The sequence below is a fragment of the Haliotis rubra genome, unplaced genomic scaffold (genome assembly GCF_003918875.1).
Source record: "Haliotis rubra isolate DU_JTF1 unplaced genomic scaffold, ASM391887v1 Scf788, whole genome shotgun sequence".
NCBI classification, from domain to species: Eukaryota; Metazoa; Mollusca; class Gastropoda; order Lepetellida; family Haliotidae; genus Haliotis; species Haliotis rubra.
In genome coordinates this window covers 260,793-332,881 of record NW_025767510.1, presented here as the reverse complement: position 1 = coordinate 332,881, position 72,089 = coordinate 260,793, and the positions used below count along the sequence as shown (strand labels likewise).

Here is a 72,089-nt window from a genome sequence, read left to right as displayed (position 1 = left end):
GCGGTGGGGTAGTCTAGTGGTTAGAGCGTTCGCTCGTCACGCCGAAGGCCCGGGTTCGATTTCCCACATGGGTACAATTTGTGAAGCCTATTTCTGGTGTCCCCAGACGTGATATTGCTGGAATATTGCTAAAAGCGGCGTAAAACCATACTCAGTCAGTCAGTCAGTCAGCCAAAGACAAGGAAACATTTAGTCTAAGAAACAAATTTAGGACCGTCCTAGTGCTACCCCTAATGATTATTAGATGTCCACTCCTGGGCAGGTTTCGAGTGAGCGAGAGAGTGTGAGTGAGTCAGTCTGGACCAGACAATCCAGTGACCAACAGCATGAGCATCGGTCAACGCAACTGGGATACCAGGTCGGCGAGCCTGACCACCCGATCCCGTCAGTCGCCTCTTACGACAAGCACGGGTTGCTGAAGACAATTCTAACCCGGACCTTCTCGTATCCTATTTTTGGAAACTAACTCATCAACAAATCAGTTTTTTTGTTAAAAAGTAAAAGGTTGTCTGACCTATCTTTAATAAATTAACTTTAATGGCAATGTGTCAAATTTTCACTTAAAATGAACAAAGGTTGTATATTTTCAAATGTAATTTATAATTATTCAAATGAAAACATGTAAGAAGATCGGCAAGGAAGTTGGGTGTGGCTATTAAACATTGTAAACCAAAAGTCACTGTGTTCTTTAACCTGATTGGTTTAAAAACGTGATCAAATGGTATTCGATTCCCGGAAATTCGCTGCGTATTAATACATTCAAACATCGCTCACATCATTGTATTGTTACGTCCTCAGCTGTGATGACGTCATTCAAATCATATTGTGACGTAAAGTAGGAATGACGTCACAAATGAGCAGTTCCAGATGGTACCATGGGAGACAGCCGAAACGGCCGGCTGATAACATTTCACTGCTGTACCCGTACTCGATGTCAATGAGTGCAGACACAAAAACGTGTGTAGACCTTTCGGTTTACTTCTGTGTTTACAATGTCGATAAACATAATGTGTTGGCCAATTTCCGGGTGTTATTGAGTATTTGAAGCACGGGAATATTTCATTTGAAACCTCTTCTGACGCCGTCGGTTCCAAATGAATCCCCGTGCTTCAAATACTCAATAACACCCGGAAATTGGCCAACACATGATGTTTATCTCCTAATTGTAAACCAAAAGTCACTGTGTTCTTTAATCTGATTGGTTGAAAAATATGATCAAATGGTATTCGATTCCCGGAAATTCGCTGCGTATTAATACATTCAAACATCGCTCACATCATTGTATTGTTACGTCCTCAGCTGTGATTGGACAACGGTTTCAAGCAGTTCAATCACGTCCTTGGTCAGTTTATATCCGTTCTGAACTAGACCTATGTCGTTCTTTATAGGCATAACCCCGTTCTAACTCGCTCTCAACACGACCAACTCGTTTTCAGGCAGTTCTTCCCGTTCGCATTACTTTCTCACTCCGTTCCTAGTGCGTGCAATCGTAATAGCAATCACTCCTGTCCCGGTTTCTATACGTACCCAGCACGTTCTTGTCCGTTCTCAATCCCGTTCTCAGTGTCAAGGTGGTAACATCGACATCACCATGAAGAAGAAGGGTGGACTCATGATCATCCCCCAACAGTTGATGGCAATGTCCCACAGCTATTCGCCTCTCAGGTTTAAGCCAGTTCCTCAACCAACAAGTTCTTGTTTTTCCTCCTTTTTTGCTCTACCAAATCATTGTACTCTTGGTCTGCTTCCAACACAAATTGCAGGAAACCAGCATTCAACACGTTGACATCTGCAAACTTGTTCAGGTTTCACCAGTAGAAATGTCTATCCGAAATGACGAACGTGTTAAAAACGCATGTAGTTATACCCTACCTTGTCATATCGTACTGCACACGGTGTTGACGTAGTAAAACTGCGTGAGAACTATATAAACGAGTAGAACGTAATGAGAACCCATTGCGAACTTTTAGAACCGTGTAGATACGTACTACGAACTTTTTCTATGTTCATTTTGTTTTGAACGTATTTGCACGGAATAGCAACTAGGGACGTAGTGAGGTCGAGTTAGGTCTGTCTGAGAACGGGATGGACGTGGTGGAAACTATGTACAAACGTTTTGCAATTGATGCCCGACTGCACTACGTCCGCACACGTCTCCAGTAAGATTGAAGTACAGCGATTCCATTCGTAGTACGGCAGTTCCGTTTGTAGTACGAAAATTCGTTTTACGTACGTTGTCACTCCGTCCCATTTTAGAACGGGTAGAACGTCGGACATGTTCTGGAGCACCCTTCCGTCCCTAGTCCACCCGAGCCCGTCCATAAAGTTCTTAAACAGACTGTAAGTAGGTGCCACTACGTCCCGTCCGTTCTCACACAGTTCGAGCCCGATCGGAACATTTTACAAGAACGTACTGATGGGGATATAAGCTAATAAAGAGTATACTGTAGCAGCGGCCGTCTGACAAGACAACTATCAACCATGACGTTAGGTCACGTGATGACAACTGCTGATTAACTTTCCGTAGTTTCCGGAAACCCTCTACGCCCAGAAAGGGCAGAATTTGTATTTTTGTGCTTCTCATCGCCCGACCGACCCTTCTAATTTTATTTTCACCCCCTTCCTTCGGGTTTGGGCAACCTCTAAACGGTAATACAGTTACGGTGCCTCACGTCCAGCGGACGGACAACATGGTGCAAGGTTGGTTGGTTGGTTGGCTGGTTTGTTTGTTTTTGTTTGTTTGTTTGTTTGTTTAACGTCGCACTCAGCAATATTCCAGTTATGTGGCGGTGGTCTGTAAATAATCAAGTCTGGAACAACCGATCCATACAATTGGGATACGATGATTGTGTCAACCAAGTCAGTAAGCCTGACCACCCGATCCCGTTAGTCGACTGTTACTCAAGCATAGGTTGCTGAAGACCAATTCTAACCCGGGTCTTCACTGGTTTGGTTAAATGCATCAGCTTGTCTATATTGTTTATATGGATCTTTGAACCAACAACACGGCACCAAAATACAGAAAGCACACATGTTCAAGTTTTATTTTGTGACTAATACAAGCTTACGAAGAATGGCTTGTCTTGTCTGCTCTCTAGGAACCATTTTCTCAGAATCCTTTAAACTACTTAAAGGCCCCCTGAAATTCCCTTTGCGTTGTCCACGAGTTTGCTGATGTTGTCTGGGTTGACGTCGTCTATTTTGCTGGTTTTCATTTCGTGGGCAAACGTCTGAAACAATTAAGCAATCAAATGAGACAGTCAAGTGAATGAGTGAGTGTGGTTTTACGCCGCTTTAAGGAATATTCCAGCAATACCACGGCGGGGGACACCAGAAATGGACTTCACACATTGTACCCATGTGAAGAATCGAACCCATGTCTTCGGCGTAACGAGCGAACGCTTTAACCACAAAGCTACCCCACCGCTCCTGTTTTGATTGAAAAAATACTGACTGATTTTCCAAATGCGGCACTAAGATATTCCGAGCATAACCCACTGCATTTACTGGTGGGTGCCTTATGCCGTATGCCGTATGCCGTATGCCAGACAGGGCAACAACAAATACCATCTTGTAACGGCTTTTGGAATAACACGGCCAGGGGATCGAACTTCCGCACTTGCGACAAAAATCGACCTTTGAAGATCTGTGTTAGAAGTAATCCATGCCTGTCGTAAAAGGCGACTAACGGGATCGGGTGGCCAGGCTCGATGACTTGGTTGACACATGTCATCGTATTCCAATTGCACAGATCGATTCTCATGCTATTGATCACTGGATTGTCTGGTCCAGACTTCATTATTTACAGACCACTGCCATATAACTGGAATATTGCTGAGTGCGGCGTTAAATAACAAACCAACCAAAGCCTTCATAAACAACGGTTCTTATACTTTGTAGTGTAATGACAGGCAAAGTATGGAAGTGCAAATAGTGAAAAGTATTGAGTAACTAGTGGCCAAGAAAAAAGAGACACTTTCTTCATGTCAACGATTGTGTTCAGTACAGGGCTAATTTTACATGAACAGATATTCTGGTGATAAAAATCTGATAAGTGTTTATCTAGTATAGTGACACAAATATTTTGTGGAGTAGACTCTTTTCTTAAATTGACATGTGCATCACATATAAATATCAGATGATCTACGTCTTCGATATCCACCATACAAACAGGGCAAAATCTTAAATGTTTGGATAGCGACTGTTTACAACTGACATTAATCATTACATCTGTCAAACCATGTCTAAATGTAACAACTGTATTTTCTAAGTTTCTTGCTTGTAATGATTGATAAATATCTCCCAGGTTCAATTGCCTCTGTTCACATAGCAGTGAATGGGTACCCGATGGGATAAGTCCTATGACTGTTAACCTTCTAGCGCCTCACAGGCAACTTGGGTTATCCGGGGTTATAATGCGTTAATAGCGCTTTGAGCATTCATAAATGGTTGGAAACAAGCGCTTTATAAATAGCCATTATTATTATTACGTTATCTATATACATCAAATCTAGAACTTAAACAAGGTCATTCATCCAATTCTTTGACGAAATTCGTTCATAAAGAAAACACTCGTTACCAACACCTTGGAAAAGTCACAAATATAAAACCCCAGAGCAGATACCTTATAATGATGCTCATGTTATATAACTAAGATAATCTAGATTAAACAGCATGTAGGATATGTTTCGGTAGACGCTAAGTGGAATAGAACAGTCAACCCATACCTTTATGATGGACTGTAAAAACGGTTGCATGGCCGTCGCGGCTATTTTGTCTGTGGGTGGTGCTTTTTCTCCTGTCCACAACATGAAGACATATACGCCGTGGTCAAGGCGATAGTAAGCAAATGCTACAACTTCGTCTGAAAAGAAAACAAAATGGCTTCTTTGATGACGTCATGAAATAGATGGCATGAAAGAAACTTTTGATTCAACATCAGTCAAGTTTTAATGAAATGATGTGGTCAGCTCAACTAGTCTAGAAGTGAGTGAGCGTGGTTTTACGCCGCTTTTAGCAATATTCCAGCAATATTACGGCGGGGAACATCAGAAATGGGCTTCACACATTGTACATGTGGGGAATCGAACCCGGGTCGTCAGCATGACGAGCGGACGCTTTAACCACTTGGCTACCTCACCGCCCCTCAATTAGTGTAGCAAATGTCAGTCACGAGAGTTACCCTGCAGTGTCAGTATTCAGTTGGAGTCTCTTTGTGTAGTCATTCCGGGTTTTTAAAATCAAACACTCATTATACAAAACGTAGTTAAAGGGTTCCAGCGGGGTTAGATGCCCCAACCTGTACACGTTATGAAGTCGTTCCTTATTCAGATAGACTGTGAATTTGCTGATAGGTTGCTTAAGGCAACTGTTACTCGCTTGTTCAGCTAGCCTATAAGGCAAGTCTTTTATCAACATGTACCTGTAAACTGAGCTTTAAATGTTTCAAAGTCTTTCCCCGTTAGGCTGGTCTTCATTGTACCGCCGACGAACTTAAACACAGCCCTGTAAGGCAACCAGAAACAATGAGGCAATGGATTTGGGAAAGCTTGAAATCTGTGATTGTTTCTGACACGTAATATAGATATGTGTATAAAATGTAACATTAAAGTTTAACACGTCATATTTGCGTCATATTTGGGATTACACTTCCTCAGTAAAGTAAAGGCCAGCTATTCTCGAAACTTTCGTAGCCTTACTAACTTCTTAAGCTCATTCTTAACACATTGGCTACGATCAAAGTTAAGAATTCTTAAGGCTACGAACGTTTCGAGAATAAGGGCCCAGATTCTTTACTGATCGAACTCACGCCCTCAGACACAGGCACCTAACCTAATCGCCAGTACACGAAGTCAGCCGTCGAACCCACTCAGCCAACGCATGATCTGGCTGATACTACATTCAAACACTGGACACTTTAAAGTGGAGACACGGGTGTTGTCTCACGAACATACACATCAAAGTGTATCGAATTCTTAACAAAGGTTCAGGTCCTTTTCTCAGGGACCGCTTCCGTGGTGTAGTGGTTAGAGTGTCCGCCCGGAGTGCGCAAGGTCGCGGGTTCGATCCCCGACCGCGTCATACCAAAAGACGTTAAAATATGGTACTTGTTGGTCCCTGCCTGGTGCTCGGCATTCATGGGTACAACAAGGACTGGCTCGGAGTCAGTATAATGTGTCTGGGTGGGGTATTCATGCTTCACTGCGGCATGGTATCTCAGTGGGCTAGCACTATAAAACCAGCTTCAGTCTGAGCTAGTACAAGCAGCCGCACATACACATACACATGAATGCACGTCGTCATATGAGCGAAATATTCTCAAGCAAGACGTTAAACCCAATTCCACCACCACCACCACCTTTTCTCAGACCGTTTTTTTAAAGGTGTAACATCAGAGCTACAACAACCTGACTCGGTTTTACAACAAAACACATTCCATTTGCAAAAATGGTGAAAACTATATGAACGGAGTGAGTGAGTGAGTTTAGTTTTATGCTGCACTCATCAATATTCCAGCTATATCGCGACGGTCTGTAAATAATCGAGTCTGGACCAGACAGTCCAGTGATCAACTGCATGAGCATCGATCTACGCAATTGGGATACGATGACATGTGTCAACTAAACCAGCGAGCCTGGCCACCCGATCCCGTTAGTCGCCTCTTACAAGCATGGGTTACTGAAGATCAATTCTAACCCGGATCTTCACGGGTCACTATATGAACGGATCATTGTGAAGTACTGTTGACACCTGGTGTTCACGAAAACGGGAATCATGACACCCATACCACTTCACATCGCTGTCGATGGCTGTCATTTTATCATGTGTTGCCTTGACATCCTCTGTGTCGACGGGATGGGGATTCGCACTGTCCATCATGAAGAAATCCACAGGTTTTGCCCTATTTGTATGAACAGAGACAAAAATAGCATTGTAGAAGCTGTGAAGAGATAACGACCAATTTGGCCCAGCGTAAATGATTATACATGTAATTTATCATTATCACCTGTACGTAACACTTTTCACGTCACTTTGTAAAACGACACTGATGTTCAATGTCCATATTCATGACGTAATGGTTGTTTTCCAGCTGTATTGAACAACCATATTATAGTCGCTATCATAGAATATAAATGTTAACATTTTTCATATATTTATTGAATGATAACATTTCTACACTTAGTGATGTAGCGCGAATTTGATCTTGGTAGAAACTAAGAGAAATAAAATCGTTTCTCATTTAAGCAGCTTGCCATGAAATGAGCTCATGACTTAAACAAGTATGTCACACCCCAATGTAGCATAAATTTAAAAAAGATGAAAATGGCAGCGATTTCCAAATATCTATCAGGTGGTCCTGTACAGTAATAGCCATGATCAAAAGTCGCTCTCGTAAAATGTATTTGTTATCTTTTATATTTGTTTTATTTACTGATGAAAATTTAATTCTATATTCACCTGTTATGTTTTATTATGAAATAAGTTTGAGACATTGAGCGTATATCATACAACAAAGTAAGCATGAAAAAAATACCTGAAACTTTTTTCAGGCGAAATTGAGATTTAGTATACAGTATTTAGGATACATCAGGTATAATGGAATATTTCATAATTATTATGGCTTTGTTTCTAAACCGTTGAAGTAAAAATCGGAAAATAGTGACTCGTGCTTCTTTTTTCTGTTATTTTCTTTCTTGTACGAGACGTAGCAAAGTCTAATCAGTAACCGTATTTGCCTCGTCGATTAAATATGTCGCAGCTGACATTTCCACGATTTGAAAATATACACCATTACGATGAACCTCCTATGTATTAACTTCATCAGGACACTACTTGTATTTGCAGAACTCTGCGGAACCGTGAAACTAGAAGAAATAGCTCGCCAAGCAGTTTATGGCAGGAAAATAATACTTCAGAGTAAGCAGATAAATACATCATGGCAAGCAGGTAAAAGATCATAGTAAACGTTAAACTTCTACCACGAACATCTGAAAGTTGGACAGCGGCTCAAGTACTGTGTGTACTGACGTTTCATCTTCTTCGGTTGAAGGTGAGGTGAAATTGGGTTTAACGTCGTGCTTGAGTATTGCTTTGAATAAGAGGAAAGAGGAAACAGTATTGCTTTAAACATATGAGTGTTTATTAGGCCGCTTTTAGACATATTCCAGCAATATCACGGCGGGGGACACCAGATATGGGCTTCACACATTGTACCCCTGTGGAGAATCGAACCCGGGTCTTCGGAATGACGAGCGAACGTTTTTAACCATCAGGCTTCCCCACCGCCCCGCTATGATAATGAATACTGGAAAAGAGTATACAAGTGTGTGTACACAGAATGTGATTACCGTCACTGTCAGGTTCACCTAGATACGTCCTGCGGTGATTCTGAAAGAGTATCTGTTGGGCAACTGAAGTGAAAAGAGATGGGAAGCAGTATAGCTTTATACCGTTCCATTTCCGAACAGACCAGAAAGGTTAGTGGGTTTATCAAAGAGGCGTGGCCCTTTATGTCAACGTATATCACAGTGTGCATAAATATGGCTTTAACCATGATATTCGTAATCAGCTGGGGCACTGCCGGTACTAAGTAATGAATATGACTTGGTATTTTGTATGCATGTAACATGTTCTGTCTCGGGAAGGAACTCATGACGACTGAACACCCAGTATTTAGGACATTTGTCGTGTATATTGTCTCGATTTGTACTCGCATGTTTACTCATTTCGCGAGCACCTGCAGATGGTGTCATCACATATTTTCATTGGTCCTATATAATGTCCACGGCTATTGTTTGCTGTACAGAAGTACCAAGAACATACTAAATTCGGTATTCGTGATATCCATTATAGTTAATCAATTTGCTGATAAAATATCAATCATAAAAATACCAATATATTATACTGATTAAACATTAACCAATCTGCTGTAGTTTTGCCCAGTAGGCTAAGGCAGCGCATTTCTCAATGTAGAGTTACCTCCCTTAGGCGATCCATGGTACTTTGGTCGTGGGTTCGAGTTCAAGATTTGAACAGATTTTGATCCTTTCAAACCTATACTAGTGTTGGGTAAACATGGCAACGACTTGCACGTCAATCTTGTCCCACACATAACGTTAAGACGCCGATACATATCTCACGCACTTGTCATAATGTACACTTGCAGGTATATTTTGCGTTGAAATATTATCTAGGTTTGATTTAATGTATATTTAGGTTGGTATGAACTGGTTACTGTCTGGCATATGGCTGCGCTTCCTCGGTAACATGTGATAATCAACACTAAATATTGAAATCAGTAGAGACCCTCCTTATTCTTCGTGCTTTGTCCGAATCCAATATCATCTGAATCAGTGCGGTGCGGTAGCCTAGTGGTTAGCGCGTCCGCTCGTCACGCCGAAGACCCGGGTTCGCTTCCCCACATGGGTACAATATGTGAAGCCCATTTCTGCCCTTGCTGTGATATTGCTGGAATATTGCTAAAAGCGGCGTAGAACTACTCACTCGCGTTTAATCAACGCACGTTACATGAACACTTACAACACTGACGTTGTGTAACTTGCATACAATGTCCAACTGCATGTACAAGTTTGTGTAAGGACGACCGCGAGCAAGATGTGCCGCTCAGAGAAACGCTCGGAGCTTGAGCTGGAACACTGTGTATGTCAAAGCTGAAAGTTTCGTTCGCTGATGAGTTTGTGATGTCTGGCAAGTATTCTACGGAAGCCTATTAGGGCCACGGTACACTATTATTCAGCATCTTGTATCTTGAAAATTCAACTTTGTATCTTGAAAATGCTGATTAGTAGCGTAGCGTGGCCCCAACAGGCTTCCGTAGTATTCTGCTTATTGTGTGTTTGTTGTGTTTATTTATTTGTTGGGGATAAAATGTACCGGGACAGTGATGGCGATGTTGTCCTTCACTGGATCCCATCATTTAGCCACTAGTATTGTTTAGAATAGGAAAAACAGCCGTATGTAAACATTGGGAGACTAACATCAGAAAACAATGGTCGTCTCAATTTACACCTTAGAACTATGCAACAATTCTTTGTATTACGTTTACAATGATGTCAATTGTTCTGTTCTTAATATAACTAACCCGTGAAGGTCCCGGTTAGAATATGTATCTTCTGTAACCCATGCTTGTCGTAACGGGATCGGGTGGTCAGGCTTGCTGACTTGGTTGACACATGTCATCGGTTCCCAATTGCGCAGATCGATGCTGATGCTGTTGATCAGTGGATTGTCTGGTCCAGACTCGATTATTTACAGACCGCCGCCATATAGCTGGAATATTGCTGAGTGGGGCGTAAAACTAAACTCACTCACTCTTAATATCCCTACTATATTCTTATACAACACATACAGCAAATCTCCACCTGACATCAGGGCGGTGGGGTAGCCTGATGGTTAAAGCGTTCGCTCTTCACGCCGAAGACCCGGGTTCGATTCCCCACATGGGTACAATGTGTGTCCCCCACCGTGATATTGCTGGAATATTGCTAAAAGCGGCGTTAAACCAAACTCACTCACTCACTCCACCTGACATCATCTGTCTGATGGTGATATAGGTGCGACTGACTTATTCACGTCTTAGTATGACCCATATGAACGTTTGTAGTGTTTGTGAATAAATATTTGATAGTATATGCCGAACTTGATAGAATATGTATACCTAACTCTGGCTACACTCTGGTATTTCTCATAGTGGAGTTAATATCCAAGGTATAAACGACAGCGGTGAACATTTAGGAAAAATTGTACATGTTTCCGCATCGTCAGCATTCGTGATAAATAAGCCATTCTTTATCCATATACCAATAGCAAGAGGAGCATAGTCGAGTCAAACTGAGGCAAAATATTGTGATTTGCTAGCGATCGAATCCATAATTCGATCCACATTATGATCCTTGGCGTATCAGACATAAAACCATGTGTTGGATAGTTTCATAAAAGCAACTTTTATGGTTCTTACATCGTCAGAAAACCTTAAATACTGTCCCAGTATAGTATAACGTATGACGTATGACGTATTGTTTCATCTATGACGTAATGTCAACGAACAGTGTGTGTGTGTGCGCGTACGTGCGTGCGTGTGTGTGTGTGCAATATTCCAGCTTCATGTATATGGTGGTGGTCTGTAAATAATCGAGTTTCGACCAGACAATCCTGAGATCAACAGCATCAACATCGATCTTCGCAAATGGGATACGATGACATGTGTCAACCAAGTCAGCGAGTCTGGCCTGCCGATCCTGTTAGTCACCTCTTAGGACAAGCCTTGATTGCTGTAGACCAATTCTAACCCGGATCTTCGCGGATAGAGATGGAAGTAGTCCTGATAATGTTTCCCATAGGTTTGGAGTTAGCAATAATCAGTGAGAATCGGGATTCGAACCAACGATGAACGGTTTCTGGCATGACTAAGGTACGCAATCCCGCATAGCAAGTCGTGACTAGAAAAGATCTGAATGTATGTCCGTTTTTAGCGATCCTGCACAACAAACAAGGAGACAAAAATTCCCCTTGGCGGGAATTATTTCAAGAAGCGGCGTAAAATCCCTCGGTCGCTCATCGAACACCATGCTCACAACATTATGTTAGCTTTGTCTCAGTGAAGTGTGGCTTCTCACCAAATTTATCACTTTTCCTGGACTGGGCACCAGGAATGGATCCAGTAAGTTGCACCAGTGTGGGAAATCGAAACCAGACCTTCGTTTTTTATTGCAGAACAATCCAAACATTTTCAGCAAACAAATTGTAAAAAATGAGCTCGGTGATTGTGGGCACTAGTCTAGCTGTGCAAGGTGCTTGAGCTTCAACAATGATGACTAAGGTTTTAAACCCCATTCACTCACTCACTCGAACACACTGTTATGTGTGATAGGTGACTTGTTAAATAGATATACAAGGCATAAGACGAGTGGCATGTAAATAACCCCAGCCCAGCGAACCGTGTCGCAATCGGCGTTACAGTGTTTCCTCTGTGGTGGCGGAACTTGACGAGGTACACCGCTGTTATTAATCATATTCACCCACTTTCAATACATGTTAACCTTTGATATTGACGGGGCGGCGTTCTCCACACACCTGTTAAGTATTCATCCATGAAATAGGTTAATGTAGCGTGGCTCAGTCACAAGGTTCACACCTTCTTTCCTCACCAACAGGAATCAGAAATCACAGCCCGTGAGAATGTCCCATTGGTATTGTTACTCGGGCAAGAGCGCGCGTTAAGTGGAAGTCACTCTTTTTATGTTTATATTTTCTGCATGATAATTATTCTCATGAATATCATGCTTTCAAATAAATTTGAAAACTTCAATACCATTCGTAACTGTTTCCAGGCCGACACGTAGGAATACTGATCCCGGTTACAACCTTATGGGGGCGGTGGGGTAGTCTAGTGGTTAAAGCGTTCGCTCGTCACGCCGAAGATCCGGGTTCGATTCCCCACATGGGTACAATGTGTGAAGCCCATTTCTGGTGTCCCCCACCGTGATAGTGCTGGTATATTGCTAAAAGCGGCGTAAAACCACACTCACTCACTCACTTCCCCGTAAGAGGCGACTGACGGGATCGGGTGGTCAGACTCGCTGACTCGATGTCACCCATTAGAATACATAGACTGTTGTCGTGTGGCTAGAATATTGCGGAGTGAGGCTTCACGACTAAACAAACAAACAAAACTAATATTTTCCATTAAAGGGACGGTTGGCAATCATACTCGCGAGCCAAATGCACTACAAATATGTGCCGTGATGGGAAATAGAAAGTACATGACGAGTACATGTTTACAGATAAGGCGAGCGAAATGCCAACACAAGCGCGCCAATGACGAGGGTCGGACGAGCCGGCGTTTGAGTACATGAATTATACAAAATCCCATTCAATAAGTTGCTAAAACATGCCCACAGGTGACCCGTGTTTCGCCTGTGTGGCAGTGGGCTGAATGAATTACAGCAGAGCATACGTGTTGTAGGCAGAAGCACTTACAACCACACAACCCTCCCGCCTGTGGTGACTATACAAGTCGTCAGCTGTGTATTCAGTCAATAAGAAGTTATAGGCAAACATGTACAGCCCTGGGTTTCGGCTTGAGACGTCCTGTAGCTTATTTGTTGTCGCGAGATTTGAAGTAAAATAAATTAGCTCCCAGACTATGGTGTCACGTGGTCTTTCCTATTAGAATTATTATTTAGCAGTGTAGTCTGTGTCATTACTTAATATTTAGCAGCGTCGTGGTCTGTAGTGCAGTGCAGGTATTCAGTTGTGCCGTGGTGTAGTACAAGTATTTAGCATCGTCGTGGTCTGTAGTGCAGTGCAAGTATTTAGCAGCGGTGAGGTCTGTAGTGCAGTACAAGTATTTTTCAGCGTCCTGGTCTGTAGTGCAGTACAAGTATTTAGCAGCGGTGTGGTCTGTAGTGCAGTACAAGTATTTAGCATCGTCGTGGTCTGTAGTCCAAGTCAAGTATTTAGCAGCGGTGTGGTCTGAAGTGAAGTACAAATATGTAGTAGCGTCATAGCCTGTATGGCACTGCGAGTATTTAGCAGCGGCGTGGTCTGTAGTGGAGTGCAAGTATTTAGCAGCGTTGTGGTCTGTAGTGGAGTGCAAGTATTTAGCAGCGTCGTGGTCTGTAGTGCAGTACAAGGATTTAGCATCGTCGTGGTCTGTAGTGCAGTACAAGTATTTAGCAGCGTTGTGGTCTGTAGTCCAAGTCAAGTATTTAGCATCGTCGTGGTCTGTAGTACAGTACAAGTATTTAGCAGCGTTGTGGTCTGTAGTGCAGTACAAGTATTTAGCATCATCGTGGTCTGTAGTACAGTACAAGTATTTAGCAGCGTTGTGGTCTGTACTGCAGTGCAAGTATTTAGCAGCGGTGTGGTCTGTAGTCCAAGTCAAGTATTTAGCATCGTCGTCGTCTGTAGTACAGTACAAGTATTTAGCAGCGTTGTGGTCTGTACTTCAGTGCAAGTATTTAGCAGCGTCGTGGTCTGTAGTCCAAGTCAAGTATTTAGCATCGTCGTGGTCTGTAGTACAGAATAAGTAATTAGCAGCGTTGTGGTCTGTACTGCAGTGCAAGTATTTAGCAGCGTTGTGGTCTGTAGTGCAGTACAAGTATTTAGCATCGTCGTGGTCTGTAGTACAGTGCAAGTATTTAGCAGCGTCATGGTCTGTAGTGCAGTACAAGTATTTAGCAGCGGTGTGGTCTGTAGTGCAGTACAAGTATTTAGCATCGTCGTGGTCTGTAGTACAGTACAAGTATTTAGCAGCGTCGTGGTCTGTAGTGCAGTGCAAGTATTTAGCAGCGTCGTGGTCTGTAGTGCAGTACAAGTATTTAGCAGCGTCGTGGTCTGTAGTCAAGTGTCGTGTCTGTAGTACACAAGTATTTAGCAGTAGTGGTCTAATTTTAGCAGCGTTGTGGTCTGTAGTGCAGTGCAAGTATTTAGCAGCGTCGTGGTCTGTAGTCCAAGTCAAGTATTTAGCATCGTCGTGGTCTGTAGTACAGTACAAGTATTTAGCAGCGTTGTGGTCTGTACTTCAGTGCAAGTATTTAGCAGCGTCGTGGTCTGTAGTCAAGTCAAGTATTTAGCATCGTCGTGGTCTGTAGTACAGTACAAGTATTTAGCAGCGTCGTGGTCTGTAGTGCAGTGCAAGTATTTAGCAGCGTTGTGGTCTGTAGTGCAGTACAAGTATTTAGCATCGTCGTGGTCTGTAGTACAAGTATTTAGCAGCAAGTATTTAGCAGCGTCGTGGTCTGTAGTGCAGTACAGTATTTAGCAGCGTCGTGGTCTGTAGTGCAGTACAAGTATTTAGCAGCGTCGTGGTCTGTAGTGCAGTACAAGTATTTAGCAGCGTTGTGGTCTGTAGTGCAGTACAAGTATTTAGCATCGTCGTGGTCTGTAGTGCAGTGCAAGTATTTAGCAGCGTCGTGGTCTGTAGTGCAGTGCAAGTATTTAGCAGCGTCGTGGTCTGTAGTGCAAGTATACAAGTATTTAGCAGCGTCGTGGTCTGTAGTGCAGTACAAGTTTTGAGCAGCGTCCTGGTCTGTAGTGCAGTACAAGTATTTAGCAGCATCGTGGTCAGTAGTGGAGTACAAGTATTTAGCAGTGTCGTGGTCTGTAGTGCAGTACACATATTTAGCAGCGTTGTGGTCTGTAGTGCAGTACGAGAATTTAGGAGACTCGTGATCTGTAGTGCAGTACAAGAATTTAGGAGACTTGTGGTCTGTAGTGCAGTACAATAATTTAGCAGCGTTGTGGTCTGTAGTGCAGTGCAAGTATTTAGCAGCGTCCTGGTCTGTAGTGCAGTACAAGAATTTAGCATCGTCGTGGTCTGTATTGCAGTACAAGGATTTAGCGTGATCGTCGGGTCTGTAGTGCAGTACAAGTATTTAGCATCGTCGTGGTCTATAGTGCAGTACACGAATTTAGCAGCGTCGTGGTCTGTAGTTCAGTACAAGTATTTAGCATCGTCGTGGTCTGTAGTGCAGTGCAAGTATTTAGCAGCGTCATGGTCTGTAGTGCAGTACAAGTATTTAGCAGCGTTGTGGTCTGTAGTGCAGTGCAGGTATTTAGCAGCGTCGTGGTCTGTAGTGCAGTGGAGGTATTTAGCAGCGTTGTGGTCTGTAGTGCAATACAAGAATTTAGCAGCGTTGTGGTCTGTAGTGAAGTATAAGAATTTAGCAGCGTTGTGGTCTGTAGTGCAGTACAAGTATTTAGCAGCGTCCTGGTCTGTAGTGCAGTACCAGTTTTTAGCAGCATCGTGGTCTGTAGTGCAGTACATGAATTTAGCAGACTCTTTGCATGTAGTGGGTTACCAGTATTTAGCAGTGTCGTGGTCTGTAGTGCAGTACAAGTATTTAGCATCGTCGTGGTCTGTAGTACAGTGCAGGTATTTAGCAGCGTTGTGGTCTGTAGTGCAGTACAAGTATTTAGCATAGTCGTGGTCTGTAGTACAATGCAAGTATTTAGCAGCGTCATGGTCTGTAGTGCAGTGCAAGTATTTAGCAGCGGTGTGGTCTGTAGTGCAGTTTAGCAGCGTCGTAGTAGTGCAGCAAGTATTTAGCAGCGTTGTGGTCTGTAGTGGAGTACAAGTATTTAGCAGCGTTGTGGTCTGTAGTGCAGTACAAGTATTTAGCAAGTAGAGTACACATATTTAGCATCGTCGTGGTCTGTAGTTCAGTACAAGAATTTAGCAGTGCCATGGTCTCTAGTTCAGTATAAGAATTTAGCAGCGTTGTGGTCTGTAGAGCAGTACACGTATTTAGCATCGTCGTGGTCTGTAATGGATTGCAGGTATTTAGTAGCGTCATGATCTGTAGTGCAGTACAAGAATTTAGCAGCGTTGTGGTATGTAGTGCAGTGCAGGTATTTAGCAGCGTTGTTGTCTGTAGTGCAATACAAGAATTTAGCAGCGTCCTGGTCTGTAGTGCAGTACCAGTTTTTAGCAGCATCGTGGTCTGTAGTGCAGTACAAGTATTTAGCAGCGTCGTGGTCTGTAGTGCAGTTCAATGTTTTTAGCAGCGTCGTGGTCTGTAGTGCAGTACAAGTATTTAGCAGCGTCGTGGTCTGTAGTGCAGTACAAGTATTTAGCAGTGTCGTGGTCTGTAGTGCAGTACAAGTATTTAGCAGCGTCGTGGTCTGTAGTGCAGTACAAGAATTTAGCGTTGTGGTCTGTACTTCAGTGATCTGTAGTGTGGTCTGTAGTACAAGAATTTAGCAGACTCGTGGTCTGTAGTGCAGTACAAGAATTTAGCAGCGTTGTGGTCTGTAGTGCAGTGCAAGTATTTAGCAGCGTCACTGGTCTGTAGTGCAGTGCAAGTATTTAGCATCGTCGTGGTCTGTATTGCAGTACAAGTATTTAGCGTGATCGTGGTCTGTAGTGCAGTACAAGTATTTAGCATCGTCGTGGTCTGTAGTGCAGTACAAGTATTTAGCAGCGTCGTGGTCTGTAGTGCAGTACAAGTATTTAGCAGCGTCTGTGGTCTGTAGTCGTGGTCTGTAGTGCAGTAGTATTTAGCAGCGTCGTGGTCTGTAGTGCAGTTACAGGTATTTAGCAGCGTCGTGGTCTGTAGTGCAGTGCAAGTATTTAGCAGCGTCGTGGTCTGTAGTGCAGTACAAGTATTTAGCAGCGTTGTGGTCTGTAGTGCAGTACAAGTATTTAGCAGCGTCGTGGTCTGTAGTGCAGTACAAGTATTTAGCAGCGTCGTGGTCTGTAGTGCAGTACAAGTATTTAGCAGCGTCGTGGTCTGTAGTGCAGTACAAGTATTTAGCAGCGTCGTGGTCTGTAGTGCAGTACAAGTATTTAGCAGCGTCGTGGTCTGTAGTGCAGTACAAGTATTTAGCAGCGTCGTGGTCTGTAGTGCAGTACAAGTATTTAGCAGCGTCGTGGTCTGTAGTGCAGTACAAGTATTTAGCAGCGTCGTGGTCTGTAGTGCAGTACAAGTATTTAGCAGCGTCGTGGTCTGTAGTGCAGTACAAGTATTTAGCAGCGTCGTGGTCTGTAGTGCAGTACAAGTATTTAGCAGCGTCGTGGTCTGTAGTGCAGTACAAGTATTTAGCAGCGTTGTGGTCTGTAGTGCAGTACAAGTATTTAGCAGCGTCGTGGTCTGTAGTGCAGTGCAAGTATTTAGCAGCGTCGTGGTCTGTAGTGCAGTACAAGTATTTAGCAGCGTTGTGGTCTGTAGTGCAGTACAAGTATTTAGCAGCGTTGTGGTCTGTAGTGCAGTACAAATATTTAGTTAGTCAGCGTCATAGGTCTGTAGTGCAGTACAAGTATTTAGCAGCGTTGTGGTCTGTAGTGCAGTTACAAGTATTTAGCAGCGTCGTGGTCTGTAGTGCAGTACAAGTATTTAGCAGCGTCGTCTGTAGGTCTATTTAGTACAGTACAAGTATTTAGCAGCGTCGTGGTCTGTAGTGCAGTGCAAGTATTTAGCAGCGTCATGGTCTGTAGTGCAGTGCAAGTATTTAGCAGCGGTGTGGTCTGTAGTGCAGTACAAGTATTTAGCAGCGTTGTGGTCTGTAGTGCAGTACAAGTATTTAGCAGCGTTGTGGTCTGTAGTGGTACAAGTATGTAGCAGTACAAGTATTTAGCATCGTCGTGGTCTGTAGTTCAGTACAAGAATTTAGCAGTGCCATGGTCTCTAGTTCAGTATAAGAATTTAGCAGCGTTGTGGTCTGTAGTGCAGTACAAGTATTTAGCATCGTCGTGGTCTGTAGTGGAGTGCAAGTATTTAGCAGCGTCATGGTCTGTAGTGCAGTACAAGAATTTAGCAGCGTTGTGGTCTGTAGTGCAGTGCAAGGTATTTAGCAGCGTCGTGGTCTGTAGTGCAATACAAGTATTTAGCAGCGTCCTGGTCTGTAGTGCAGTACCAGTTTTCAGCAGCATCGTGGTCTGTAGTGCAGTACAAGTATTTAGCAGCATCGTGGTCTGTAGTGCAGTTCATGTTTTGAGCAGCGTCCTGGTCTCTAGTGCAGTACAAGTATTTAGCAGCATCGTGGTCAGTAGTGGAGTACAAGTATTTAGCAGTGTCGTGGTCCGTAGTGCAGTACACATATGTAGCAGCGTTGTGGTCTGTAGTGCAGTACGGGAATTTAGGAGACTCGTGATCTGTAGTGCGGTACAAGAATTCAGGAGACTTGTGGTCTGTAGTGCGGTACAAGAATTTAGCAGCGTTTTGGTCTGTAGTGCAGTGCAAGTATTTAGCAGCGTCCTGGTCTGTAGTGCAGTACAAGAATTTAGCATCGTCGTGGTCTGTATTGCAGTACAAGGATTTAGCGTGATCGTGGTCTGTAGTGCAGTACAAGTATTTAGCATCGTCGTGGTCTATAGTGCAGTACACGAATTTAGCAGCGTCGTGGCCCGTAGTTCAGTACAAGTATTTAGCATCGTCGTGGTCTGTAGTGCATTGCAGGTATTTAGTAGCGTCATGATCTGTAGTGCAGTACAAGAATTTAGCAGCGTTGTGGTCTGTAGTGCAGTGCAGGTATTTAGCATCGTCGTGGTATGTAGTGCAGTGGAGGTATTTAGCAGCGTTGTTGTCTGCAGTGCAATACAAGAATTTAGCAGCGTTGTGGTAGGTAGTGAAGTATAAGAATTTAGCAGCGTTGTGGTCTGTAGTGCAGTACAAGTATTTAGCAGCGTCCTGGTCTGTAGTGCAGTACCAGTTTTTAGCAGCATCGTGGTCTGTAGTGCAGTACATGAATTTAGCAGACTCTTTGCATGTAGTGGGTTACCAGTATTTAGCAGTGTCGTGGTCTGTAGTGCAGTACAAGTATTTAGCATCGTCGTGGTCTGTAGTACAGTGCAGGTATTTAGCAGCGTTGTGGTCTGTAGTGCAGTACAAGTATTTAGCATAGTCGTGGTCTGTAGTACAATGCAAGTATTTAGCAGCGTCATGGTCTGTAGTGCAGTGCAAGTATTTAGCAGCGGTGTGGTCTGTAGTGCAGTACAAGTATTTAGCAGCGGTGTGGTCTGAAGTGAAGTACAAATATGTAGTAGCGTGATAGCCTGTATGGCACATGGTTTAGCAGCGTGTGGTCTGTAGTTCAGTACAAGAATTTAGCAGCGCCGTGGTCTGTAGTGCAGTACAAGAATTTAGCAGCGTTGTGGTCTGTGGTCTGTAGAGCAGTACACGTATTTAGCATCGTCGTGGTCTGTAATGGATTGCAGGTATTTAGTAGCGTCATGATCTGTAGTGCAGTACAAGAATTTAGCAGCGTTGTGGTATGTAGTGCAGTGCAGGTATTTAGCAGCGTTGTTGTCTGTAGTGCAATACAAGAATTATCAGCGTCCTGGTCTGTAGTGCAGTACCAGTTTTTAGCAGCATCGTAGTCTGTAGTGCAGTACAAGTATTTAGCAGCGTCGTGGTCTGTAGTCCAAGTCAAGTATTTAGCATCGTCGTGGTCTGTAGTACAGTACAAGTAATTAGTAGCGTTGTGGTCTGTACTGCAGTGCAAGTATTTAGCAGCGGTGTGGTCTGTAGTCCAAGTCAAGTATTTAGCATCGTCGTCGTCTGTAGTACAGTACAAGTATTTAGCAGCGTTGTGGTCTGTACTTCAGTGCAAGTATTTAGCAGCGTCGTGGTCTGTAGTCAAAGTCAAGTATTTAGCATCGTCGTTGTCTGTAGTACAGAAGTAATTAGCAGCGTTAGCATCGTCGTGGGTCTGGTAGTGCAGTACAAGTATTTAGCAGCGTCGTGGTCTGTAGTGCAGTACAAGTATTTAGCAGCGTCGTGGTCTGTAGTGCAGTGCAAGTATTTAGCATCGTTGTGGTCTGTAGTACAAGTGCGTCGTGGTCTGTAGTACAGTACAAGTATTTAGCAGCGTCCTGGTCTGTAGTGCAGTACCAGTTTTTAGCAGCATCGTGGTCTGTAGTGCAGTACAAGTATTTAGCAGCATCGTGGTCTGTAGTGCAGTTCATGTTTTGAGCAGCGTCCTGGTCTCTAGTGCAGTACAAGTATTTAGCAGCATCGTGGTCAGTAGTGGAGTACAAGTATTTAGCAGTGTCGTGGTCCGTAGTGCAGTACACATATGTAGCAGCGTTGTGGTCTGTAGTGCAGTACGGGAATTTAGGAGAGATCTGTAGTGCGTGATTCAGTAGTGTGGTCTGTAGTGCGGTACAAGAATTTAGCAGCGTCGTGGTCTGTAGTGCAGTGCAAGTATTTAGCAGCGTCCTGGTCTGTAGTGCAGTACAAGAATTTAGCAGCGTCGTGGTCTGTAGTGCAGTACAAGTATTTAGCATCGATCGTGGTCTGTAGTGCAGTACAAGTATTTAGCATCGTCGTGGTCTGTAGTGCAGTACAAGTATTTAGCATCGTCGTGGTCTATAGTGCAGTACACGAATTTAGCAGCGTCGTGGCCTGTAGTTCAGTACAAGTATTTAGCATCGTCGTGGTCTGTAGTGCAGTACAAGTATTTAGCAGCGTCGTGGTCTGTAGTGCAGTGCAGGTATTTAGCAGCGTCTTGGTCTGTAGTGCAGTACAAGAATTTAGCAGCGTTGTGGTCTGTAGTGCAGTGCAGGTATTTAGCAGCGTTGTTGTCTGCAGTGCAATACAAGAATTTAGAAGCGTTGTGGTCGGTAGTGAAGTATAGGAATTTAGCAGCGTTCTGGTCTGTAGTGCAGTACAAGTATTTAGCAGCGTCGTGGCATGTAGTGGAGTACAAGTATTTAGTAGTGTCCTTGTCAGTAGTGGGTTACCAGTATTTAGCAGTGTCGTGGTCTGTAGTGCAGTACACATATTTAGCAGCGTTGTGGTCTGTAGTGCAGTACGAGAATTTAGGAGACTCGTGATCTGCAGTGCAGTACAAGAATTTAGGAGACTCGTGGTCTGTAGTGCGGTACAAGAATTTAGCAGCGTTGTGGTCTCTAGTGCAGTACAAGTATTTAGCAGCGTCATCGTCAGTAGTGCAGTACAAGTATTAAGAGCATTGTGGTCTGTAGTGCAGTACATGAATTTAGTAGACGCGTGGTCTGTAGTGCAGTACAAGAATTTAGCAGCCTTGTGATCTGTAGTGCAGTTCAAGTATTTAGCAGACTCCTGGTCTGTTGTGCAGTACAAGACTTTAGCAGACTCGTGGTGTGTAGTGCAGTTCAAGAATGTAGCAGCGTCCTGGTCTGTATTGTAGTTCAAGTATTTAGCAGCAGCATGGTCTGTAGTGCAGTGCAAGTATTTAGCAGCAGCATGGTCTGTAGTGCATTGCAAGTATTTAGCAGCGTCCTGGTCTGTAGTGCCAATATTTAGCAGCGTCGTGGTCTATAGTCCAGTTGAGGAATGTTGCAACGCCTGGTCTGTAGTGAAGTAGCGGAGTGCAGTCACTCGACGATATATAGCTGATGAGACGTTCAGTAATACTGACTGACTGAGTATGATTTTACGCCGTTTTTAGCAATATTCCAGCAATATCAAGGCGGGGGACACCAGAAATGGGCTTCACAAATTGTACCCATGTTGGGAATCGAACCCGGGCCTTCGGCGTAACGAGCGAACGCTTTAACCACTAGGCTACCCCACCGCCCCCGTTCAGTAAGAACTCGCTCACTGTAGTGCAGTAAGAGTATTTAGCAGCCTCGATCGTGATCTTTAGTGGTGTGCAAATATTTAGCAGCATCGTGTTCTATAGTTCAATGTAAGTATTTAGCAGCGTCGTCGTCTATTTTAAAGTAATTAAAGTAATTTAAGCTGGACTTGCCCTTGTCCTTACGGCTATATGAGTGGCCATACATTGTCAAGGTGAATATAATCACACTCCTATCTGCATTAACCTAGCTGCACCTTGAGCGACCTTTGAATTAGGTAATAAAGAAAGTTTCGGAATTCCTAGCAGTTATCAGCACGCCGCTTCATAGTAGTTACTGTAATGCTTGATACCATACCACCCCGTAGGCATTCCTACCATCGCCTGTGGTATAATAACCTATATTAATCACTCATAATTCCGTCCAATACTTATCCGACAGATAATTACCGTCACATGGTAAAAACTTGAGCCGGAGGGGCGTTAACTTCCTTATTAGGAAAGTTTACCGTCAGCTCACTGCTGATTGGTTCAAATGCGTCGTCTGCTAGCTATCTTGCGAGCTCATTTATTGATCTCGGTGATGTCACTGGGCGAAGACTGCAAGGATTGTCGTTGCGAGTAAAGACGGGAGCATTTGTTGAAAGAAGCCGGTGTCGTACCTGGGAAATTACCGAGTCTGTTGGAGAGCACGGCGACTTGTACCTATCAACCTCTAGACATCGCTCCCGTCTGTCGTCTGCCCGCTCTCACTTGGTGACCAGACGAAATATACGACTTCTCGCCTTGAAGCTCAAACACTCGTCTGTGTTGATATTCACAAACGAGCAGTATGTCGACCAAACTGGACAAAGATGACGTTAGGGCCGCCTATGAAGACGTGAGAGACGATGCATCAGCTACCCTTTGGTGAGTCAAACTCTGACAACCGCTTCGCCATATGTTCAAAAATGTCGTAATCCTTGTTCAACGATCAATCTGTAATCTGATCCTAATCTGCTTTATCAGCTTAAATCTTTCTTTTAACATTTGCTTGAAATATTTAGTTTGTTGCGTGTTGTTTTGTTAATCGATTTTTGCATCGTGTCTGTAAACTTGTTGTGGGTACCTGAATAAAGGCACACCCACCAACCTGATACTTTAGCGGTGTCTCATTAGTACAGGGGTGTTTTAGCAGGAGTTTTGACTTTTGCAGGGCTGTGTTCAAATATGAAGGGAATACTATTCAGAGGAGCGCTACTGGGGATGATTACGGAGAGTTTCAATCACAGTTCGGAGGTAGGCTACAATAATATGAATAAATACCGCATCTCATGTCATTATAATACAAGTATGTTGTCACAATGGTAACACAGTCAGAATAACTGTAATGCTGGTTTAATAAAGTGTATAATTGAGAATACAAATTTTCAAAGGTCGTTAACACCATATGCCACTATGCCTGTTATTACTCTGCATGACGTACAGATGCTAATTGTTTGCATACGTTATTCCATCGTTTACTTTGCATCATTTGCGTTGTGCTCTCGCTTATATGAATGACCATGACTTTTGCGTAGAGTATGCTATTCACTTTTCGTTTTATTTTTATTTTGTCATTGTATATTTTGTTTCTATTCGGTATTCGATGTATATTTATTTCAGATGATGAAAGGGCGTTTGGTTTTATTCGTATAACTACGGGCGACGAATTGAGCAAACGATCAAAATTTGCTCTTGTCACGTGGGCCGGTTCCCTTTTATCAGCATTAAAGCGAGCGAGGCTGAGCACGGACAAATCCCTTATAAAACAAGTCATCCAAGTATGTATTAATGAGACGTTTCACCAATGACTTTAACCCTTGTTATGACATTTCTTTACACAACTCACGACAAAACAAATTAAGAGCACGGCGTCTGCATCAGTCTGTGTGTATAAGGGCATCCCGTGCACTCGTTAACTTGCAAAAGTGCAGTGGACTTTCCACAAATTATCTCTCAGGTGTTCATGTGTTGAGACGTGTGTCACAGAAATTGACAGGTGAGTTATACACGGCACACAATATGAGGCTGGTGACACGGGACTGGTGCCTATAACCCCGGCCCGGTGCTGCATTGTATCTATGTATTTCACATATATGAACATTTAAATGCATTATGCATTTATCGTCCTCGAAGTTTACTATGGAATACAGGCCGATACTCTTTCACACCATGTATACTCTCCCAAAAAGAAACGCATATAGGAATTTCAACTGTATTTTTATGTTTATTTTGAAACATCTTGTAGGCTTTATGAGTCAATGAAATATAGCGAAATTGCACACTGGGAATGCAGACTTATCCGTCTTTGGCACCAGCTCGAGGAAAGTCAGTTTGAGTATCACATGGAGACGTGTGGTGGCGCTGAAGTCAGTACCTCGTGTGACCACCGTGGGCATCCAGAACTGCACGGCATCGCCTCGGCATCGAACGAATAAGTCTCAGTATCTCGTGTTGCCCAATCGCAGCCCACTCTGCCTGTAGTGCCTGTGCGAGTTGCTGAAGTGTCGGGCTGAGGGTTACGGCGTCGCACCCGTCTGTCCAGGGCATCCCACAGATGTTCGATCGGGTTTAAGTCCGGTGATCTTGAGGGCCAGGGGAGCACATTGATGTTGTGGTCCTGGAGGAAGTCTCTAGTGTGACGTGCTGTGTGGGGCCTGGCATTGTCCTGTTGAAACAACTCCCTCTTGCGATCAATGATTGGAAGGAGGTGTGGGCGTAGGATTTCGTCACAGTACCGTTGAGCTGTCAGGTTGCCCTGGATCATCACCAAATCACTTCTTCTACGGCAGGTGATCGCTCCCCACATCATAACACCGCCCCGGCCGAATCTGTCCACCTGGGGAACGCAAGCGTCGGCGAAACGTTCACGTCGACGTCTGTACACCCGCATTCTTCCATCGCGTCGTTCCAATAGAAATCGTGATTCATCACTGAACCAGATTCTACGCCAATTCGGTAGGTTCCAGGCCTGAACGTTGGTGCACCATTGAACTCGATGTCGACGATGTTGTTGTCGAAGCACAGGGCCAAAATAAGGTCTTCTGGCACGTAAACAAGCCTCTCTCAACCTGTTCCTGACGGTCTGTGCAGAAAGCCTCCTCAATCCGGGTATTTGTCGAGCGGTACTGGTCGCCGTAGCTGTTCGATGACGCAGGTGATGTACCCGGATGTAGCGATCCTGCGCCGCAGGGGTCGCTCGAGGTCGCCCACTTCGAGGGGCATCTGCTACCGCATTCTGCCGGCGATATCTCTCCCAGAGCCGTGAAATGGTGCTTTAGTGAACATTCATGCGTCGGGCAACTGCACGTTGAGACTGGCCAGCTTTAAGCAAACAAATGGCGATATGACAGTTGGCTTCACTTAGACGTGGCATTTTGCGTTCGTCAACAATATTCCAAATACAGTGAATAATCGACAGACAGCGATCAACCTTTTATACCCATCATTGAGACTATCCCCAACTTTCACGTGCATTGCATGTGAATTGTGTATTCTGTGACACTACACGCCGAAATTGAAAATCATGCTGTTAAATACGGGTATTTTACGGATGGTGCGTTTTGTTGTGATGTTTCAAAACATAAACACCATAGGACTCATAAACAGAGCAAAACCTTTTGTAAAATGAATCACGTTTTAATTCATTGCTTACATGAAATTGCTGTCTTCATGATGCGTTTCTTTTTTGGGAGAGTATATATTTCAAACCACGGCGTTCTTTATGTAACGTATAAACATATCTTGTTTCTTTTTTCCTATGTTGCATGACGATATAACGTATACTGCGATACCGCTTTGACGTTTCCATAGTAACACGCGGGCATATCAGTGAATTTCCACCCCAGCTTTCTCCTATCCTCTCCAGGGCATCCTACCCTACGTATCCTACCTTTCTTATATTAGGCTTTCATTTGGACGTTCTTATGTGACACGGGTGTTGGGGTAGCCGAGTGGTTAAAGCGTTCGCTGGTCACGCCGAAGACCCGGCTTCGATTCCCACATGGGTACAATATGTGAATCCCATTTCTAGTGTCCCCCGCCGTAATATTGCTGGAATATTGCTAAAAGCGGCGTAAAACTAAACTCACTCATTCAAGAAGACACAGGGATAGATCGCCTCCTCATTTCAGTGTTCTAACATGGATATATTCGATCCTCATTTTGACTTTCGTATCTTCCAGTTCTTGGCGTATATGTATAGCATATGTACTCCCCATGCCTTCATTCTCGCTGACGTATCCTGTGTCACCTACTGATAAATCCGTACTCCAAATGCCTTCATTTCTCCCTGACGTATGCTGTGTCACATCCGTACTCCCCATACTTTCATTCTCGCTGACGTATGCTTTGTCACATACTGTCACATCCGTACTCCCAATACTTTCATTCTCGCTGACGTATCCTGTATCACATACTGATAAATCCGTACTCCACAATGCCTTCATTTTCCCTGACGTATGCTGTGTCACATCCGTACTCCCCATACTTTCATTCTCTCTGACGTATGCCTTCATTTCTCGCTGACGTATCCTGTGTCACATACTGATAAATCCGTACTCCAAAATGCCTTCATTTTCCCTGACGTATGCTGTGTCACATCCGTACTCCCCATACTTTCATTCTCGCTGACGTATGCTTTGTCACATACTGTCACATACCAATACTCACATTCTCGCTGACGTATTCCCAATCACCTACTGATAAATCCTCCTGAATGTATTCATTTCTCCTGACGTATGCTGTCACATCCGTACTCCCCATACCTTCATTCTTGACATATCTCCTGACACATCCATACTCTTCCTTCATTCTCCCTATCGTATGCTGTGTCACATACTGTCACATCCGTATTCTGTATCACTCCTGTCAATACCTTCCTTCATTCTCCCTGACGTATTCTGTATCACATACTGTCACATCCGTACTCCCAATATGCTTTTCATTCTCCTGACGTATTACTGTATTCACATATGCTGTCACATCCATAAATCCATCCCAATACCTTCATTCTCCCACATATTCTGTATGTCACATCTACATGGCCTTCATTCTCCCAGATATGCTCTGTTCAGACTTTTCAGATAGCCAACGTTGGCAATGGTTTTGCCAACATTGCCAACGTTGGGCCAACGTCCGAATGCTATCTGGGATTCTGTGTCACACACGGATGCATCCCACACCCCATGCCTTCATTCTCCCCGAGTCTTCTGCTTGATATACAGTCCATCATCCCGACAATTCCATGCCTAACCAACCATTGACATTTGCTATGCACCACGTATACCTACGCTATACCCACGCATTGATGCGTGTCATACACGTGTCTTTAGATTGATATAGAATTGAATATATTTTGGGTAGACTTTTTGTATTGAACACTGAGTTCACAATTTCATAAAATATGTTAACGATCCCTAACATAATTGATGTGATGAAATAATCCAGCAGAATACTGAATGTTAAAGAACTCTGTATGAGATGTGGCTTTGCATGGTCACTTGTACGTAGTATTTTTAAAAGGTCATTCAGGTTAGAGGGCCTTTGCCCTGCTGTCGTTGGGACGTTGTCCATGTGTCACGTGAGACCTAATGTATATCATATCTATAACACAATAGGGTATCACGTGACAGTCGATAGAGTCCGAGGTATAAATGATGTAGTCCATTACAACAGATACGGGTCAATAGTTCACTGACAGTACATGAGACTGCACGTGGTTACATTTCACAGAGCATTTCAAAGTCAAATACACTGAAGTTGCCACAGTGTGCCTTGATTAAAACAGGGTCCCACATTTTAGGCCGTTATCGCGGGAGATAAATACAGATTATTTCGTTTATGTTACATACAAACAGGGTCGATGATGTAGGAAACTTGTCAGGCCAATCTGATATGTCTACACACTTATTGTTGAAACACCTTGAAAGTTAATTAACAATCAATATATGAGTCGGTTATATCTTTGATCTCACGGAATTTTTCCAGGATAATTGTCAGGCTCATTTAATGTGTAGTGCAAATCCCTTGTCGATTCTCTATGTTTTTTTAACCTGGTAACCCCGCGCCTTAAGGACAGTACTGTAACCTACGTGTATAAAGAGTGAGTGAGTGAGTTTAGTTTTTCGCCGCTTTTATCAACATTCCAGTAATATGACGGTGGATGACACCATAAATGGGCTTCACACATTGTACCCATGTGGGGAATCGAACCCAGGTCTTCGGCGTGACGAGCGAACGCTTTAACCACTGGGCTACCCCACCGTCCCCGTATATCAGGAACTGACGGATATATAACGAACTGTTTTTGCGGGTCTTTGCTGCATATGATGTTTATTGTTGACAACAGTAATGAACTAAAATTGGTGGTCCCTTTTAGTTTGTTATAACGGTAGTTCATTGCATGTCAATTTATTCCGGGTCTAAATGCTTATCCGCCTGGACAATATAGAAGTTAAATATAGGAGACTCTTTATGGAGGGGCGGTGGGTAGCCTAGTGGTTAAAGCGTTCGCTCGTCATGCTGGACTCTTTATGGTGGGGCGGTGGGGTAGCCTAGTGGTTAAAGCGTTCGCTCGTCATGCTGAAGAGTGAAGACCTGGGTTCGATTCCTCACATGGATACAATGTTTGAAGCCCATTTCTGGTGTCCCCGCCGTGATGTTGCTGGATTATTACTAAAAGCGGCGTAAAACTAAACTCATTCACTTTATGGAACTGACAACGTTCATACTGCATGTGCTATGGCGACATACGTGACGTTGATTATGACTACGTGATTATAACATGCTAGGGGTTTGGGTACGGTTCGCGGTTGGAAGTGATAACATGGAATCAATAGATTGCGGTATACACTAGTTTGCACTATACGTGTAAGAATAACGATGCGCCTGGTCAACACATAGTGGTAGTGGTTGTGTTGGTTTTCCTGGTGCACCTAGAGTGCCCAAAAGAGGCCACGGGTTGGACGCTGTTCGTTGTCTTCTCTGGACCATGCAGGCTTTAGATGGTAGCCATGATCACCTGGCATGGATTAAGTTAAAGATATGAACATCAGTAATTAATGAGTGGCATAGATGCACAGCTCATTAAGGATGGCTAACAGTCAAGGTACAGTGGGGATTTACAGTGGGATTAATGTCATATAAATAAATAATGGCTGTTAAGTGATGAAGACATATACCTGTCGTGCCCACTTGGTGATTAGCCTTTGGAATTTAATGTTCACTGGAACATTGCTTTTCCTGAATCGGTCGCTATGAGGAAATATTTGGAGGTTGTCTGTCTGTCGGTCTGTCCAGAGATATTTCTGCGTAAGAAATGGCACGGGAAAAGATACCTATGGTTGTCGTTAAAACTGAATTAGTTGCAATGGATTTGAAACCTCCATGGTCGCACCTATTAAACGTAGATTTCTACCAGTGTATAAAGGGTTGGGAGTAGATCTTTACGTGTTCCCCTGTCACACTGAAGAGAAGGGTTCGATTCCTCACACGACCTTTACGCAGACCGGCGTCAACCAGTCGTGTTGTTGACGTCTGACGCGGCGCAATTAACAATAATCGATCTGTTAAACGCGATGAGCTACTCTACACTGCAGATCTAAGCCTACTGTTTACCAGATACAGATCAGGTTTCCTGGTTACGGCAGTGTTGAAGTATGGGGAAATACTAACGCCGTGTATTGTAGTTCATGACAAAGTGTTAGCAGTTTAACCAAAGCATTGTGAAAATAGATCTTTGTTTAGAATGAGGAAGATCATAAACAAATGCGTTAACGTGTTCTTTGTTTCCGCCTATCGATTTGGCTTTAAAACCAAATATGAATAATGATTCTTATTTTGGAATGTTTATGCATAAACTTTTCCTGGGGCGGTGAAGGTAGCCTTGTGGTTAAAGCGTTCGCTCGTCCCGCCGAAGACCCGGGTTCGATTCAATGTGTGGAGCCCATTTCTGGTGTCCCCCCAGGTGATATTGCTGGAATATTGCAAAAAGCGGCGTAAAATACTACTCAGTCACTCACTCACTCTGGACGTCCTTCCTGCTTGAAGCTAATAGGTCATGACGTAACTGACTAGTACTAGTACTACCCTTAATACTAGTATTAAACTCAATCACTTATGTATTTATCAACATCCCATTGCACCATGAGCATGTATTCGTGGATGGACGTTAGCGCCTGTAAGAAATAACCGTTATTAGTTTTATCATTATATCATTGCAGAACTTTGCCGTGGAAATCATGACCTCTGAACAGGACGAAATCAGAATAGAGTACATCACGGATGAAGTGAAGAAAGCAGGCGGAGCCAACTATGGAACTGGTCAATGATGACAAAGAACTTAGTGCAGTTGAACAGTTCTGACTATGTTAAATGTGAATCGCAATGGTTGAAACTGTGGATTATGAGTAGAGATCTTTAAAGACTGGAATAGTGCGGTGTCTTTGACAACTGTCCCGTGTGTCTGGGGATTATTGGAACATATGTTCTGTGGCAGCAGGATGGAGAATTGGGGGACAGATTTTGAAGAGGCCGCATCTGGATCCACCTCTCCACATCTCAAACTCCCAACGTTCAGTCATTTTCTCTTAAATATTTTTAGTAATATATTCCGTACAAACTAAATATACTTAATGTTGTATTGTAAACCCAGATTAACTTGTAGACTTAATTTTCGTATACAGTTTGTTACTTTTTCAAGTGTAACCATGGAGAAACAGGATTACCACCTCCGTGCAATTAAGAGCTGACTCAGCAATGCAATGTATACACGAAGACCACCTATGCAATGACTTCATGCAGTCACATCATGTGTTCAACCATTGACAGGAGAATCCAGAAAGCTGATCAAACTGCGACTTCTTACAACCGCTATGGTATTGATTCAAACAGATTTCATGCATACACCATCAGCTATATTATATATGGCCTCAAACATCTGCCTTACTGTGTATGCATGACAAATGGTAAAAGTCTTTATTTCTAAAGTATGTCATGTCATTTGGGGGCACGAAGGGCTTGTCTTAAGTGCGACAACTGTCTGTGCTGAGTTATCCCAGGTAGACACTGTCTGTGTTGAGTTATCCCAGGTAGACACTGTCTGTGCTGAGTTATCCCAGGTAGACACAGTGCTGAGTTATCCCAGGTAGACACTGTCTGTGCTGAGTTATCCCCGGTAGACACTGTCTGTGCTGAGTTATCCCCGGTAGACACTGTCTGTGCTGAGTTATCCCAGGTAGACACTGTCTGTGTTGAGTTATCCCAGGTAGACACCGTCTGTGTTGAGTTATCCCAGGTAGACACTGTCTGTGCTGAGTTATCCCAGGTAGACGTGTCTTAAACCTATGATCGTGGGTTTGAAGCCAAGTCCCCCCCCCCCCCCGATTGTTGGCGCTGGGTATGTCAGCACTATAAGGGTGATCGTGGTGTTACCAGAGGGATAACCGTCTGATATCTGCATCACTTCAGCTTTTGTCCCTGAGGCTAACAGCTGCGCGTCAAAGCAACCTTAAACCCCAACCCACTCACTCACCATATCTGATCCCACATGGGTAGGCCTACAATGTGTGAAGCCCATTTCTGCTGTCACTTCTCTTTCTCCTCAACCCCCCTGATATGGTTGGAATACTTACAAAAGCGGCGTAAAACCCAACTCACTCACTCACTTTATCTGATTAATCTACACCTTAACAGTAATGTGCACAGACTTAAAACGCCATCTGTCAACGTTTACTAAATTGAAGTGTCGACTCTCAGCAATTTCCTCATCACAGCTATTGACTCACTCCATTGTCCTCACTCTGTAGCCTCCACAAGAATGTGTAGCCGTGTGGTGCCCTACTATTTGTTTTAGGTTCCATGTATGTACAGAAGATAAGCTAAAACTGTTGGGCTCACGGTATGTCAGGAATGAACAGTCCATACGAACAAAATCAAAATGTTCTGTGAAGATGAAAGAACAACACTTCTGTTAATCTGTAGTTGGTGCGGTATTATAAGATGTCAAAGATTTATTCCATAATGATAAATTCCCCTTGAAATTCACGGAGTCGAAATTCAACCCTGGGCGACAGGAAGAAAGCAGTGATTGTCTTCAAGGGGGGCAGTTCCGATACGCAGTCGTAGTCTTATCTAAGATTCTCAGCTTCTGACTCAAGGTCAAGGTCGATATGCATTGCCTGTATTCTATTACGATATTCTGCTGTGTGCAATTCGCAAATATTATGAACTAACATTTATATATATGGTTTTACCCATGTTATGTTTCTATTTATTGTTGTCCTCTAAAACCAAAACCATTTAACCAGATTTAGGATTTCAACACCTTTCTGCAACAGTTGTTAAGAATGTCGGGGATGTTTGGATGTTAATATCAAAGCGAAACTCTGAATTCATATTTCATCGATTTATCACGCGCAGTTTCATTAATTCACCATCTTGCCTTATAACATATGCAGCTCTCAATGTGTCCAACAGCAGGACGAACAATCAAAATGGCAAAACAAAACCACATTAATGTGGCGGGGAACATATTTCAGAGCTACCATTTCAAAAAGGCCCTGTGTGTACGGTGTTGTATGAACAACGGTAATTGATATGTGTTCCTTTATGTAAGTTTCACCAGTTTGATTATTTCTTTCCAAACGTAACATAAAGTTTAGAACAAAAATGACCATGTACGAATTTAGTGATACAGTTGTATAGCTATGTCTGTTTCTGCCATTGTCCAATCTGTAAACATGAAGCAGGCAGTGATTGTTGAATGATGTATTTGCTTTTCATTCGTTGTCTCAAAGACACACGGAAAATGCAAATGTATTGTACCCATTGGGACAATGACTGAGAACGAGAATATGTGTTTGGGCCTCAGTGTGTGATACAGGGTTATATATCAGACTCTACAGCTCACTGTTGTATTTTACGAAATAAATTATTTTTACAAGTTTATGATGTCTCACGCGTCTTTATTTTTATGATTATATTTAATCAGGCGTGGTAATGAATTAAGATGGAACATTATTCTTCTGTACGAATGACTTGGCCCCGGTGACCTATAGGTCTGTTCCGCCGAGTTGCGGCCTTCACCCGAGTCAGGATCTGCAGCTTGTGTGTTCGAATCCTAGGTGTGTCAGCATCATGCCTGTGCTTATTTCATCAAAGGGGCTGTGGGGTAGCCTAGAGGTTAAAGCGTCCGCTCGTCACGCTGAAGATCCGGGTTCGATTGCCCACAAGGGTACAATGTGTGAAACCCATTTCTGAAGTCCCCCGCCGTGATATTGCTTGAATATTGCTCAAAGCCGCGTAAAACCATACTCACTCACTCATCGAAGTGATCGCAATTGTTTGATGGCTTTTCTAGAAGTTGGTGGGTAAATAACGAAGCATACAACTTTATGGATATCATTGGCGGATCCAGAGGAGGGGGGGGGGACAACACCCCCCTCTCTCCCACCTCCCTTGAAAATCACTTAAGACCACATTGAAGATTTTTTTTTGCGTCGGCGGAACCAATGGGGGTTTCAAAATTCCTGGATCCGCCCATGGACCATGGATATCAAGTTCTTGTTCACTGCATTGAGAGACGTTCCGATGTAGATTCCCATTTTTCAGCGGAGTAAGAAGCTACAACGAAGCACTACACAATAAGTCGTTATCCATAAAAGGTGTATGATTCGTTATCAGGATAACACTCCCCGTTATAACGCGGCAGATCCCTAATGCACGTATACATTTATTTTGCATGATCTGAATGTAATTTACATGATCTGAATCCGATGTAATCTGGTGCACTGGTGGATCCAGAGTGGGTGTGTCGCAATTTTTATAAGTCCTAGGCTCATCACTGGGTGGGAAGTTGATGGGGAACACTGATAGACCCGATGTAAGGGATTATCATTATTTGAACCCGGTAATACCTTACCTAGTTCAACCCTATACTAGTGACACATATATAGTATCAATGGAAGAATTCAAAGGTCGCGGAATGAATGACAGGCATTATCAGGAGTACAAGGAAGTTGAAATCAAACAAAGTTCGTGTTCGTATCTGCATAACTGATATCTACTGTCGTACATACACAGTATGCCCATATACAGATGATCTATACTGGACAAAAATAGTGAGGGGTATATGTAATTTTTGAATCTATTTATTCATTGACTGACTGACTGACTGAGTTTGGTTTAACGCCGCTATTAGCAATATTCCAGCAACATCACGGTGGAAATTGGCTTCACACATTGTACACATGTGGGGATTCGAACCCGGGTCTTCGGCGTGACGAGACAACGCTTTAACCATGAGGCTACCCCACCGCCCCTATTCAATGACACACTGATAAAATATCAATAATAAAAATACCAATATCCCTAACCTATTTTTTCCAGTATATATTTAAGTTAGTTCTTCTATATTTGTGTGCGTGAGCGTGAGCGTGTGCGTGTGCGTGTGCGTGTGCGTGTAGTGATGGTGAAACCAACAAGCAGGGTTGGCGCTGACAACCCTAGAAACACAATAAGGGCAAACCGGAAATAAACCCTAATTGAAACCTTATTGGTTTTACGTGCCCAATGGCCTTAAAACTGCACAGCGAATTGCGTAGTATGTATGTTATGTATTAAACATCAACATGACATTATAAATGATCAGTGTTTTAGCACATACATTCACTGACAAAACCCAGATCTTGTAACAGGAGACAGACAAGCCTACAACCGAGGTGAAGGAACAACTCAATTAACAATGTCAATATCGGGTGTGACCATCTTTGGTGTTGATACAGGCCATGCAGCGGCGGCGCATTGAAGCCATCGGATGCTTGAAAACAGACAGGGAGATGTTCTAAATTTCAACTAAACATTGGTACAACTGCACTACAGCTGGTTCTGGTTCTATCTCTCTATGGAGAGAAGTCTGAAACAGCCCGCCTTGGCAGTACAGGAATGTTGTGCCTCCTCAAAATGTCTTTTACTACACACCCGTGAAGATTCGGGTTAGAATTGATCTTCAGCAACCCACGTTAGTCGTAAGAGGCGATTAACGGGATCGGATGGTCAGACTCGCCGACCTGTCTGACACATGTCATCGCATCCCAATTGCGTAGATCGATGTTCATGCTGCTGGTCACTGGATTGTCTGGTCCAGACTCGATTATGTACAGACCGCCGCCATATAGCTGGAATATTGGGGAGTGCTGCGTTAAACAACTAACAAAACAAATCTTTTACAACACGTGCAACATGAGGATGGATCATGGCTATATTTCTTGCTGCAACTAGACCCCAGTCTCTGCATTTGTACAACGGGTAGAACATGACCTCGAACGATGTTGTTAACGTTAGCTGGTGAGGTGAAATTGGGTTTAACGTCGTGCTTGAGAACATTCCTTTCGCTCATATGACGACGACGTGCATGCGTGTGGATGTGCGGCTGATTGTTCTAGCCCAGACTGAAGCTGGTTTTATAGTGCTAGCCCACTGAGATACCATGCCGCAGTGAAGCATGAATACCTCACTCAGACACATTATACAGTCGTTAGCAAACCAAACTGGCATTACTGAGCTGTGATACCACCCTGTCCCTTCACACATCAACAAAAACTGACGACATTAAATAACGCTGGCGAAGCTAAAACGTATACTGTCTAAATCCTGTCTTCTAAACATCAGATACTGTCTACATCAAATCAGATGTACAGACAGTGACATGGAAAAAGAAACGGGCGTACTGTCTGGTGTTGTGTTCTAACTGGCTGAAAATGGTTCGGCCACTAACTGGTCTCAACCAATGTAGGAATTGTCCGAGCTGTTAATACAGTTTGGTATTGATTCCGTAGATGCATCCTACTGATCATGGGTCACTTGTGGACGACCTACCGCAGCAGCCTTGAGAGTTACCCTGTTGTAGACAACGTTTTCAAAAATGTCTTAACGTGCACTATAATGTAGCCCTTTCGCCATTCCTCTTTGCAGCATGCCCATGAGGGGTTGGTTTACATTAGCATATCATTGTATGCCACATTTCTATAGCGCCCTATTTGAACTACTTCTATATCACTCTAAGGTGCTTCACAAGTTGTTTTTCCCTCGATCATTGGATGTCAATCTCAAACGGCACAGTGTATTATCAATCTCAACTCCCTGGGGATCATACAACTCTTGCAGACACTAGGCGCACCGACTTGTGGCTTTCCCATCCTTACGAGGTACCCATTCACAGCTGGGTGGACTGGGACACAGTCACAGTACTTTGTCTAAGTTTTACTGCAGGTATGTACACATACTCATGTGGCCACCATCTGGTCATTTACCAATGTGGGTTCTTTTCCTGACTGACTGAGTTTAGTTTTACGCCCGCTTTTAGCAATATTCCAGCAATATCACGGCGGGGGTGGGTTCTTTTAAGTGCATAGGGTTGTGTACTGTACACTAGGGGTAGTGACAACATTGAAAGAGTCTGCACACAAAGTTGACTCCAAGGTTTTTACACCTGGTCACATGTGGGCTTGATCCCAGCACCTCAAGCTCGCTGGATCATATGCCTGGCGCCTTAAACAGCTCGCCAACCAGTGCCTCTCCCTTCAAATGCCTAAATTTTTAAACAAGACAAACAGACAAATAATACATAATATATTTTATTCAATTAAATAACTAAAATAGTGTTCATTATATAAATTTACTTTTCCTTGGATTGAAATTTGCACAATTATATTTCTTTGAACCTATGCCCTTCCTCTACCAATCATACTTCAACAAGTATTTAACACTGCAGCAAAAGAGCCACATCACTAAAACACAAAAATCACAGATATAGTCAACCACTGAAACATTTTACAACTGTCAACATCTTTCATGCATGTAGTCAGTATATTTAATGACAAGACATCTCCAAGGCCCAGAGTCTCTGCCATGTGCACTACTAAAAAAGATTCAGTGCCACCTGGGTCCCAAAAATGTCCATAGCATCATGCCTTTAGTAAGCCTATGGTAAAGTATGAGTTACGATATGTCTTAATGTTACAAACGCTTTGTGGATTGGGGCCATGATTCTTTCTTATTATTAAAGTAAACTTTCCGATTATTTTTTAATTCTGTGACAGAATAACTTCAGTAACATGAAAGAATCAAACTGTTTTTAGTAGTAGTCTATATACTTTGATAACACTGTCATTGTTAACCAACATATAAACAAAGGTGATTTAAAGTCTTTGTGTGAGGTGATGAAAAGATCTGGATAATTTTACAGACATCTTATTGTGGTGATACAGAATGGTAAGACAGTCAGACTCACTATAGATCCTAACCACAGTATTAGTGTTAATCATCTGCTACAAGCAGATCTCTACATGTTTACTGTATCAGCCAGTAAGTGGATCTACTCCCTAAAGAACAGAATACAACTACAAATACTCAACTATCAAAATTTAATAGACTTATTGCTTGCCAACATAAATTACTGATCAATCAGACATCATTTCAATAGTACCATATAAAGAAATGTCATCCTCGTGTGAACGGTAAATGTATGGAAAAACACGATCATTTTCAGACATGACACTACAGTAAGAGATTTGTTTTACCACCACACTTAACAATATTCTGATTAAGAATCAGGCTTCCATAGTTTTATTTGCACTGTGTGCAACTTTAAGGACACTAGTTAACACTGACAGTGACTGCTACATAGTAAACATGCTGTAGTTATGCAGTCTGGGTGTCGTCACCTAACATCAAACCAGTCAAACATTCGATTTATAAAAATGAGAATAAAATAGAACAAAAATATTTAACATAAACACATAATCATCACATAGACAAATATGATCCTGGGCACATACACACTAACTGTAACTTGTAAACCTTTCAGGACTAGTCGTATCATAAAAGATATTATTCATATATATTCTAGTATATTCAGGTATGAAGATTAAAAATTATTAACATATACTAGAGTAAAACCTATCTTACTCTTTTCAATAAAAATGCCAATAAAAATCAAGGTATAAAACTGCTTACTGGCTAAAATTTGAATCGGCATCCAGAATCATTATAATCCATTCACAAATCTTAAGCACGAGGTTAAAAATGAACAAATCTGATTTTTCAGGAATTTGTCAAGTTGAAGTGTGTTTTCTGAAGTGCAAAAGTATCTTATTGGAGACGCTGTTTCTTTGGTGAATTGTTCTCATCTGTTTCCATGTTACAGTTGACTGATGGCGCTATAAACTTGAGCATGGAATTGGTTGACAACTCTCCAAATAGGGTCGTAAGTAGACTAACGCCATATCCAGTTGCTCTCTCACCCTGCATAACAGAAATAGTGAGTGAGTTAGACTGAACAACACATTTAGAAATATTCCAGCACTGTTATGGTTGGACTAATGATTTTGACCTCTTGAGGTCTAGTATTCTTCATACTGCAAACTGCCAAGAGGAGGTAACTCACCACGTGCACTGGTGCTGCCATGTCGATGTGAAGCCAGACACCAGAGTAGTCGAAGCCAAGGTGGGAGCCAATAAACAGGCCTGCACATGACACCTGGGCATTATTACGATCCTGCAACAAAATCATTACTGTGATGTCATAATGGTTTACAAACATGACTAGTGTAGAATATAGACTATAGAACATATTTAGGTTAAATGTGCTTCACCAAACAATATTTTATTTAACTTGTATCAATCAGAAATTATTCTTGAAAGCTGTGTTGTTCAATCAGTACTGGAAGATATGGAAGGATTTACTAGTTCACAAGTTTGCATTCAGTAGTTTGATCCATTTTCACAAGGTTAACTTTAATTTCTGACTGTGGTCAGTTCCCAAACACCTCTGTTTCTATTCTGATATCCTTTGTGATTCCTTTAACTGCAGAACCTGTTACGATACCATTATAGTAAAGGTCTTTTCTGTTCAGAAACACATATTCAAATATCTCAGTTACATGTTCTACTTGGATCACATTCTACCAACACATATGCACACAAGTCACACGTATGCACACAAGTCACACATATGCACACAAGAAAGGGGAGGAGGAGGAAAGAGGAGGATAATAGGTAACAAAGTCAGCACAATGATGGAAGTACTATTGTCAACAGTTATCGGTCTCAACACATGAAACTACTGCTTAAGATACCATGATAATAGTCTTGAAAGTGCATAGCTTTTTGAATTTCAGTTCAAACACTATCCACTCAGACATAAAGTGTTTCTTTGTTTCTTATTTAACACAGCACTTAGTAATATTCAAGCCTGTAAACAATGAAATCTGGACCAGAAAACCCACTGATTGACATCACTAGCATCCATCTATGTATTTGGGAAAAAATGGCATGCACCATCGAAGTCTGCTCTCCTGACCATGGGATCCATTCATTGCATGTCGGATCATCACAGAAATACTTATATCAGAGAACAGGTGTATACTTCTCATCAGAAACGTGGCAGGCCTTCATTACTTACAGCGACAGAGTTCTTCATATCAGCCAGTGCACTAGCAAATTCACTGAAGTGTAGCTCTGGGCAGTATGGCATGGGGTGGACAAGGTCACCACTGTTCTGGCCAGCTTTCACACAGGCAAGTTCCATGTCCTCACTGTTTGTCACAATACTTGCATGGTAACGACCTAAAATGAAAATCAGAAATGTTAGACTTTGGATCCATGTATGAAAGTGAATAAATATCATAACAAATCCTGCCTTAATCTATCATAAATACTATTTATATGATAGTTGACTATGATAAGATCAGTATTGGTCATAAGAATATCCAGATTGATTTGTATTTATAAGTCCATATATAGGACCACAATGTTCTGCAGCTCACCTGAGGTTTTGTCTAGACACATTTCTTCCAACTTTGTTTCATTGTTTTTCTGAATATTACTATTCTTTTATTCCTATGTAGCACTATGAGTATGGTTTAGTGGGTGCTAAAGTGAATTACAATCATCCATTAACACAGATACACTAAAGTTCATGGGCACTGGACACCTGGCAATGACACAAGCTCAGGCCGGGTGACCTAAAAGAGCAACAAAAGCTAAAAATTAAAGCCCTAGAGCCTGAGTATTTCAGTTATATCAGGGTGTAGATTGGCTGCTGGACTGACCTGTTGCAACTGATTGGGCCCCAGTAAGTGTTGCCATATCCACAATGACATCAGCTTTCAGGTCCTTCTGGGCATATGCAACCTGAAACACAAAGATCTACTGTACTCAGCAGGTTTGGAAGTAAAACCTAAACCAATCAAACAGCTGGGGACACTTAGGTTCACTTGTATGTGAACTGCTTCACTATCATTACAGTAGTGAGACAGTTTGGTATAAGGCCATCTTGAACGGTGCTTCAGCTATATCCTAACTTGATGCAGTTTAATGAAAGTTCAATCTCCAACCCCCCTTCAAAAGAGACAGTGTCGTTGTATCTCTTCAGTTGTATTAAATCTGCCAGTAGGTGAAGCTATAAGTAGTTTTCTAATGACAGATAAATTTTGAGTACACTACATCAATCAAGTTTAGATGTTTTACTACATTGTGTAAAATGTAAATATGACTCATAGGTCACTGAACTTTCTAATTTCACAAAGAGGCATCATATTGGGTTAAATTTCTGGTCTGGGATCTAATAATAACTAAGAATTCAGTAGGAGTGAGTGAGTTTGGTTTTACGCCTCACTCAGCAATATTCCAGCTATATGGCGGCGGTCTAAATAATCGAGTGTGGATCAGACAATCCAGTGATCAACAGCATGAGCATCGATCTGCGCAATTGGGAACCGATGACAACATGTGTCAACCAAGTCAGCGAGCCTGACCACCCGGTCCCGTTAGTCTCCTCTTACGACAAGCATGGGTTACTGAAGGTTCAATCTAACCCAGACCTTCACGGGTCCGAATTCAGTAGGACTGCCAACACATCAAAACTGTGTCCTAATCTCACAACAACTGTTGATGTAAGCATAACATTTGGAAACAGTAAAATGATCAAAAAACAAAATCAAAAATCACGTATGCTCTTCTAAAGAGCTGAACATCCATATATATGTATCAGGGATAAGAAATGAGTTTGACTTACACCATCTCCCAACACCAGTCTCCCCTCGGCATCTGTGTTGTTCAGTTCTACAGTTCTGTAAACAGGAACATCATCATTAAACATGGTGATCCCCCATTGTGATAATGGTGGCTTGTATAATGGTGACTGACTGAGTTTGGTTTTAGCGCTTTTAGTATAATGAGGAACTTGAAATTGAGCCCATGTTTTTCATACAACCATTAGGTGACACTGTGCAAACATTCTGTGATCTTGATAACTAAAGTGAAAACTTTATTTCTGTTTAGTATCAGGTATATATAGTGCACAGACAATACTTTCTTCACATTTATCATCAGGTCTGTGTACATACCTCCCTGAATACATGGTGACTATGTCATCTGGTCTCTGCGCTGTTGGTCCCACAGCATTCTCCGCCAAACACAACACAGCATGAAGGTTTTCTCGGAATCCCTGAAACACAAGTTTGTGCATGGGCTACAGTGAGCAAGTCAATTAGCATTTACATTTTTGTTACCAGTTTTACATTTTTTAGGCAGTAACCCCTATAAATATCAAGCTGTGTCTTAAGTAGGGGTGCAACTGTACGCCCATGCTACGGTTCGGTACCTATTCTGGTACACAGCTCTCACGCTTCGGTACATTTCGGTTCGGTTCATTAACAATGAACATTAAAGTTCCGAGAAGAAACCTTGGAATTGGGACCCAAACGAAAGTGCTTTTACACGAACTCGTTCATCCAATCGAATTAGCACGAGTTGTTGACAATAGCACTATGGCACAGAAATGTCAGAAACGGTAGCTACATGAAGATGTCTTCTAGAATTAAATTACATGGAATATTTGTGATGACATTCCGAAAGTAATGTGCATAAGGTGAGTAAGATGATATTTTCGGTACGAAAACCAAACGTACTGTATTTTCAAAGTGAATTTCGGTGTACCGAAATGAAAACAAAATACTGTGGTATATCGTTTCAGCCCTAGTCTTAATACAACAATTTTCAACAGCTAGTCCTGGTTACAAAAATCTGGTCACTTTTAATAAACATAAAACATTCTAATGTCAGGATATCAAGACATTCTGACACATGTACATTTACAAAGTCATTCTACACTTTCTTCACTTTATTGATTAATGATCTAGAATCCAGTGCAAGTTGTCAGAAAAGATAAGATGTGTGACTGTATCAGGGTTTTTACATTATGCAGAAATATGCATCCAGTAAGCACACACATACAAAATGTGTGCAGAAGAAATATTTAGTGTCCTGTGGGACTCAAATGATTTTTCACAATGTAAACTTCTTCACAAGAAACAAAGTTCCTGTAATTAAAGTAATCAGTAAATCTTACAAAATGCGACACTATTTCAGTATGTTTTGTAAATTTCATATTTCCTCTAAAGACCCCTGTGGACCCCTAGTTTTGTAGGTCAAGGTGGAACCCTGCTGTCCCCACTCACCAGTTTGACAGCAGTATGGAAAGCTGCCAGGATCCCAGCAGCTCCTCCACAGTCTCGCTTCATCCCGCACATCCCAGTCTGTCAAACAGCAGAATGACAGTCATCAGAAGACTTGTTTCAGCTCATGTCAGTTGACAATTAGGAACAATATGTGCAGTGACAATGTTACGATGGGGACAATGTTACGATGCAGTATAACTAAACACTATCTCAGATTAGAAGTGTGTGAAATAATTCAAACAAGAAGACAAAGCCATCAATATCCCCCTCAATGTTGAACTACTCTTCATGAATATGCCAGAGAGAGAGAGAGAGAGAGAGAGACACCCTGTCATATGATAGCTGTAGCTATTTGGTTGCTTATGGAAAGACTTCAAAGAAAACCACAAGGCAATTACACAATAGAAACTTTTGTCACATTAGTCGTTATGGCGACGACTTACCTTTGATTTGATGCAGAGTCCGCCAGTGTCGTAGACGATACCCTTTCCTACCCATGCAATGCTTTTTGTGGCCCCGGAAGGTTTGTGACTTAGAACAGCAAGAGCTGGCTGGTGGATCGCAGCCATGCCTACACCATATATACCTAAACACAAGCAAACACCTATAATGTCAAACTCAGAAACAAGCTGCCGCAACAAGGATGCTACTTAGCAATAGCTAAAAGGCTAGTCAAATTTGAAGCATCTGGTGGTGTCTCTTTTTGGCTTAGCAAAGTTGTATTCCTGTTAGCCATCAAAAAAGATTTCTCCTCCAGACAAACATTTTGATATTAGCTAAATTCTAGCATAATTCTGAAACAGGCCTATCAGTAACTTATAATTGATATGACAGTTGCTGGCAATCAAGCCAAAGCACTATTAACACTGCAGCCTTCAGAACTGTATCCTATTTGAATTCAAAATAGATCAGTAGGTCCTTGCTGAGAGTCTTTTGATAATGTAATTTTCTGACTAAAATTGATATTTTATACTTATCCTGACTCATGCTTAATTGCTTGTCTTCTTCTTCTTGTGAACTATAGTGGAACACTTGAATCCCCTTTTGAAGCTCCCTTAAAAAAAGTGGACGTAAAATCACTTACCCCAGTTGTCTCCCTTTGCCCATCTTTTGGCACGAAAGTGGTCACACGATCGGCCATGCTTGTCAATCTCTCCGTTAGTTCTAGCCCGAAACTTGGATTTGCAGGGAAATCCAGAGTGCCATGAGGGGGGGTTGGGAGGGCTAACCTCAGGAGTCAGGATAAGTATAAAATATCAATTTTAGTCAGAAAATTACATATTTTTCCTTATCCTGACTCATGCTTAATTGCTTGTAGAATCCGACGGAATCGGTGGTGGGTCAAGCCACTCTGGATATGTCCTTATACCCCCTTGGGAACTTCTAATGGCATTTGTCCTTTCTTCCAGCTTCCTCTGATGACTGGGGGGACCACAACTTGTCAGATTTATCCTGGAAATCTTCTCCTGACATTCTGTGTGGATTTATACAACTCCATCTCTTGATGATTGCATCAAGTGGAGAAGTGACCCTACTTCGTGTACAAGTAAGTCCTTTCAAGTACAGGGTCCATCACTCATGCTAGTCTGTCCTAGACGTGCGCATGCTGAGTCTTGGCTTATGCAAGAATCAAAGTGACAAGGGGCAAGGGACAGGTGACAAGGGGCCCAAACTGGTGTATGCCGGAGACGCCCTCTGTAGCCATGTCTCTGAGGTAGTGGTTAGCAAATACCGTCTCCGGTCTCCAAAAGCAGCCCTCTATTATTGTTGAGATGGGGCAGTTTCCATGCAGAGCTAGTGTGGATGCCAGTGCTCTGATTTCATGAGGATTGGAGGCTCGTGGAGGATCAAGTCCTGCTGCTTTACAGGCTTTCAATATGACAGCTCTCATCCATATTGATATAGTTAATGCATGGAGACTTCTGTAGGTGTCTCCGTAGATAAAGGATGAAAAGGCGCTTGAATTTTTGTCTCCTCAATTTAGATCTCTGTAGATATATTTTCAATGCTCTGACTGGACATAAGGATCGATCTTGCGTTATCCTGTGGTCCTAATATCGACGAAAGTGCTGGGATATGGAATTGTCTGTCTGGTTGACCGGGCAGTTGATTCTTTGCAATAAAATCCCATCTTAGTCCCAGATGCACTGTGTCACGATGCATGTCAAGTCTAGAGCATGAATTTCTGACATCCTTGCCGCTGTAGCTAGGGCTCACGAGGAACAGTGTTTATGGGTTAAATTCTCATACGATGTCCTTTCTAGTGGTTCATTATCTTCACTGGTAAGATGTTGTAGAACCACATTGAGATCCCAAAGTGGGCTTCTTGAATTTTCTTTGTTGGTCTTCCAACTTGAATGATCCTAGTAGTGCCAGTATCTCTGGTACTTTGGTCAGTTTCATACCCGTTTTCATCGTGATAACTGAGCTCAAGGCCGCTAGGTATGTAGAGAGTCTAGATCCCTTCAATTGTTTTGTCTGTCTAAAGGTGACAAAGATATTCCATACTTGAGGATGTGTTGCTTCCATTGCAGTGAAGCCTTCATTCGAAGCGTATTTCTCAAAACTTTGCCACTTGTCATCATACAAGTTACGGGTTGATCTAAAAGGCTAAAGTTACTGCTTTGGCCACTCTGGTGGAATATCCTCTTTTCCTCAAGCAAGTCGCGTGATGCGGCTCCATGCGTGTAGTTGAAACATAGTGGGTGTGCTTGCTTGGTGTGTGGATGAATCAGTAGATTTGGCCACTTTGGAAGTTGTAGGATTGGATTTTCTATTTCTTGTATGAGGTTGGGGAACCACTCTCTCGCTGGCCAGTAAGGCACGACCAAAATCAGTTGTAACTTGTTTGTCATTTTGATTTTCTGTAATACCTTCGGTATTAATGCTGGTGGAGGGAACGCGTAAGTGTTTAGTCCTTCCCAAGAGATGCTTAGAGCATCTGTTGCCCATGCTTGTGGATCTTGAAACGGAGAGACGAATGTTTGTAGTTGTTTGTTGAACTTGGTTGCAAACAAGTCTACCAGCGGGGATCCTACTGTCTGAATGATGTCTCTAAACGCCTCTGGATATAACATCCACTCCGTCGGTAATGGATTCATTGGACGGTATAGGGCGTCTGCTATCACATTTCTGGCTTCGGGAATGTGTGATGCTTTTATGTCGATGTTCAGGTTGTCTACTATGCTGAATAGATGATAGCTGAGGTCTAACATATTCTTTGATCTTGTTGACCCTTGTTTGTTGATGTAGAATGCCACTGTTAGTATGCTGGACCAGTGTAGCCTTCCTTAGTATGTACCAGTGTAGGCGTTTATTACTGCTACCATCTTGAGCATGTTGATGTGCAGACTCTGCTCTTGATTGACCATTTCCCTGCTGCTGCCACTTCGTTGTCGAGGTGAACTTCCCAGCCTTGAAGTGATGCATCTACGTAGAGATGAGTGTTGCACTCCAGCTCTGATAAGTAGGATCCTCCACAAGTATTCGACTTCCAAGTCCACCATAGAAGATATGGTTTCAATCCGTCCTGTAGTCCTAAGGAGACCAGACAGTTCAGATGGGCGTTCACAAACACTTGTAGTGGATGCAATTGTAGACCTCCTCTGCGAGTCATGTCTTGTGCTGACGTGAGAAAACTGAGTAGGCTCTGCCAACTTCGTAGTGGTAACGGAGAGAGTAGTGCTTGAGATACCATGGCTTGTATCTAGACCCAACTATTCTTTGAGACGACAATGCGATTCTGCGGTGAGATGAACATCTTCCCAAATTTCTGCTTATATCCTACGTTGGAGGTACCCTTGCCATGTCCGTAATGGCAGCGAAGCAACATGTCCGGTTCTGGTAACATGACTTGAAGTTTATTTCTTCAATCTTCCGATAATATGTGTGCTGTCCCCTATAGTTGAAATGTTTTAGATTGAATTACCAGTTTTAATTTCGAATCTGTGATAATCTAGTTATTTTACTGTCCTTTGTTGACAGCTTTTTACAGTTTACCATTACTTACTCTGTATAAAATTAATTGTTCTCGTCACGATATGGCTGAAATATTGCCGCTGTGACGTTAAATTTTAACTCACTCACTCACTCCGATAATATGTTAAAAGGACTTGTCATTAGAATCGCCACAAGTGCAGTGATGATGCATAGTTCGTCGTCTCTAGATGTACTGGAATTGCCATCGCTGTGAAGTCTGATTATAGTAGACTTGCTGTCTCGAGCAGAAATCGTCAAACGTATATTGCTGCAATTCGTCAGATTACCAATCTTCAAATTGCTGACAGGGAAGGTCCTTATGACCCGTGAAGACGGTCAAATCACGCTGTACCCTGCTAACTGGACTGTAAATGGAGCCTTCCTCCCACGTTGAAAAGTTTTTTACGATTGTAGATAACTTCCCGACACGTGAGCTGTGCCTGACTTCTGCACAGGGCGTTGTCTCTCATGGACCAATCAGATTGCAGCATTTGATTCATCTCAGATTACCGCGATGTGAAATCACCGGTGTTGCAGGAAAAAGATCATTGTAAAATCTTGTGCAGTCGTTGATTTCTCTCATCAACACTAGGCCTTGTCCGTAACTTCCCGGAATACACGAGTGAACACGTGTATAGCAGGCTGAGTGGAAATCGTGCAAAAGATTTTGCCACGCAATATCAATGTAGGTAGACTTTTCCTCATCTTCACTTCAAGATAAATGCAGTCGCCATTTTATACATATGCTCAGCTGAAGTTCCATACTTGCTTAACGTTGATACTTGTAGACTGTAGGCATCAGTCTCAATGAAGCCTTTAAAATAACCGATAGTGTTGAATACACAAAAGTTGTTGTAGAGTTGCCATCTTTCTTGTCTCTAGCTCTCTGAATTCCTGCAAATTTAGATTTGCCAGAGTAACGCTGTGATGTCTGTCTGATAACGCTGGCCAGTGTATCAATGGACTTGATCATCTTAACTTCTCTGACTCCTTCGTGAACTTCTTTAGCCATCGCCCTCAATTTCCTCTGGCGAAGATATTCGTTTGCTGCCCATGGAGCTCTGAATAGCGGTTTGGTTAATTTCTCACTCCATTTACAAGATGATAGTAGACCTTGTCTTCGTAGCAGTGTTAATCCCACCAATGTAGACGCTAAACGTTCTGACATGAACTGTTGGTCTTTCCTTCGGGTCAGTAAGGCTGAGTAGATCATCCGATCTTCTTCAGATGTTGAGTTTGCAAACTTCGCAATTAGGGTTTCGTTGATGGCTCTTGATCTGGCTAAACCAAAGAAGGTACGTCTAGTGGTTGTGTCTAGTTGCGCTAGCTTCTTGTCCCTCCACTTTATAAGTCCTGATGCGAGTGTCATTTATAAGTTTATAGTTTTCATCTGCTTCTGGGGCCTTCTGAACGGTTCCATGTGATGTAGTGAAAATCTCTTGGCATTAAACGGTGGAATGCTTTGACTTTGATACTTTGTTGACTTCTTAAAGGCTGAGCTGAGGTTGTCTGGGACGTCCAATACCGGTTCTATGGGTGGCAGCGTTAGCGTGTCAAAATCGTCGTTAGACATCATGTACGTGTATGCTTCATTATTCTCTTTAGATGGTGATGCAAGCTCCAGACCATTAGCCATCCAGGATTAGATCTCTGTGTCGGAGAAAATGACTCCATCATCTTCCGGTTTCAATGTGTCTCGTTCTGAAGATCGTTGCCGTTGGTCCTGATCTCTAGATGGAGATCTATGTGTAAGACTGCGCGAAGGCACTCTAGAGTGCCTTATTAGAGATGTACTAGGTGATCTGTATCTGCGTGGTGACGACCATGAAGACCTTACCGAGGATCTGTGCGACGGTGACCTGTTCTGTAAGTTGTATGCCTTCGTGAAGGCGTATAATATCTTCTGCGTGGTGTAATGCTAGCGTGGACCTCTGGTATTTGTCTGAGTCCGAGGATGATCTCGCGATGCCTTCGAATGCTCCTCGTCTATAGCAGGAGTTCCTTTATAATTGTTGCTTCCTCCGCGAATACCTTCGCAGGTGTTGTCTCAGTTGTTGTTTCCATGAGTGTCTTCACCAGTGGTTCTTCTGCGAATGCCTTCGCGAGATTCATCCCGAGTGTTGCTGTCATCCTGGGCGTTCCTTCATGAACGTTTTTCTTCCACGGAGTTGCGTCCTTCATCCCTGATGAGGTGTAGGCGATGTTAGATCCTCCTTGCAGACTTCGTCTGCTTCTCTGCAGTCTTCTCCTGAGCGAACCTACGTTCCATCATGTCCATCATCTGCAGGGTAAACTGCTGCATAAAGATGCCGGGTTGGTCTGCGCTGATAACTGCTGCAGTTGTACAGATGATGCCGCATCTGACAGTGCTTAGGTGTTATCTAAGGACTGCCTGTCCTTTCTGCTAGTTGCAGTCTGCACAGATAGGCCGTCTGACTGCGTTGATATAGTTGCAGACGTCAGTGTAGAAGAAGACCTTGTCTTCTTTCTCGCCGGTACTTCAGGGATGAGGATCGGCGGCTCATCGTTAACGTCTGCTTCGTCCGATGGGTTGATATCTGCGGCGCAGGACCTCGACTTCTTCGCTGCCCCCACTGACGACTTGTCTGAAGACGGCTTAGTTTTCACAGCAGACGACGTCCTGGTCTTCTTGGACTGCAACAAGGATTGTTGAGTCGAAGATGATCTTTTCCTAAGGCCGGAACCCTCATTTCTCTGCTCTGCAGACGTCACTGGCAGCACACTGGAATGATGTACCTCGACAGACAACAACCCACGGTTATTAACGCATTCACCCTGTTGAGACATGACTTGTAATTGCTGTCTCAATTTGTCCTTGGCACGTCTATGAACAGAATATAAATAATTACAAAATTCAATTTGAGATAAATGCTGACAAAGATTACAGCGGAGGCTGGAAGAACATATAGAAGTGCAGTTAGGACATAGTAAATGCGGATCAGCAGCCGACAATCGAAACCTGCAAGAAATGCAAGTCTTCATGAAATGTAAACAAGTTGAGACATGTTGTCAACAACGTGAAAAACGGACAAATTTAGAATAAATTTCAAACCATATTGTTGGTAAATCCTTGATAAAGCCCTTATATAGCCTAATTTAGTATAAAAGCCTAAAATTCAAAGGATATATGCCGTATATGGGACCCAGGCGCTCTCACAACCGTCCACTAGGGCGAAGAAGGAGAGAGTGACAAGCATGGCCGATCATGTGACCACTTTCGCGCCAAAAGTTAGGCAAAAGGGAGACAGCTGGGGTGAGTTATTTTACGTCCACTTTTTAGAAGGGAGCTTCAAAAGGGGATTCAAGTGTTTCACTATAGTTCGCAAGAAGAAGAAGACAAGCAATTAAGCATGAGTCAGGATAAGGAAAAATAATTAAACATGCAACTGACATTACATAGTGTACGCAAAGTGAAGAATATTTAAGATTCAAGTTCAGGTTACTACAAACTGATTGCTGTACCTCCAAATCCCTGCTTCTTGAGATCCTCCCCCTGAATGATGACTGGTTGAATGCCAAGGTCATTACCAATTCTTCTCACTTCCTGAAAACAACCACCTCTGTGTTACACGAATCTTAATAGCAGGGTTAACAACTAAAACAAAACGTCTGCCAGTTCGATAAATTTGGCAAAGATTAACGTCTCACCTGACTGAAAATACATAACCCTTTTCAGTGTTGGCCTCCAAAGAACAACCTCCTCTGCGTTACATGAATCTCAATAGCAGGGCTAGTTATTAACACAAAAGGTTTGCCAGTTTGAGAAATTTGAAAGATTCATGGACTCCAGAATGAGTAATTCAGCTCACTGAAAATACAAAGTCTTTTTTTCAATGTTGGTATAGTATGTTCCATAATTATAAATATCATCGTGCAACTAAACCTAATCTTACTCAATACTAAGTAATCTCAGCTTACATCTAGAAATGCATCCGTATGCATTTCAGCACATGGAACATCAACAATCTTTGCAGCAAGACGAACATTCTCTGCAGCAACAGCCATGCACTGGATGTCAGTTTCACTGAGAGGTGTGTCACTGTACTGGCCCACAAGGAGAAACTCTACATTGACTGTGCGCTTCCCACCTCCCTGATTTGACTTGGCTGTGTACAGAGGCAGAGCTCGCCCCACGGCTGCAGCAGAGGCCAGGGCATCACCTCTCTCACAGACAATCTAAAACATAAGGAAACATCTATCAAACAATGAAGAATTTTATACATGATTAAAAATCTGTTTATATTACAAAAACTGCATACATTTTTAAGACATAAGTTTACAGAGAATTTAAGTTACAAAAATAAGCGGTCTATGCTACTGCAAACAAGGATAAGTTGAGCACCGACCTGACAACTGACCCGTATTAGCATGTATGAGTGCCGCCCACTGGCGCTTGTCATTGTTAGCGAAGGGGCCCCAGGTTGTCCGCGATCAAGTGTAGTGCGAATTGCTACCCTAACGTGAGAGTCTTATGAGCAAGGCGTGTGCAGCTACGTGTGGAATAAATTTCAACATCATGCAATGCACATACACTATCCTACATCTGCTCTACCTTTCACAAACCAAATGGGTTTGCTCATTGCCGTGCACCGCCTACTTCTAGTAAACGCGTTCTCTGCCACGGTCCAACTTATCCTTGTTCACCAGTAAGTGTAAAATACAACACAATATGCTTTGACGATGCTGACGAGTGAGTGAGTTGGGTTTTATGACGCTTTTAGCAATATACCAGCAATATCACAGCAGGGGACACCAGAAATGGGCTCCACATATTGTACCCATGTGGGGAATCGAACCCAGGCCTTCAGCGTGACGAGCGAACGCTTTAATCACTAGGCTACCCCACCCCGATCGATGATGATGAAGTGGATCAACACTTCACACTGCATCTCTGTAGTTCATATGCAGCTTGGCCACACAATGGTGGAGTCATGGGTGAGGCTGTGGCCCGGCTATTTGCTGTGCAGAATTGTGTCTTTTGGACATGCTTATTCCCACTATTTTAGGTACAAATCCTGACTGGTCATCAGTTGTGCTTCTATGTTTGCCAACATTATGCTCATGAGTTTCACTGAAGTGATAAACATACGAGACCTCCACCACTTCAGGCTTTCCTCTTATATTTAGTCGGCATGCTGTGATATCACTTGAATACTGTTCAAAGTGTTGTTTTAACCAAAACACTCACTCGGTGTTCGGTTTTACACCGCTTTTAGAAATATTTCAGCAATATCATGGCAGGGGACACCAGAAATGGGCTTCACACATTGTACCCATGTGGGGAATCGAACCCGTGTCTTCGGGATGACAAGCTAACGCTTTAACCACTAGGCTACCCCACCGCCCGCTCGATGCTGATGAGGTGGATCAACACTTCACACTGCATCACTGTAGTTCATATGCAGCTTGGCCACACAATGGTGGAGTCATGTGGTCCGGCTATTTGCTGTGCAGAATTGTGTCGCTTGTATCCATTTGGAGAATCAAACCCAGGTGTTCGGCGTGACGAGTGAACGCTTAACCACTATGCTACCCCACAGCCCCCTCTCACACAGCAGGGAGATGGGACTACATACCACAACATATTCATCTCCCCCAACAAGGCAGCTCTTGACGATCTTGGTTAGCGAGTGACAACGCGAAGGTGTGTTGTGTCTGCTACACTTGGTAGGCAGGGCAGCAACAGTGGCATTGTTCAGCCACAAGGAACAGGAGTCCGTTGGGGATGGATGTAGCCCTGACACAGCAGTGTTAAATGTCTGAAATGAAACACACAAATTACTCCTGCACTTTCACAAAGATAACAATGTTATATCACATATGTCCCAAAAAACAGGTTGTTACGAGCATGGCTTAGCTTATATAACTCGGCAACAACTATGATGCTATATATTCAATTGCCTTTTTCCGAATTCTACATCGTAGGCACAAAGCCGAAGTTTCTCAATTCTTAAAAAGGCTTAAAACTGTCATAGTCAAGTTCAATGAACTGACAAGCATACATAATGGCTAAATGCCAATCATTTACCTGTACGAGTATTCAATGGCATATGCAAAGTCAAAAGCACGAAAGCAGCTTTCTGAAATAAGCCCTGCACCTTTAAGTAAATCCCAAACGTCATACTTCCAACTTCCTGGTTGTTCAATCATTAATGAGTCATGTGGTAAGACTGTCTATGGCACTCTGTGCATAGTCAGAGAACCCATGTTTTCAGCTTAGCCCATGTTCAATTTCAAATACTACATTTAATAGAATTCCTTCAGATGTCCTGGCATGCTTGCGGTCAGTGCAGGGAAAAACTTTCATCCTTGACTTTCACAAAAATACTTACATCTGCATCCACTCTTGGCTCCAACTTGCAACGGACATCATCAAATGAAATAAGACCCAGATTCTTAGGCTGCCCAATTATGACAACTGCATTATTTTGAGGGTCAGACTGAGCCAAGGTGGCCGAAAACTTCAGTGAGGTAACCATCTGGCCAGATATCTAAATCTGAAAAAGAAATGTTATTCTTTCAGTATCTTTTAAAAACTAAGAACATTTTTTAACAGGGCACAGTTGGTGGACTTTTATCCCCTATGTCCCCCGAGCTTGAATTTCTGTAAAACTTCACTAACCTTTGATCCCATTCCAATGGTTCTAGTGATTACAAAATATTCTGCTTATATTTCCATGAATATTTTCAAAGCCAATCAAACATTGAGAAAAGAAAGATAAAAGAGTGGTGATTCATATTGCCTAGAAACCAAAGCCACCAACAGTTTTAATGAACATGAGTGAGAAGTTGGGATTTACACCTCTTTTTACAATATTCCAGCAATATCATGGCGGGGATACCAGGAAGGGCTTAACACAATGTACCCATGATGATGTGGGGAATCAAACCTGGGCCTTCGGCGTGACAAGCGAACATTGTAACCACTGGGTTACCATACCGCCCCTTTAATGGACAAGATGATATCATTTCCCCAAAAGGAATCTTGAGTGCTTTGTTTAGGATATCACTGTTTAATTGATGAATGCCTTGCCAACTAAATATCATTTACAACAGGACTGGCCACCGCATTGTAGGCATTGCCAACCCAACATTGTTCAAAGCTGGTTTGTAACTGCTGTTCCAACTTGACTAACATAGCAAATCAAACTTGCTAATAAAAATCACGGGTGGGTAATTTGAGATCACAAGTGATCAAGGAGGTTTTGTGTATGAATACACATTGCCATTTAGAAAGTGGTCAAATGTAACATATGTTGTGGAAGCCGCACAGGTTGAGCGGGTTAGACTGCTAAATTTGTGTGCTGGCGATTAGGGTGTGGGTTCAAATCCTGGATGGTACTCAAACCAACAAAAGTTCTTTACTAACAAAGTGTAACCCAAAATATAACATACGTTAGGTTTTGTGTAACCTTGCATCAAGGAGGTTTACCCTACTGTGAGTCCAAGAAGCAAAGGATGGTGGTCTTTTGTCCAAGGACGATTTGTCAAAATTTTACAGTTGGTACCCCGTTTACATTTCAAATTGTCTGTGGTACTGGTAGCACATCTGTCAATTCATAACAATGTACATACTGCTTTTACCATCTGACTTGACCTGCTTGCCAATACATAGCAATGATCCACATTTTGATAATGTTCTACGAAAACTGGATGGCTGCTTTGCACAGGCCTTGACACGTTACACAAGAATGCAAATTACAGAATATCATAAAATTTTGATTGCCTAAAATCGCTTGCCTAAACTAAATATCTTATGTACGCTTATTACTTCCTTTGGAACTGTACTACATATGAAAGATATCAGTCTATTTTTAGTAGGGCTGTAACGATGCATCGAACTATCAATGGATTGCAATTGTTGAGTCTCCAATAGCAATTAATCGATAGTAGAAACGAAAAACTATCAATGCATCGATAGTATGTGTGACTATCGATAGTTTAGTAATTGACGTCCGTTGATAAATGTGCAGCGCAAAATACAGGATGTTTGGGTGCAGACTTGCAGCTTCGTTGCGATTATGTGTTAACGGTTAACTTGATCTGGATATCAAGCCTCTTGTCAGTGACTGAAACTACTTTAACTTGTTTTTATTTCATATAAACTATACAATCATTTGCGAAATAACTTCGAATGAGACAATTCAAGGAGAAGAAAAACTATTACAATAGTATTGCAATAGTTGGTCACAATAGACTACCGCTATCGCAATGGTATGTTGCAATAGACTATCGCTATAGCAATATTTGTTTCCCCCTCAATTAGTCACTCCTAATTTTTAGACACAGAAGGTGAAGCTTGAGTCCTTCATGTTTGCAAGGGTCCGATTAATTAGGGACCATAGCATTACAATGATATTGATAAATCCATCGCTACTATAGTTCATAATGCTACAAATGATTTGTGGAACTGGACCTTTTAACAATTTTAATTGAAATGTGTTTTCTTATATTTAATGGTGACTGATTAGGAAGAAAAGAGCAGAAATATTTCAACAGTACTAATCAATTTTCAGTCTGATCAAGCTTGTGAAACCTGTGCAAATTCAGCATCAGACTTTAGTCAAACATGCTGAAAATTATGCAGATTATGCAAACTTATTTGTGATCAGTAGTTAAATGACAAAAACTGGGCTAAACATAGAACTTTATGATACTGCATCTTGGGTTGATTGGAATTATACAGTGAACAATGCTGGCTAAGGGTTCAAGGTTATCATTATATGCCGGTAAGCTCCGGCGTCTGTAGTTGATCACTATAAACCGATGAATTTTTACTTTTACCAATCATTCAGATAAATTACACTTACGAAGGCGGGCAAATAGCCGTCGTGCTAAACCGAATATGTTTACAATAGTTACAATATTATAGGTCTACAGTCCGAACAGGGCAATGTACAAAACTTGAGCAACCCTGGTCAAGGCATAGAGTTAGACAGCCTTTCCCTGGTTTTAGCTGTGAGCCAACAAGCTCACATGCTAAAACGTATCACCGATAGCTCAAAAACTTGCGCATAATCATGTGAAAACAGACCACTGAATAATTTCTAAACATAATAAAATCACGCTTCGTAACTGATTGCATATCTACAAAACCGGGTCAATCACAACTCAATAAACCTTGGAATTTGTCGATCAGTTCATTCAGCTCGAACCTGCTGCAGGAATGCCTCTTCCGATAAACTCTACCTAGCGGAATATGTATGACCGGTCATGTGTACGAAACGATAACGCCACCTAGCGGCCAAAGATATAAAAGCCATTTGTGTATACATACCCGTTATTTACATCACACATTTATGTTTTTATGGCAGTTGGGACCTGTTTGCTATACAATATTTGCATTCATATTTGAAATACAAAGCACTGAAATATTAGACTTTATGTGTAAACATTTTACATTCACCGGTCTTAGAAATTGGACTCCCCCTATCCATCATTCAAGGGAGATAACTATCAATAGTGATGAATATATTTATATTTCAACGTAACCTTTTCTCTTGATTTCAATAAATTAGCCTGTAATCCTACAAACCGACACTTTTCTTTGATTTGAAATGAAATCTCGTTTCAATTTGTGATTAAACGTGATCTAAACATTCAAAATGGCGTCGCCGTGGCCTCCTGGCGAATGTAAACAAAATGCAAGAAAATTTTCATGTCATCTACACGCACAGAAGCTTTTGCTGGCTCTGAATGAGAACAGGCACAATGCACATCTATGTGATGCAATTGTTGTTATTGGTGAAGAGAAAAAACACGTCCAAAAGAATGTACTGTCGGCTGCCAGTCACTACTTCAGGTATTTATTTGTACCCAAGTTTAATCATTCTGACATATTCATTCTCCTTGCTTATCTCTCTGCGTAGCTGTTAATAAGACTGCACTCAACACGGCGCATGTTATAAGATGTAATAAGTCTAGAATATTCTGTCTGCAGACTAATGCTCACTCTCTATTGATACCTCGTGCCACTTCCATCCTTTGATAGGGGTGATTGCTACTAAGAAGTCTTGCAGAAACCCTCACCCCCCCCCCCCCTTTCAAAAACACCCCACACTGCTTGGAGAAAATGGCCACAGCTTAAGTTAAAATGGACCCAAAGAGGGTTGTGCACTTTACTCACCTTTTTGTTGGATGTCACTTACTGCTGCTTGGATGATGAACTCACGCTGCCAGGATGAATCTAAGCCGTCTAGTTGTGACCAATTAGTAACTTTAATTACCCAGCACCCAACCTCAGAACATGGGTACTATAAGAAATAATCAATACGATGTCATCAGCACCAATTGTTTACCATTCTACACAGCCGCCATTTCTCCGTAAATCCCAAAATTTGATGAAAATTAATAGTTTCCTGAAATGCCATTGGATTTTTTTTTTTTTTCTGAAATGCCATTGGATTTTTTGGCTAAAAGAGAAACCTGTCTATGCCCAACCTCACAATTAAATCTAAGTGTTTTAGTGCTTAATCGAAAAGGTGAACCAAGTAATAAGGATAGAGGTTGGTATAACATACCCTAACCCTAATGCAACTAACCCTAATGATCAGGGAGACATGCAATATCTGATGTTCACAGCTGTCCTTCTGAGACAAATCGCGCTGCAGTTAGCTGTATCCGGTAAACTGCATTTTTGCCAACCCAAATGTAAAAAATCTAACTCAAGTCATTATGTACTAAGTTTATTTACTGTTTAGATGTTTAGTTGAATTATAGATGTTATGGAATCTTCCAATGTCATATGGTTTCCACATCTCACATTCCAACTGTTCCTATTGTACAGGATGGTACTGCACTTCGCCAGTAGTTGGAAATTGTAATCTGCCCAGCCACGTACTGTTCCCACAATTGGAACAACTATATTATTCTGTCAGATATGACCACCAAATATATGATTGCAACTTCCCTTCTTGTATGATCAGCATCTGTGTTGGAAGTTGCTTTGCTTCATAATGTAATTTAGGGTTGAGTTTGATAGGGGCCCAGATACTGTTCATTCACAGTGTTGTTGATTCTTTGATGCCATCCTAACAAGAATAAGTAAAATCTTATGTATCACCAAAATGCTTGCATATGAAAAAAGTTTTCATATAGTTACACTTAAAACAATGCTGTCAAAATTGCTAGAGTACATGTTTAAAATATATCTTTGACATAGTTATTGATTAGTGGTTAGATACTCTTTTCTGAACAAACCCCTCTAACTATTGGACAACTTAGACACTGCTTTATCATCCATAGGGCTCGTTGTGAGGCAGGATAGCCATGGTATTGTAGTTGTATACCACAATTATAGCTACATAAAAAAACATACTTTGCTTATATTTTGTGAGTTCAATATATTAAATGAATGATCTAAGTATTTTCTTAAACCAACTCTTAACCTAGCCTTAGTGAGCATGTTGAGATATCAGTAAGCCATATTTCTGATTAATTTTACTGAAACATTATTGGATCTTTTGGCTCTTTGGAGGATCAGTTTATAACTCCAACAGGAAATGTGTTTGGAAATCACCATCCTGCGAAAGTCAATAATGAGTTTTTTGGTCTTTTTTTTTATGTGAAGACCAAAGAACTCATTATTGACTTTCACAGGAAGAAATCGACTATTAGACCCATCATCATCAACAATCAAACAGTTGAGGTTGTAGAGGAGTACAAGTACCTAGGTACAATTATTGATAACAAACTGACTTTCACTCAAAATACCAATGCAGTCTACAACAAATGTCAGTCTCGCCTCCACTTCCTGAGAAAACTACACTAATTCAACATTGATTTTTATGTCTCTGTTTTACAAATCATGTATTCAATCCATTTTAACATTTTCTATGCACTGTTGAGTACGGACCTCTGTCACTTCAAAATAAGAACAAATTAAAGAGGATTGTTAAAGTTGCAGTAAAAATTGCTTGTTGTAATTTTGATAGTTTAGACACCCTGTACATGTCTTCTGTTTTAAATCTTTCTGTCAGGATTTTACAAGACCCAACCCATGTTTTAAACCCTTGTCATACACTTTTACCATCTGGCCGTAGGTATCTTTTATGAAATGTAAAGTCAAAGAGAAGTAAACACTCTTTTATACCAGTTAGCATATCCTTTTTAAACAAGTCTTAAGCATTATTCTCTTAGTATATTTATTGTTAGATGTTTCTCTCATATATACTGTTGTTTACTAGGCATTCAATGTCATTGTTGCTGCTAATGTCTTAAATGGTTCATTCGCACGAAGGCGAATTTTTTCGGCATGTATAAACATTGAGCGAATTTCGTTTTCGCATTCATGGGAATGGTGGTCCTTTCCCAATTAACACAAACAATAGGGGACTGAGTGTTTGTTTAAGCTCACTCGATGAGGGCGAAGGGATAATTCGAACAAACTGAAAACCAAACTACTATTAAGTTAAGATATTTTATTCAAGGTTACAGATCTTCATTTGTTCACATATTGTACAAATTAAACTACATACATATACAAGCACACACTCACAGATTGCCATTTTTATGTTATGATATATTTGATATATATTATGTTATGTTGCACTGATTAAAAAATGGACAAAATATTCTTACTTATTACACACATATACAGATGACTAGACTAACTTTATAGATTGGATGGTGTAGTGGTTAGAGCATCCGCCCGGAGAGAGGAAGGTCGCGGGTTCGATCCCCGACCGCGTCATACCAAAAGACGTTAAAATATGGTATTTGTTGGTCCCTGCCTGGCGCTCGGCATTAGTGGGTACAACAAGGACTGGTCGGCTCGGAGTCAGTATAATGTGTCTGAGTGGGGTATTCATGCTTCACTGCGGCATGGTGTCTCAGTGGGCTAGCACTATAAAACCAGCTTAAGTCTGGGCTAGTACAAGCAGCCGCACATACAGATACACACGCATGCAAGTCGTCATATGAGCGAAATATTCTCAAGCACGACGTAAAACCCAATTTCACCTCACCTCACTCACTCGTTGTGTCTTTTCACAACTGTGACCTGCTTGTAAAGAATTAATTGTGTTCCACTGCACAGATATTAATTATAAACGTGCACACCTGCCACTGTTGCTGTCGTTATCAACTTTTCGATTATGGTGATTTTCTTGTTCAGTTGATCATACTTTTCTGTTTAGTAACTGAGCGAAATACCGGGTATACTTTCAGGTGCATATTTTATGACATTTAACATATGCTTAATGCACAGCATCAATAATACATGCTGAAATAAACTGGAGTTAAAAGAAACACCAAGTGTCATTTTCCATTTTCAGAGCACTGTTTAACTACGGTGAGGCAACAGAAACAGAAAATGGCAAAACTGTGATCAACCTTGGATCTGTCAGTGTAACCATGGCGACCTTCACCTTGATACTGGACTTCCTGTATACTGCTGAGATCAACCTGTGCCCTGACACGATCCAAGATGTCCTACAAGCAGCAGACCTGTTCCTTCTGAATGACCTGAAGGTCCTGTGCTGTGACTACCTTGACACGTGCATCACGCCCACCAACTGTATAGGAATCCGGGAGTTCTCTGCCCAGTATACCTGTAGCTGGCTCCTCCACAAGGTCACACGCTACCTGGATGAGCACTTCAGGTCAGTTGTACTCTCAGACAGTGTCACTTTGGTTTAGTTTTCATACCACATACCCTGAAATATTATTATAGAGAATTTTCTGTGTTTCATCTTCTTTTTATTACGTTTCAGGCCTTGTTCAGCCCCATCATCAGGTAGAACTGATGATGGGACCAGAACAAGCCCTGAAACGTTGTACCAAATAATAAAAAGAAGGTGAAATTCAGGAAATTCTATATGTTCATCAAATAGCATCTTCTTAAATGCCACTCAAGCATCTAAGGTTGGAAGTGTTTTCAAATTTACTTAACTTTTAATAAATGTACTATGCCTGATAGCTCTATATTTATGCATTATTTTAAATGAAATTGATAAGATGTAACACTCTGGACTTGTGGCTGAAACAAAATTTATCTTACGACTGTTCGATGAGCCATGTGGTCTGAATTACAAAATACACTTGATTGACTGGGTTTATCCACCTACTCAAGGCCTGACTTTAGTAAAGTCCTGTTTGGCCCAGTATACAAAGCTAACAATAGCCCATTGCATTAGATATATCGTGAACATGATTGTAAAAGTCAGGTTTGGGTATGCAGACTTGGTAAGCACACTGCTATGATGTTTTAATGTGAAAATAATTTTAGTTCCTATTAGAAGTCAGTTGTCTCTTCTCCTTAATTATGGATCTGTAGCAGCTCACTACCTTACTGAGGCAAGAAGTCTGAACCGCATACATAATTATTATTGATTTGTAAAGTACTGTTAAATATTTATTTCAACCTGAAATTAAGTCTGCCCATTCCAAAGTAGTATCCAATACTGTTTTGTTTCTTCATACAATCATATTTCAGATTCATTCTTGATACTTAAAGGATCACATCAAAAGTTGATTAACCTATATCATGATGCATGTCTAATCTCTGATTTGATAATCCCACAGGGAGGTGAGTTTCTGTGATGAGTTCCTTAGCCTCTCGGCTGATGCTGTCACAGAACTACTCAATCGGGACACTCTTGTCATCAACTCTGAGGATGACATCCTTGACGCTATCATCCGATGGTTTCGCTTTGATGTCCAAGGTCATCAGCCAGAGATGATTAATGCAGTGACAAGATGTGTACGTGCTGCCCAGATATCAGAGAGTTTCCTGGAGGCATTTGAAGATCAAAGTCCCGATCTTCTTCACTTAAGCTTGCCAAAACTGATCGGAGATCTTCGACAGACGGCAACAGAGCTACGTCCAAGGGGATTCAGCTGTGTTCTCCTGGCTTGTGGGGGAGAAGGAAATGTGTCAGAGTAAGCAATGTAGAATTTGAAGCAGAAATGATTTAATTGTACATACTTTCTTGTCATACATTCTCTGCTGAAGTCTACAGTAATTACTGAATATTGTAAACCAAAAGTCACTGTGTTCTTCAATCTGATTGGTTGAAAATCATGATCGAATGGTATTCGATTCCCGGAAATTGCAAGACCATTCGCTACATATTAATATGTACAAACATTGCAGACACCATTGTATTGTTACGTCGTCAGCAGTGGTGACATCATTCAAATCATATTGTGACGTAAAGTCCGAAAGACGTCACAAATGAGCAGTTCCAGATGCTACCATGAGAGACAGCCGAAACGGACGGCTGATGACGTTTCACTGCTGTACCCATACTCTACCGATGTCAATGAGTGCAGACACTAAAACGTGTGTTGACGTTTTGGTTTACTTTTGTGTTTACAATGTCGATGAACGTCATGTGTTGGCGAATTTCTGGGTTTTATTGGGTATTTGAAGCACGGGAATATTTCATTTGAAACCTCCAGCTTATGCCATCGGTTCCAAATGAATTCCCGTGCTTCAAATACTCAATAACACCCGGAAATTCGCCAACACATGATGTTTATCTCCTAAGTGAAGATGTATCTCTTTATTGATGTGTGCCAAATGTTAGTACATGTATGTAAACCATTCCTTTCTGGAATCAAGGTTATAGTAGGTTGGTTTGTTTGTTTGTTTGTTTGTTTGTTTAACCCTGCACAGAGCAATATTCCAGCTATATGGCGGCAGTCTGTAAATAATCAAGTCTGGACCAAACAATCCAGTGATCAACTACTTCTAACCCGAATGTTCACAGGTGTTATAGTAGGTCCCCAGAAACTGATCCATGATGTAATAGATGTCTAAATTAAGATAAGCTTTGAATAAGCCGTGTGATAAGCCTGTGGACATGTTTTATGGCCTGTCATCAGACTTCTGTCATTCACAGAACCTTTTGGCAAAATTCATGGATATTCTTGGATCCAGCCACCTTACAGCCTTGAAGTTTGGTTTGATCTGTGAATATGCATGAATTTCACTTTTTTACAAGCTGATTAATATGGTATATGTATAATGTTATGTAAATGTCTGGATGACGTGTTTTACAGCCATAGTGATGACTCTGAAGTCAAGGCAACTGTCAACTGTGTCAAGATCTACAATCAAGGCACTTCTACCATCGGTCAGTGGATTTCATTGCCCAATATGAATAGCCCCGGACTGGACATGGCATGGTTGAAGTTGGTTAGTATTGTCATACAACGTATCTGATATGTGGTTTTAGTCATTTTTGAGGGTGTTTGGGTAATCAAGTGCTTAAAACATTTGCTCCTCATGCAAAAAGCCTGGATTTGATTCTGCACAGTGTGTAAATCCCATTCTTGGAATGTTGCTAAAATCAACTTAAATTTAGTCATTTTCATTGCACCCATGAGTCGATGTGAAACGGTTATGATGTCTTAGACCATAGGGTCATGGGCCATGACCCTATGGTCTAAGACATCATAACCATTTCACATCGGCCTGTGCAAAGTGTCACGTCAAGGGAGGTATGTCACAGAGAATAGTTGGATGTTTGGCAGCTTGACCACCATCCTGCCACCACCATCCTCTATATCTCCAGGTGTAGCGTTTTAGTGAAACCTACACTACCGCCTTGATTTATACCTAGGGTTCTTGCAATCTTAATTATCCTTGATTGAATTTGCCAATCTGATTGGCTACACTGCTGGGTTTAACATGCCAGTCAGGATACCAATGACTAACACCAGATGATACAGTTGATACACAATTTCAGGCTAGCTGACCCAAATGTGATGGTGATGGAGAATTCAGGGTCCTTGGGCATTTATGCTTTGTCATCAAATTAAGTTAACTTTGTTCTCAACATTAAGGTAATAAATAGGAACAAACACATGCCATCACCCTCTCTCCCATGTTCCGTGATGTGGAGATAAGTGTTGACTAAGGAAGGGAGTGAATGTAGGATTGGGGTGTGTGTGTCAGGATCTTGGCACTTCGTACAGAAGAATACAAAATTTATACAGTCATTTGAGATGTCTGCAGAAATCTTTGCTTGGACCTAGTTATCCCCCTTTACCATGTTTCTGATCTGAATTGAGGAGTTAATTTGTTGTTGAAGACACTTCTGTTCATATTGTTTCTTCTGTTTCATTGCAGTTTGAAAGCCACAGGTTATAGGGATGTGGCTTAATATTGTTTCAAGTTTTGTGTGGGGACAAAATCTGTACAGGTGACATTCTAATATACTTCATTTCTGTTCACCAGGTGGGTGCATATATGTATTTGGAGGACGAGACCATCACTGTCAAATCTTGAACACCGGTGAGAAGTATGACCCCAATACTAACACGTGGACTGTGTGTGCACCTATGGCACATGCTCGTGTTGGCTTCGGGCTTGTCGCAGTCGACGACAACATTTATGCTATTGGTGGCAGCAATGACATGACAGATCCCTTGACCTTCATGGAAACCTACAACGTCTTCTCCAACAAGTGGCAGTCCCTTCCTGACATGACAATGAAAAGAGTATGGTCAGCTTACGCAGCTGTGGGGAAGAAGATCTATGTCATTGCTGGTGGCACAGTTGGCAAGTTTTACGAAGCAGTGGAATGTTTCGACACTCGAACTGAGACGTGGGTGTCGGTCTGTCCCATGAGGGAAAGACGATGTGATGCAAGAGCCGTAACAGTTGATGAGGACATTTACATTTTTGGTGGATTTCGTCGATTTGAATGTCCTAGTGCAATGCATTCTGGGCACAGCTTGAAATTCTGCGGCACGGAAATATACTCCACGTGTAACGATCACTGGCTCCCGATGTGTAATAAAGGCGGAGTACCGGGGATGTGTACAATGACAGATGTGTCACATATAGAGGGAGCAGTCTACAATGGGGAAGATGTGCTGGTGGTTGGTGACCTTGACATTGGCAATGCGTTTCACTGTGTACGAGCTTACAACAAGATTACAAACTCATGGCGATGTGTCGTCCAGAACAAGCCCAAGAACCAGAGGTTCTACCAAGTTTGTCTTCTCCATATGCCAAATGCAGTTCTCCGGAAGCTCCTCTGGGACCAAGAAAAGATGGTCTATTCGGACCTGAAATGATGAAGATTTGGATAGTTGTCAAAAGTTTACTGACCCAAAGGAAAGCTGAAGAGAAATTCATAACAAAATCACAGGTGTTTCAAAATTTCCACCATCTCTTTAACTGAGGTGTCTGTGTGTGGTGGTGGTGTGTGTATGAGTGTGTGAGTGGTTGCTGCACAGATATGACTTGACCATGTACAAGGAATTCTGTTATGAATTTTGCTTCAACTGGCTATGGATGATGACAGCATTTCACATTCTTGTATCCAAGATTTTATGCTTGCACCAAAGTCAATACTGTGGCGTGTGTAGTATTACTGACCAGGCTAGCTATTCTTGAAACGTTTGTAGCCCTACAACCTTCTTAAGCCCATTCTTAACACATTGGCTATGATCAAAGTTAACAATTCTTAGGGTTACAGAACGTTTTGAGAATAAGGGCCCAGGGTTCCATTCCACAAAGCGATCTTAGTGCTACAATTGGCATAACCCAATGCTATAGTATTCGAATTACGATCACCTTTGGGCTAAGATTGCTTTGTGGAACGGGTCCCAGGATCCTTTGGAGTGACTTGTATGGCATCTTCCTATAGGAGTTTCAGTTCTACTGTTATTGACCAGTCCACAGTGTAATGCAAAATACTTGTATCAAGGTAGAAATTGTCACTGATGGGTTCTTAGCACTAGATAATTATTATATTGAGTACATTATATAGTGCTAAAGGTGTGGTGGGATAGTAGTGTAGTGGTTAAAGTGCTCGCTCATCATGCCGAAGACCTGGGTTCGATTTCCCACATGTATGTATATGTATACCATGTGTGGAGCCCAAGTCTGGTCTCCCCAGCAGTAATATTGCTGGAATATTGCTAAAAGCGGAGTAAAACTATACTCACTCACTATAGTGCTAAGACCCTTGCAGTGACAATATATAGCTTGATGCTGGTTTTTGTGTTACAAGTCCCTGTGTACTGGTGGATCATATGTGTGTGTGGATCAAACTTATTGCATCACACATTTCGCAAATATGTTCTCATAAATATTTTGAAATTTGTGGCTTTCTCATGTGGACATGGTTTTCATTTTGGCCTCGCATGTCTTAAAACTACATGCCATCAGGGATATTTCTGTAAAAAATAGTCAAGTGATGTATTAGAGCTGAGACTCCAGCTGAACACTGTAGTGGGCCTGTTAATGACTGGTACTGAGTGAAAGCTCTGAAAGTTTTAAGTGAAACTCCAAATGAGTTAAACTTAAGCAATGATTGAACTTGTGATAGAATTTGTTTCAGTGGGATTTTACATGTAACGTCTAGCTAGGTTTTAGTTTAATAAAGACACAAATGACTTGTGAATAGAGTGAAAGAATTGTGAAAAGATCTCTTGGCGGAATGGTAATGGCAATAGATAATCAATGTTTGTTGTTTGATTGTGGAAGTAATCAGTGGAAGAAATCCATGCTCTGGGTTTTATTTTTAAAACATTAAATTTGCAACTAGGCAATAAGTTATTACGAAAAACTTCTGCCAGATAACACATTTGGATACAGTTTAAATTGAATTTGGTTAAAGGTGTTTATAAATACATTAAGAATAAGATAAAGTGCTAGATATCAACATTCTGATCAAAGTTTTTAATATAAACTGACAAATGTTTTATCATTTTTAAATTGTCTTTATTGATATTGTGATAAGAGGAGTGAAAATGTATTGCTGACTTGACACAAATGTTTCCATTTTGATGTTTCCTTAGTTTAAAATGAGTATGCCAAAGCAATCTATTCAAATTGATAATATTGTTTATTGTTATACCCAAAAATGTTGAAAATATGAATTTTTCACTGCCAATTGGACTTTGTGATGATAATATTTGAGAACTGAGATTCTGTCCCAAACATTTTGTATGTCTTGTTATCATGTTAAAGTTGGTGTTGTTTTGTGATACTAGTATTCATCTTTGTAGAATGTTTTGGATGTTGTGCATGAGCTGTGAGTGGTAGAGGCACAAAACACATCACACCTTTATTTATTTCTGCATTGATTGGTTGGCTCAGTATGCAGAGATGTCAACCATGATGGTTTGGGAATAATGTTACAATTGTAAGTTATATTTTGAAGTTATATTTTTTGGGTCATTTTTATCACAACTTGTTTACATATGGTATCACTGAGATAAGACTGTTAATGCACTTATTAGTGAGATTAAAACACTATATAGTGAGAGTACACTGACTAATCTGAGCCATGCTTTCAGTTCACATTGTGTTAAAATATCCATTATTCAAGGTACAAGGTCTCTGATTGGTTATGTTAAAACACACTCAAGTCAATTTAACAATCGAGCTGCAGACAGGAAAGGACTGTCATGATGAACACCACACCCGAATGTAGACATTGAGACACAAGAATGGGAAAGTAGCATTTCAGAATAAAAACAGATTTTGATTGTTGAAAGGAAAGTAGCACTTCATGATAAAACACTACACTATATTGTAGACATTGGAATATATACTGTTTTTTTATTACCAAGTATGATAATACTCTTTATTCATTTTCTTTTGCTCATCTCAGCATTTTTAGTGTTAAATATATCACATGTCTTTGTGCTTGGATAATTCCATTTTCACTGAATCTAACAACATTGTTTGCTTCCAACAGCTGTGGGAGTAAGTTTTTGTGACAACCTCTTCTCTTTCAGAACCACTGAACATCTTTCAAATTGATTGGACGGTGATCGTCACATCATTCTTCACAATGAAGTAATGTTCCATTTTGAAATAAGAAAGGTTATCTGATATGATGAATGAAATCAGAATATATATCTAATTTATTTGCCACATGTTCTGTTGTCAGAGTTTTGATACTTTATAATTATGTTAAGAATAAAGATGCTCATTTCTGACAGAATTTGATGGTCAGCCTCACTACTTATGGACTATTCCTGCCTAGAACTTATGACCTCAATGATAATTTAGTATAACTTTTAACCAAATTATTGGTACATTACCTCTTAATAAAGATCTCCAGTTGTACTGGGTATACTCTTATATTGACATTCGTGAGAAGGTCAAGGTCATCAGAATGTGGAAGGGCATTTGTCATAGATAAAATAGAGCTTACTTGTGCACTGTATTTGCAACATTTTTAGGGCAGTTTTTAATTTTTTGATTTTTTTTGTAAGTAATATGGGTAATTTGAACGTGTGGATGCAAATGAAAAGATTTTAAGCTTACAAAGACATAAAAAGAAAGGTACTATATTCTTTGCATAAGAAAACATCAATTTGATCAGTCATATCACCAGTTAAGTATGTCACTGAGTTTGAAATTCACTAAGGATAAAAAAAGCCTCATAAAATGTCAAGTACTGAAGTAGCAGATTTTGTACATCCTCACCACACAAGTTTTACATCACAGAATAAAGGTGAGCTTCTGTACCTCTGGTTTGGTGATGATTGACAACCGTGACAGTGCTGTAGAAGCTATGATATAGTGGCCAGTATGTATGTCTTGTAGATGGCATGTCATCAAGAATAAGGGCTTTGGGGTTCTCCTTGATGGATTTTCATGTGGTGAATTTCATTTTTTTAAAGGCATTGTGGATATGTGGCATCAGCTTCTGTGATTAGATTTTCTTCAGGGGCGTAGGAACAGGGTGGGGCTTAGCCCCCCCCACTTTTTTCAAGACAAACCATATCTACCTTACCATAACTACAATTTCATTTTGATTTTCAATTCTTTTCATAAATTAGTTCCCCCGCTCTGAAAACCGTTCCTACGCCCCTGTTCTTGTTACAAAAATGACTGAAATAGAGCAGCAGTTAATACACATTGTGTCTGTGAGAGGCATTTGCCTGATCTAGTCTTAGTATCACAATATTTCACCTCTTCATTGTGTCTTTCAAAGATCATCTTGATATTAGACACTGTAATACGTTAATAGTACGTGCAATACACCCTACAGGGCTTTGACATTAAGTGGTTATACATAGGAATGGAGGATCCTTTGGGCCTTTTTTTTTTAATCACATGGTTTACAGATTTTTAAAAAAATTATTAGGTCGGTAGGGAGGGGAAAAATAGGGGAATATGGAGATGTTTTTTGCACACTTGAGTATATCTTATATGCCAGGTGCAGCATGCCAGCTGAGCAGCCTGTGGCATTACCTTTCTCTCTGTTCCACAGGTAAAAGTGAATATGTCTGACTAATCAGCTCAGAGAATATAATATTTGAAAGGTTTAATTTGCTATTTTTTCTTATTTTTCTTTTCTTTTTTTCACTTTCTTTGTTTTTTTATCAGGTAGGAGGCATATAATAGCAAAAAAAAAGGTAAAAACAATTTCTTCTTTTTTTCCACTTTCTTTACATTTCGGGTCAGCAGATCTGTAAACCAAGTAATAAAAAAAGGACTTGTGAGAATAGCTCTAGCAGCTTCTTAAGCATGGGGATGTGATCTGTGTGAAGTCTTCCTGATCTACCGGTGTCCTATGTCATGTCCTCCATTTTAGAAAACTGTGATGATGAATCAGCTACCAGCAGTTTTAAAGAATGTTTGCCTGCAAGATCATCAAAGCAAGGTTTATCAACTCTTTCTTAGAATTTGTCTACAGAGGGTTTATGTTACAGAGAAGTTAACACTTAATAACCCAATGTCTACCTCATCCATAGCACCATTCTTCACTTGCACTGAAAGTTACGGGGTAAGATTTTGACTATGTCTTATTTCTAGTGATGGTAGTTTAAACTGCATGATTACATTTACTGTACAAGATGTTATGTATAATCTGTTATTCACCCTGACTTTGGCAGGTGTTGAAAGCCATGTAGGTAGTGATGTGAAGCAGATCAGAACACTGTTAGATTCAGATTCAACCCCCTGTTCTGCCGCGACATAGGTGGTTGGGTAGCCTAGTGGTTAAAGCGTTCGCTCGTCATGCTGAAGACCCTGTCTGATTACCCACATGGGTACGATGTAGGACCAAACAACTGACCAGATGCTGTTTCCAGTTGCCCACTAAATTGGTCGATTGTGGTTGCAGGGGATGCTAAGAAAATAACATTGTTATCACAATACTGAAAACAGTCCATCATTAAGCACTGGACATAAATTTATGTGTGTGAGTCTCTATGGTGTTGCATTAAATCACAAACACTGATGTTGTTTTTCCACACCTTCTTATGAAGAAGTGATCTCTTTTGAAACAGTTTTAATATACCTGCTAGATGTTGTGTTATATGACATAGTTATATGTTATTATATGTTATTATGAGGGTCTTGATGGGGGATTTTACATGTCAGTAGTCATTAAAATACAGGATCTTTAGTCATCATAAACCTAAATAGGGAACAAGTTGACCGTCTGTTTGTAAATATGGCGACAACTGGTCCTGCTTTTGTTTCTGTACTGCAGTTTGTGTGTTGCACATGCTTATTAACTCTGACTCTGCAAATGCCTAACTGTGACTCTGCAAATGCCTAACTGACTCTGCAAATGCCTAACTGTGACTCTTCAAATGCCTAACTGTGACTCTGCAAATGCCTAACTCTGACTCTGCAAATGCCTTAATCTGACTTGTTTTGTTGTGTCATCAGATCAAGTTGTATGACTGTAGCAATTACAATTAACAGAAAAATTTCAGTTTACTATTTTTAATGGGCATTTTACTTGAATATTTTGAAGTAAAACATTACTTGTATGTTTACTAAAGAATGTATTAAAGTTGCTTTACACATAACAGTACACCCCATCTGGACCCTCTGTTATGCCTTCATTGTATTGTAGTTATATATATTTTGTTCATATTTGTGGAGATGTTTTATAGGTTTCCATTCAGATGAATATATCATCAAGGATGGCAATGTTCGATGGGGCTGCAGGAAACCCATGGACTGGAAACCATATTTGGTAATTTTGGTGAACTGGTTTCAGTTTTATGATTCTCCACCATTATTAATATTTGAAATATCTTTTAGACATTGTCATCCTTGATTATAGTGCTGCATGCTTGTATGACTAATAGATGAGAAAATCCAATATGTGTACATATACTCTTATGTATATATTGTAAGTGCTGCCAGTGGGGTATCCAATTGAAGATGTCTGTGTATTCATGTTTGTCTCGTGTGGTGGTTATATATGACGGAACTATGGAAATATTCAGTACTCAGGCAAACAGAACGGACCGTTCTCATCATTCATGCTGTGAAACTTTTTCTTCATTTACTTGTCCTTGGTTGGTGGAAGTATGGGTGGAAGTATGGTCCAATGGTACAGGGCCCAGTTCCACAAAGCCATTGTAGCGCTAAGATGATGGTAACTCCCATACTTTAACATAGACTTACGACAGTCGTTGCATTACGATTGCTTCGAGGAACGGGGCCCAGGACAGCGTGACTTGCTATGACTATACAAGGGTGCTAGGGTGCTCCAGTAACGTTCAGAATACTGATAATTGGTCTTACTATGACAAACTGGTGATTCTGTGTTTCACCTTCAGGTTGTCGATGTCCATGACACATCTGTGTCTTTCTTCATCCATCAAGCTGACAGTCAGAGCAGTGTGAACCTTCATGTATACTACTCACACTTTGCTAAGGATCACAAAATTCACAACTTTACTTAAACATAGATTTATAATTTGAAATTGTATCCATTTAAGACTGGATAAATAATATGGTAACCCCGCTTTAGGCAAACACTCACTTTAATCTAACCTTATGCACTTGATACATGAGTAACCATGAAAATGGTTTTCATGGCACTAATCAACCATTTCGCAAATCATGGAACTAGTCACTGACAAGTACACAACACCTGTCAGTAGCAGGTATGGGTTCCACAAGATGAAATGACAAACCGAAACCTTGGATCCATGCTTAAATATTTCAACCAAATTTGACCCCACATCATAGTTTTCTGTTGAATCCATGATTTGATCCTTAGCAAAGTTTTTGTGACCTACGATTTTTTTTTTCATTTAGGCCAGACCAATTATATTTTGTGAACCAACAAATAAAAATGTTGTTATGAAGCACAGATTGGGTGGCATTTTTGTTTAGGATTCCAGTTTCCACACATGTCAAATCTTATTTTTATCCCCAGTCTATGAATGTGAAACTGTACCAGCCCATGATTACAAGAAGTATGTGATAGGCTCAAATATTTTGTAGATTTTATACATTTCTGACAGATCAGGGATGTTTTACCATGACATGTCATGGCTAAGTTCATATACTAACTTCATATATTATCCCAAAGATACCTCTTGTATATGTCTGTGACATCACAAACGTTTTTCTTTTCTACACAGCATTATTAAAACACTAGTTATTGAACACATATTGCACTCTTGTCAGTACATATTAGGATTTATATAGTAAATTTTAGATGATAATTTCAAAGTGCTGTTGTCTAATATAATATTGTTTTCCATCCTTGACTGGAGATGTGTTGTATATGGTACTAGAGAGTTGTGATTTCATGTTGATATAGTGTTTTCGGTTCTGTGAACTATTCA

General features: G+C 41.5%; 4 protein-coding genes across 6 annotated transcripts; 2 read left to right on the top strand and 2 right to left on the bottom strand.

The window, feature by feature from the left end:
- Positions 1 to 3,128: 3,128 nt before the first annotated feature.
- LOC124261069 lies at positions 3,129 to 6,876 on the bottom strand. The gene is made up of 4 exons (XM_046695390.1): positions 6,788 to 6,876; positions 5,423 to 5,505; positions 4,728 to 4,864; positions 3,129 to 3,230 (listed from the first exon to the last, which is right to left on the bottom strand). Exons 1-4 carry the CDS (start codon positions 6,874 to 6,876, stop codon positions 3,129 to 3,131), a joined length of 411 nt encoding a protein of 136 aa, XP_046551346.1.
- A 15,710-nt stretch (positions 6,877 to 22,586) lies between these two features.
- LOC124261077 (coactosin-like protein) lies at positions 22,587 to 32,991 on the top strand. Of its 2 annotated transcripts, XR_006894251.1 has the most exons (5): positions 22,587 to 22,932; positions 23,219 to 23,301; positions 23,668 to 23,825; positions 30,267 to 31,189; positions 31,370 to 32,991. XR_006894251.1 is itself a non-coding variant. In XM_046695397.1 (4 exons), the coding sequence occupies exons 1-4, from the start codon at positions 22,856 to 22,858 to the stop codon at positions 30,372 to 30,374; spliced, it is 426 nt and encodes a 141-aa protein (XP_046551353.1). In that variant the 5' UTR covers positions 22,587 to 22,855; the 3' UTR covers positions 30,375 to 32,991. The 2 variants fall into 2 exon arrangements, 1 of the variants encoding a protein (XP_046551353.1); XM_046695397.1 differs by having other exon boundaries at positions 30,267 to 32,991.
- A 3,670-nt stretch (positions 32,992 to 36,661) lies between these two features.
- Positions 36,662 to 55,784, bottom strand: LOC124261066 (probable aminopeptidase NPEPL1). 2 transcript variants are annotated; one of them, XM_046695386.1, is made up of 13 exons: positions 55,683 to 55,784; positions 52,895 to 53,059; positions 52,139 to 52,321; positions 50,481 to 50,738; positions 50,025 to 50,106; positions 43,007 to 43,149; positions 42,564 to 42,641; positions 41,451 to 41,551; positions 41,120 to 41,174; positions 40,155 to 40,236; positions 39,506 to 39,669; positions 38,489 to 38,599; positions 36,662 to 38,346 (listed from the first exon to the last, which is right to left on the bottom strand). In XM_046695386.1, the coding sequence occupies exons 2-13, from the start codon at positions 53,039 to 53,041 to the stop codon at positions 38,194 to 38,196; spliced, it is 1,557 nt and encodes a 518-aa protein (XP_046551342.1). In that variant the 5' UTR covers positions 53,042 to 53,059; positions 55,683 to 55,784; the 3' UTR covers positions 36,662 to 38,193. The 2 variants fall into 2 exon arrangements, with proteins under 2 accessions (XP_046551342.1, XP_046551343.1); XM_046695387.1 differs by lacking the exon at positions 55,683 to 55,784 and adding an exon at positions 55,467 to 55,561.
- A 383-nt stretch (positions 55,785 to 56,167) lies between these two features.
- Positions 56,168 to 64,958, top strand: LOC124261076 (gigaxonin-like). The gene is given in 6 exon segments (XM_046695396.1): positions 56,168 to 56,364; positions 59,837 to 60,163; positions 61,086 to 61,442; positions 62,568 to 62,671; positions 62,674 to 62,703; positions 63,748 to 64,958. Coding segments are annotated over 6 exon segments (1,860 nt in total). The 3' UTR covers positions 64,593 to 64,958.
- Positions 64,959 to 72,089: the final 7,131 nt, after the last annotated feature.

Coding starts and splice junctions, on each gene's coding strand:
- LOC124261077 (XM_046695397.1), top strand. CDS start 22,856: ATGTCGACCAAACTGGACAAAGATGACGTTAGGGCCGCCTATGAAGAC. Junction 22,933..23,218: donor GATGCATCAGCTACCCTTTG/GTGAGTCAAACT, acceptor TGACTTTTGCAG/GGCTGTGTTCAAATATGAAG. Junction 23,302..23,667: donor GTTTCAATCACAGTTCGGAG/GTAGGCTACAAT, acceptor TATTTATTTCAG/ATGATGAAAGGGCGTTTGGT.
- LOC124261069 (XM_046695390.1), bottom strand. CDS start 6,876: ATGGACAGTGCGAATCCCCATCCCGTCGACACAGAGGATGTCAAGGCA. Junction 5,506..6,787: donor ATCGACAGCGATGTGAAGTG/GTATGGGTGTCA, acceptor GTTGCCTTACAG/GGCTGTGTTTAAGTTCGTCG. Junction 4,865..5,422: donor ATTTAAAGCTCAGTTTACAG/GTACATGTTGAT, acceptor TTTTCTTTTCAG/ACGAAGTTGTAGCATTTGCT.
- LOC124261066 (XM_046695386.1), bottom strand. CDS start 53,041: ATGGTTACCTCACTGAAGTTTTCGGCCACCTTGGCTCAGTCTGACCCT. Junction 40,237..41,119: donor GACTGGTGTTGGGAGATGGT/GTAAGTCAAACT, acceptor TTTGTGTTTCAG/GTTGCATATGCCCAGAAGGA. Junction 39,670..40,154: donor GGCCCAATCAGTTGCAACAG/GTCAGTCCAGCA, acceptor TTTTCATTTTAG/GTCGTTACCATGCAAGTATT.